Here is a 72,089-nt window from a genome sequence, read left to right on the forward strand (position 1 = left end):
TTAACCATACTGCAATGGCTGCCTTGGAATCAGCACAGTTCCTTGGCTTCTGGTGACTACTCACAACAGTTACTGTTAAATGCTAACATCAAATCCACACTGAATCCCATTATCAAAATCAAGTAAATGAGTTGAATAGCAAACTCTTTTCATTCTGATGACATTAGACTGTATGTCTCTTATCTACTTATAAGTATGGCTGCCAGGTCTCAGGTTTTCTCTTGAGAATCAGATGTTGTGGTTCATTCCAGGTCTCAAGTTTTGGCTCTGAAATCTTAGGGAATAGGGAGGCTGCAGATCTGAAAACCTGATCCAGCCTGGAATGTTCATCTTGACATGCTACAGGCCATCTAAAAAACTACTGGATCCAAATATACATGTTTTTAATGCTCGGTTTCCTTTTAGTAATGCATTTTCTTCGCATTCTGCAGCTTTCAGCCTGCTAATATCTCCCAACAAACTCTAGAAGACAGATCCTTAGTAACACTGTTTCACTGACCTTTAAATTTATCATTGTGTCACCTCATTATCCATCTGTCACACAAACTTGTGTTTTTGCCATTCTTGCTGAAGGATATGCCTCTGTGACATCACAGAGATGCACTCTCAGGTGTGAGATCATGAAATCTTATGGACATGGGATGCTGCTGACCTGGCAACTCTTCTGAGTGATAGTAATTTTAAATTGTGGAGGTGTGGACTATGTGGGAGGCTGAGGCCAACCTTAGCGACTAGGCATGGGAGGATCTGCTAATTTTCTAGCTTCTGCCACTCAGTTACAACTGTTGCTGCATATGAATTTGAACCATATGAATTGATTGAATTTCATATTGTTTCCATCTTAACTGTGAAGAAATAGTTAGGGATGGAAATTTTTTGATATTTTGGACTACAGAGACCATAATTTTCTAGTCTGGGAGTTCCAACTGATAGACAAACACCTGAACGCCTAAATTTGACTTACCTGGAAGAAAGGCCTAAACTAGAAGCCTAGCCCCACCCAAGCTTCCTGTTCCTGCCACTTCTGAATGCATTTTATCATCTGCTCAGTCACCAATGTTTCCCTCCCCAGCTCTGGGTCGCCATATTACTTGGTTAGTTGGGTTTCCCCAAATTTGGGCTCCATTTGCCTAGATATTTTTCATGCCCTTTTCTACAATCGGAAGCAAGACTGATGTCAAGTCTTTTCTGTCCTGCCTCTTCAGCCTCACAAGGGCCTGCCTTTCAATGCCTCCCCCCCCCCTTGCCTCCTTTGGACACATCCATACACATGGTCACAGTTTTTGGCCAGGAAATCTCAGAGCATAGGCTGTTGATGACCTAAACATGACATAAATATCAGGAGCAGGGTATTCTCTCTTTGCTTCATTAACAAAGCAATTGATTTCCGTTTGATTTACTTAATACTCAACTCAAACCACAAACTTCAGGGACACTGGATGCATCCTCCATATCTGGAACAAAGCAAAATCCATTTCCGCAAGGACCTACTTCTGCCTGTGGCAGAAGTAGAAGCAGATGCAATGGCATGACAGAAGACAGGTCATATCAGACATCCCTCTGCCAGATATTCTACAAAACAGTTGGATGCTAAAGCCACCCACACACTAGATGTGTGGGAGAGGGAGCCATGTGGCAGTTGGAACACAAATAAATACAGCGTGGAGAGGGAAGACAAGCAAATTAAGAAGTTGTTATAAAAGGGAGAGTTAATCATAATTGATTGATCTGAATCTTTACAGAAAAGGAGGAAACGTTTGCTACTCAACACCTGCAAAATGAGGTCAAAGCAAGTTCTGCGTTTTAAAAGTGCAAGGTACATCAGTTCTGGATGTGGTGTTTTCTAGAGGTATTCATAATAGCTGTTCAGCAAAATGGCTGACAACTGCACAACTGGGAGATACAGAGGCATGGATAGGGTGGCACACCTATTGATTTCTAGCCAGTCACCATATGGAAACAGAAGAAATGTAGCTCTCTGTGGATTTCAAGAGAACTTGGTACAGTTAATTTAATTAATGAAGCAGTCTCTGAGTACTGACCAGAAATATTTCAGGTGATACCCACACTAGTGTGGTGTAGTAGTGAACAGAGTAATTAACAAGGACTCAGTATACCTGAGTTTGATTCCCCAGCTCTACCATAGAAACTCACAGAGTAGGCAGAACTGGTAAAACCACTTCTTAAATACCTCACTTACCTTGAAAGCCTTATTTAGGTCACAGGAAGTCAGTTTTGACTTGACTGCACATAACAATAACAACAAGTTACTACCAGACAAATGGGACTATTGCCTTAGGCAGCAGATCCAGCAGGCAGGGAGCAGCTGCAAGGTGTCAGCCTTACAGCTCTATGCACCCTGCAACTAGTTCTGTGTTCCTTAACCCCCAAATGTAATTGCTCCATTTTTATCTGTTTGTATTGTTTGTTGGAATATTTCGAATTCTGATCATTTTCTACAGTGTTTGAAATTGTCTTATGCTGAGTTCTCATAGCTTTATATATGTAAGTAAAGGGTGAAGTAACTAGTAGACCAAGCAGTTTGCTAAGCCAAGGCTTTTCCTGTAATGTAACTGTTAGTTATTGACAGCCTGCCTGAAAGAGATAATTGTACTGAATCTCTCCAGGATTGGTTGGTTGGTTGGTTGGTTGGTTGGTTGGTTGGTTGGTTGGTTGGTTGGTTGGTTGGTTGGTTGGTTGGTTGATTGGTTGGTTGGTTGGTTGGTTGGTTGGCTGGTTGGCTGGTTGGTTGGTTGGTTGGTTGGTTGATTTTTGCAGGAAAGGACACCCTCTTGAATTGATCAGCAGGGATCCCAGGAATTCAGACAAATGAGGAGGATACTATTAGATTTGTAAAATCTAATAATGCCTTGATCAGAAGGAGGTCAGGCTTCTTCAGGAGAGCAATGAGAAGCCATCACCTCTTTGGCACACAGTGGGATCTAGCGGCTGCATTGTTGGCCTGGCATATGGGAAATCTGAATTCAAATCCCAGTTCAGTCATGAAACTTACCAGGTGACCTTGAGGTCATCTCTTTCTATTTCAACTCAAAAGGTTGTTGTAATAATAAAGGGGGTGGGAGGAGAGAACCATGGATACTATCTTGATCTCACTGGAGCAAATGCAGGATATAAATATTACTAAGAAGTACAAATGAATAAAATAAACACTGGAGGTCAAGAACAATTTAAGGAAGACAAATGTGGGCATAATATGCCATATATGTTTTTGCTATCCATGTCAGCTGTACCATCACCACTCTTGCTGCCAGGTTCATCATCACTCTGTCAGATGTTGGCAATTTGGCAGTAGAAACCCCTGCCCGACAACTGATTTCACCTCAGACCAAGGCACCTATTTTACAGCTAAATTAAAACAATACTCAGCTACATGCTCAGCAGTTCAACTCTGTTGTCATAATGCCAAGGAAAGAGGAGAATAGGAAAAAGCCCCTGGAGAGCTTGATACATTACCACAGGGCTAGAACACTCTGCACGCACATCCATAGACTTAAATTCCACCTTCCAATAAAAACATACACCTTTCATTGGGTGGAAAAGTCTAAGGGAAAGTGAGGGGACACATCAAGGGGCTTGAAGCCCTGGGCCATTTAACTCGGAGAAAGGAGGAAAGTAACAGAAATGTCAAGAAAGGCTAATAGATGACGGATTCAAGGCAGAAATTGCTCCCTTCAAAATCTGCTTTGCCTCTCCTTTGCTCTGCAAAGCAAATTATTTTTTCAGTGATGCCATGGAGGGGAAATACATACTGTTTTCTCTTGTCCGTGGGGAATGATTCACACGCATGCCATCAGCCTGTTACTTGCATTCATACAAATATTAAAGATAATGTTGCACCATATGGGAATACCTGCTGTTCTTTCTAGGGGATAAAAGATTTAATCTGTTTTACCAGTCCTACTGATCACCTCCCCACTCTGTCTTTGAAAAACAAAACCTCTTCAGATTATTGGGGGCTAGGGTTAAAAGTTAATAAGAATCAGGCTATCAGAGCTAATAAATCTATGCGACTGAGTGGATTTCAGCAGATACCTGCCGAGGATATTTTAATAGGTGAAGGAAAAGTCAGGCAGGGTGACTCATGTGATCCAGCAATGCAAGAGAATTAGGTTTTAAGTAGGAAAGGATGTTTCCTAGGAAACTGCATGAACTGCTTGTGGAACATCAAACAAGAGCAATTTCCTCACAACAACCCATGACTAAACTGATCTCCTGCCCCTCCAACAACTTTACCAGCAGGGAAGATATTGGGTGTCTTTTGTATCTCCCCAGTTACTACTTTTGATTTATCTATTATAGGATTCTCATGCCGTTATTACCTTCCAGACATAACTTTCCAGCAGGATGTGTGTGATGTACGGTTGCTGTTACCTAATGGGAAAATATTTCTTGTTCTTTCCACTTCTCTCTTCCTCTCTCTCCCTTTTCTCCTCATATGCCACTGCTTCTGTAACAGAGCCTCACAAACAATTTACATTTCCTTACAGTCATCTGCTATGCTCTTAACTCTGTGGCCATCAGAGCAGAAGCAGAAAACAACTCTGTGGACACATACTTTCCTTAGGGTTCTCCTTATACTGCACTTCTATAGAGGCACTTTTCATCTCAGCAGTATACCTGCCATGCTACGGTTCTGTAACCTCGTGAAAATAAATGCCTTTTGTATCACAGCATTCCCAAATGTGTTTTGGACCAAAACATCAGCAACCTGAAATGGTGCTTTTTAGGCCACTTGGAATATTAACAGGTGCGCAAAGTGAAAACAGGATTTTAAAATTACCTCTACAGAAGCCATAGTATCTCATCAGGGGAGTGCCGTTATTGGTATCTGTTCTTCTTCCCAGTAGCAAGCACAGGTAGATGAGGGTCAGCAGGATTCAAGCTAAAAAGAGGACACTTGGAACCTAGAAGGAACCGACCACATCAGGATTGTTTAGGACATCTAAGTGTAGACCATACTCCCATTATTTGGCCTAGGGACAGAAGAGCACTTGATCATATTTTACTAGCTGGCTGAAAAAATGTGCATGGAATCTGAATTGAATACATGATTCCTTCAAATGATCCAGTGCCCAGGATTGGATGGACAAAGTATTAAAAGAAATCTCAAATCATCTATTCTGGAAAGAAATTGGTCAGCTTTGATTCATTGGACCCTATTGCTGTTATGTACAGTCATGGGGGAGCAGGTTGGGTAGGTGGGGCTCATCAGCCTTGGGAGGCAACTCATCTAGGAGAAGAAAAACTCTGACTTCAAACCCCCACTGAGGTGCCGCCATTGTCATCCATGCCGTGAGGGAGTAGACTGGGTAGGTGGGGCTCATCAGCCTTGGAAGGCAGCCCATCTAGGAGAAGGAAAACTCAGATTCCAAACCTCCACTGCCTTATGGCTATATCCACTGATGGAAAAGGCTTCAGGAGTCAACCTCAAGGCAAAATCCGGAGCCGGAGTCCCGGAAGCAGTTCGTGTTGTTCTGGCAACTCCTGCGATGTCACTGGAACCAGTTGTATTGGCTCTTGCCTTTCCATTGGACTATTTCAGCCACAGGGAGAGGGGGGAATTGCTGCTTGGGTAACAGCGTATCCTCCATATTATTTTACCCAGGCTTTGTGCCCTGGAGATGATACATACGTCGAAACACTAGACACTATTCCGAGTCCTCCATATAGAGCATGTTACCATAGTCTCTTGAGACTGAAGGACGCCTATTTAGCAGTCATGTGGTTTCCAACATATGGTGACCCAATAGGGTTAAAAAAAAAAGGAATGTGAGCTATTCAAAGTGTAATTTATCATTGCCATCCCCCTCCTGAATTCCCATGGCCAGGCAGGGATTTGAACTCAGGTCTTCTGAGTCCTGGTTTGACATTCCATCCACTATACCATGCTGGCTCACCTGTCCCTATATGAAAAGAATTATTTCAAGCTCACTCTTTAGGCATGCTTCCTTCACCAGCACACACTCATTCTCTCAATCTATGGAACTATGACTCCTTTCATTTGTAGTCAGCACATCCAGTGGTCATGCTGATTGCAAGGGTTGGGCGGAGGTTGGCGAATGCTATTTTAAGGTCTGCAGTCATGAACTGCTTGCTTCTTTTGTTTACCTGCATCATTTATATCTCTTTCTAAGGGACAGTGTGTTCAAGAGAGCAGAAAAGAAAAGAAAGATCTGAGCCTGTCTAACAAGCAGAGGAGCTGTACATGTAATGCAGGAGCAGGGACTTTGTGGCCCTTCAGGTGTTAATAGACAGCAGTTTCCATCAGCCCTCAATAGTATAGACAAAGGTGAGAAATAATGGGAACCAGAGTCCCACAATGTCTGGAGAGGCACTTTACCTCCCTTGTCCCTGCTGTGATAAATATTGATATGGATGTCTATAGTCTCAAGTGCTTGACCTGCACTGATGACAGGATGTACCTGGCACCCAGATCTGTGACACTTCCATTAATTCTGGATACAGCTCCGGGAAGTGTGACTGTAGGTCTCAGGTTGGATGGAAATTAGATCCAGAGCTGGATATCACTGGTACACTGATTTCTCACCCATATGTACTGTACATATGGTGCGGGGGTAGAGAGAGAATGCTGCTAAGTCCCAGTGGAATACAGGTGACCTCGCCTTGCTATTTTTTTGGATGCCTGCCAAGTACACATGGAACCACTGAACATAACACCTGCTAATAATAGTCTGATTTACATCAACTTCTCTTTCCCTAAAGGGTTGATTGTTCCCTCCATCCCATTCTGAACAATTTGCAAAAGAAAAAAACAAAAGAAAAAAGGAGCTGTGCATACTGTAATGCTTTCAATTTTAAATTTACCTGTTTATATCTGACCCTTCCCTACCAAATATTCATCTGAGTTATTAGCAAGGAGAATGTTTTCATTGCGAACACATCAATTTGTTCCCTTGCACTGGTGATGACTTGGTCAAGCAATGAGAAGTAACTAAAACCCAACAGCAACCTGTGTCGTCGTTATTTCCTCTTTTTCTAGAGTTTAAGGATGAGTGCCATCACTTTTATAACCAAAATACATCATCCAGGCAAGCAGGGGTGGGGATCAAGATGCTTGGAGCACCCCAGGGTCTTTAAAAGGTTTTTATTTTTTAAGACAAACAATTGTGTAGTGCCAAACAGACAAATTAAAGAGGACTGAGCATCCTCACTGGCCACAGGATGCTAACTGTTTTGAGAGTGAAACAGAAAAGTTAAGAGAGAGAAAGAGGAAGAATGCCATGAAGTATTCGGAAGGAAATCACAGCTGAGTCACTAAAGCACGCCATGCTACAAAATCTGCTTGCATGACCCTACTAGTAAACACTGAATGCATAATAAATCACACACGCAGGGAAAATCACACTTGTTTGAATTTCAACTGATATCTTCTCTTCTCAGTTGTATCAAGCAATGTCCCTTGGAGTAAGAGACAAGTAGAAGCCTTTGAACATGAACAAGCTAGTGGGAATTCCTCCCATGTAAGTAAGGCTGCTGTGTTATTAATTTTGGAAGGAGGGAACATGTGGGAAACACTGAATTTTATCCTTTGCATCTAAAATGGTAAATAACTTATGTAGGTTTGGGGTTATTAAAATGTTATCACATGCAATCACTGGAGAATGAGAGATGGCTAAGCTTTTATGTTCAGTTCTAGAGCTCAGAAATGCTACTTTTCAACTACATTCCCCAGAATTCTCCATGGCAACACTGGCTGGGGCATTCTGGCAGTTGTACTCCAAAAAGGTAATATATCAAAGCTGTGTTTGAGTCAGAAGATACTAATAACAGCAGCTCCGTATTTAGGCTCCCTCCTTTCTTCATCCTTTTCTCACACACACAAGGCATGTGCATATGCTTAGCAAGATCCAGGATTATTCATTCCCTGAAAAATAATAGGACTTCATTGCTTTATTAAAATACAAGAATTCAGTGGGCCTACTCTTAAGTATGACTAAGCCTGGAGCTAATCCTCACTCAGTAGTTGTATGTTAAATGTGTGTTTTAGAGCATAATCTAAACATTGGGCTAGTCACGAAATGAATGCATGGTCATAACTGTGGAATCATGAACACAGCATCTCTCAAGAGACAGAATGCATTTTGGTGGATTTCTGAAATTACTACACCAAACATTTCATGACACTCATGGGTTTAAAAGTGGAAAATATTGTACATGACAGAAAGTGGAAGGACAAATACGAGCAATGTTTTAGAACATAACAGCAGATTCTAGATTTCCCCCCCCTTCCCTTCTCTCAGCCTCCCCATACTAATAGTGTAGCATTATGAAGATGGTTTAACTACATTCACCTTGAAGAGGATTATAACTACAATCCTTTTTGCAGCCAGGAATCTTAACATCCAGGGTCCCCTAGCACATGGAGCATTCAGCTGAACATGGAGGCAACTTCTGTTTAGACCTTCTGGTTTGACATGGGAAAGTCAGGGGATGAAGGAGGTGAAGACATCCCTGTGTCCCCTCCACAGTTAGGATTTTGGATACTGAAAGACAACTTCAAAAATACAAGTGCTTCACACTTTTTGTCCCCAGGGGTCCTCATAACACTCAGTAAGCACAGGTTTCCCAAAAGTCTCGATCTGAAATCCAGGCTGTTCCACTGGTGTGGGATTTGTCTAATTTGGAAGAATTTGGTGATGGCAATAGAGCAGCATACTTAAACATAGCTCAGCAACCATTTTCTTTGTGTGAGTTTTTATTTTTATTTTTGTCATACTATCAGGCCTATCCTCTTAGCCAAAGACATCTTTCGGATTAATGATCTTTTCTTCTGGAAAAGATTGATCATTTTTAGTCAGTATGGAATGAGATGATGAATGTTACAATTGTTATCTCCACTTTTAAGTTGTATAGAGTATGTGCCACTTCATAAATATTTACAATGGTTAAATAATTACCTGAGGCACCTCAACCTGCCTTTCTTCATTATTACCGTGGGGAGCCAGGAAAAAAAACTGTTCCCCTTCAACCATATAGATAGAGTTATTATATTACAAAATATCTTCTGCTTTGTTGTTATTATAGGATTCCATGCTGTTTTCACTTGAAGGAACTAACCACTTGAAAAGAAGCCACAAACTCTTTGGTTTGCTCTCATCAGATCAATACAGAGTCTGGCATGCTTTCTGAAACAAGTCTATCAAAGGAAGCCTGATTGTTTTTGTTTTTTGTTTTTGTTTTTTTGTTTTCAAATCTGCCCATGGTTTCATTTCTGCAACAAAAGGGAAAGGAAGGGGAGGCCTATATCCAGTGGCCCAAAATATGCAGGTTGTCAGCTGCCAAGGGAGAAAAGCATGTGGTTTATTTTTAAAAAATTATAGAGGGCTGACAAAATGCAGGTGCACTTGTTTATGTGCTGGCAAATCATGGTGGGTGTGGAACACTATGAGAAAGCCAACAATCCTTTCTTTCTTTTTTTAACGGTAAAGGAGTAAAAGATAATTATTCTGGGAGATTTTTCTCCAGCCATTTCTCATAGACACTGAACCACTTTTGAAACAAGTCCTTCCTGCTGATGGAGACCAATGCAAAGGTTTCCAAATTTGGGTTTGCCAAATGGTTTGGACTTCCATTTCTGGATCCCCAAGTACTGACCTCCTTTACTAGAATTTATGGAAGTCCAAAATATCTGAAGAACCAATGCTTGAGACTCTAGTGGAAATAGGCCCTGTAGTCAGCAAAAGAAAAACAGTGGACCTCTTTCACAGAAAAGAAGGTGTCTAGAAACTAAGCTTTTGCAAGAACAGTCAGAATGATTCAGCTACCTCTTTGTCTACATTCTAAAACATTCTACCACTAGCTGGGGAACCTTTAGACCTCCAGTATTGTGCTATTCAGGTTCCAGAAGCCCCAGCCAGTATAGTCAATGAACTAACTTTTACAACAGAAATGCCAAAGAAGTATGTCAACCCATTAGAGATGGGCAAAAATCTCAGTTTGGAGGTTCATGTTGGTTCACATAAATGGTACCACAGGTGCTGCATTTTCCTTTCAACCAGCCCCTGGCAGGAGCATGGGTTTGCCTGTCCTGTCTCCTTGTCTGAATGGGTGATCAACTAAGAAGACAGGGTAAGCAAGCCCGTGCTCCTGCGAGAAACTGGTTGAACAGCTGAAAAGGAGGAAGAGAGGAGGGTGTGCCAACTGATGAGTGGGGGATCCAGCCAGGGAGGCAAGGCAAGGGATCACATGGCACATGTGATGCCATGTGTACAAAACTGTACGAACCTCTGTGCAGGTTCATGCCTATATTTACAATCAAGCCTTCCTGCTTACTGTCTTATTCACTCATTGGCAAGGTCTTTTTCTTCTCCATCTCCTCCTTCTGTTCACCTTCTCTATTTCCTGCTAAGACTGCCTAACTATGGGCCAAAACATATGTTCAGAAGAATGCATCTGTGGTGATCCCCCTTTGCGCCCTTTATATCTTTGGGCTCCACAAAGGTGAACACGCCCTTTTCGCTGCCATCAGGTATTCTCTTAATACCAATACAATTCCCACACACTTAGGAGCTACTCAAAGAACTTAGGAATCGGGGTTTTGATCAACCTTTCTTTTATTAAAGAACAAAAATTATCAGGAGAATCAAATATAACTGTTTCAGGTGTTCACTTCTATTAAATCATGTTTGAATCACTGGTATTATTCATATTATGCTTATGCGTTCATTCCTTCTTGTTCAGTATGATGTAAAGTGTTCAATTCTCTTTCCTAACCCCTCTAATCTATTCCTAAACCCTAACACTCTCTCAATAACTTCTTGTCCCTACTTCTCTCTATCCCTGTCTTATTCCAACTCTCTCTAACTGTCTCTTCCAGCTGTCTTAACTGTCATTCTGGCTCCGCCCCTCCTGCTCTATCTTCTGATTGACATGCAGGAATTACGTCATCTTTTGGCTTCCGCTACAGCATCTTTCAGGTTCTTACAATGTTTTCTCTTCAGCAATATGATTTACTTTGGTGTGTGTGACTCCAAAGGGATATGCAAAGGGAGCCATTGTTCACATTCCAGAGTTAACCCCAATGATGCACATTGTGACAATCACCCCATGTCACTCATGCCACTCATAGTCATGATCTAATTTGCATGAGCCTATGAGAGGACTGGAGGGGCGGAGTCAACTGCTATATAAGGCTTGGCAGAGGAAGGCGGAGTCAGAGATACAGATAGAGTTGGAATCAGAGAGAAAGAGAGATAAGGGCTGGTTAGTCAGAGAGAGAGAGGGAGAGGGAACAGATACAGAGTGATAAGACTAGATAAGAAAATAGGTAGAGAAGGTGGTAATGATTTTGCAAGAGAAAATTATGTACTGAGAGAACTGTTAAAGATTTGCTTGTGTACAATGATTATCTGAAGATCATCTGTTCTTATTAAATCTGATTCACTTCAATAAATAAGTTCTGTTTGTATTCTCAAGTGTTCTGACAAACGTCATTTATATTGTGGTTTGAGGTAATCCACTGGTGGCAGCGAGAGGTAAACGTGACATTAGCCTTTGTGAGAGCAAAACATGCAGGTGCCACGAAGGTGAATGCCACACACATTTTTCTCATGTTCATGTGTTCTCGCAATTATACCTTATTTTCCACTTGACAAAACACTCCTCTGCTCTGGTCCTAATGCTCTTCAGATGGTAGGAGTTTCTCCCTCCACCTATTCACAGTTCTCAGAGACTGAAATGGAGGAGGCCTGAATGGACAGGAAAGGGAAGCTGCAATACAGAATGAGAGATCAAGTGGAAAAGAGCAATACTGACAGGCTGGTATGCATCTGACACCTCTGTTGTGAGAGCAGGCTTGTGGTGAAATTTAATAATGGGCCCAAAACCTTCCTTTTATATTTTATCTGTCTCCAGGCCAGTAGAAGATCCTGTGAATCATTGCAGTTTCAGTCATTTTGAACACAGACTAAAATGGTTTTGGGATGCTATTGTTAAAGACATGTCACGTCAAGTAAAAATATCCTGTGTGGAGGCTGTAATATTCTTAGGTAGTACAGAGAAAAAGAACTAGAGGGTGAGGCAAAGGAAGGTACCTCATATTACAGGAATAGAAGAGCTTTGACACAATGAAGAGAGAGATTGGCATTGTGCTCTGTGCAAAAAGCTAAGAACCAAGTGTGAGCTTCATGGAAATAGCTTGACTCCATCTTATTCAAAGTTATTTATGGGCAAACAGAGATATAACTAGCAATTTTGATGGCAAGGAGCATCACCTCCCACCCACTCTGTCCTAATGCTCCTCCTCTTCTTTCTTGGGAGAATGGAGCCACCTTGCAGTATTGGTACTGCTGCAGTCTTCACCATCTTGGGTTTGTATACCACACCTGCACCAGTCTTTATCCTGGTTTGGTAGGACAGAAGATAGACATGGTGCCATGGAGTTCTCTTTTTGTTTTTTGAAAGCATAAATTCTCTCCGTCTCTCTGTGTCTCTCTTAAGAGGTAGTATTTTGCTTCTTGCCTTAAGTAATGGGAGAGTTGGGGCCACTGGCGTCAATGCTCCCCTGAAAGTGAATAGTGCCAAGAGATGTTGTCACTTACTTTCCTGACACCGTCCAGTCAACTCATCTCTAAATTTGAACATCCTAGAGCAAAGTCTGAGTTCCCCATCATAGTTAAGATTTTGTGGCCTAATCCCGGTGGAACTAATGGAGTAAATAATCCAAGAGATCTTGCTCTGTGCAGTGTAACCCTAATTAACTCAATCTATTCTGTGCCTTCTTTCATTTTAGATATAGATGGGCATGGAGAACTGCAATAAGGTGCTATTTTTTGCTAATGGCTTCCCACAGCTATATACTTGTTTTATGTATCTGGCGTGCTTGATCAAGAATTCTTCTTTCTCACCATCTCCTACTTTACAGAGGACTGTTCTCAATTTGAAGAGCTGTCATGTGGTAGAAATCATCCTCTGTCTGACGGACTGCCCAGTCCAATTTAAAGATAAACCGCTGTAGAGAAGAAGAGCATTCTCATCCTTTTGGAAACTGCCCATTAACAATTAATATTATACATTGTCCTTTTGTTGATGCTCAAGTGGTCTTCCTGTTGTTACAACAGAAGATTTTATTTAGGGCCAAATGAGACGTGATGCTCTTTGCACAATTAACAGTTGTGTGAATGGTTGCTTCCTAAGAGATTAAATAGGAGGCATAAAGGGAAACCAAATTGAGACAACAATTGGGAAAAAGTCAAAGCCCTTCTTAAGTCCTCCCAGGACTTGTTATTTATTTTGAAGAGAAAACATTCACACAGTTGCCAAAAGCATGTATGGTGCCATGGCTAGACGTACTCTTTGTAAGTGCAGTGAATAGAACCCATGATGTGTAGTTCCTGATTGTCACATTTCCTCTTAACAAAGTTGAGACTGACTTCTACATTGTTTGGATGGAAATGGATGGTAGTGCTTCCTTCATGATTTATGGTGTACAGTCTTGAACATCTTTCTGCTCATCAGTGTTAATTAATGTTACTTATGTATTCTGTTCTATAAATTTTGTTTCTCTGCTTCATGGACCTCATGTGAAAAACGTGAAGTACGTATTAACATTTTTATTGTACATTGCCTTAAGCACCTCTTTAAGCATGGCTGGCTCTACTATTAGGTAGGGTAACCTAGAAAATAATATGTGTTAACCGATTAGGGCAGCAGGTGGTTCTGGAAAAAGCAAGCTAGCTCTGATGTCATTCTGCACAGAATCCTTGAGACCTGTGGCAATGGGAGGCAATACCTGTCCTTCACTTTTATATGTACAGACACATACACAGAGAGAGAACTTACTGGGACATGGGAGTCTATGGACTCTGTAATCCCAGGATGTATCTTTATTTATACTTCACATTTTCAGTGGGTGAGATCTGTATTCATTTTGAAAAACAAAAAATAGGCTACACTTTAGAAAAAGAATTCGTTCACAGCATTAGAGACTGAATCACTTAAAAAAGCAGTACCTTGAAATCAGCTTTTATTATGTAGACACTATTGTTATTTATGTGTGTTTTAAGGTGTTTTTAACAGTTTTAACTAATTGATATAACATTGTTGCATGTTTAATTGTTTTTGAGTGTCATGATTTCTTGTGGTTTTAGCTGATTTTTAAAACTTGTGAGGAAAATAAATAAATAAAGTCACTCTGTCCAGTTTATAAAAAAAGAAAGAGAGAGTTCAATATTCATTCTAAATTAAAGTCTTGCAATGCTGGAAACTTTAAATTAAAATGTGTGATTGATATTTCTGCCATTCATTTTATCATCCTTACAGTTCATTCCTTTCAGTTCCTTTTTTAATGTGTTCTCTAGCACAGGAAAGTCAGGAGATATGCACATCACTGTTATCTGAAAAATATTTCTAGGTCAAGTGTGAATTTTGAAAGAGAGATCCTTTTCATTAGATTCCATGCTATATTTTGTAGATCAGAAGCATGAAGGCCAGATGGGGTGAGGAGTCAAAGTCCTTGCATGCTTAACAGAGCTGAGTTTCCTTTTGAGGTTTCTCTCTTGGTACTCCTGTTATTCTGTGGATGTATATGGTAGACCTGCCACCGCTGTTCCTGAAAAAGGCCTCTAAAGCATACTGAGGTTATGAAGCTTAAATGTTAAAAAAAAAAAGTACACAACAGAAGTGTTGAAGTGTTGAATCAATATCTGATGGAAAAGCAAGCTCCAAATTGGCACCAGGCTTAGCTTGGCTGAAATATAGGGCATTACTAAAGAACAATTTTCTTTAGAGATGCCTTGGAACTAAACAATAATATTGTCACAATTCACGACTGTGCATTTACAAAATGTCATTGTGGAGCACAGGAGACAGCTTGCTTTGTAAACTTCTGTTATTGATGAGATGACAGAGAAAACCCTCTAAATCCAGTTCTTTTTGTGAAATCAACGTAATCCTATTAAACCATCTTAATCTGAAGGAGTGTGTGCAAAAAGAGAATATTGGACTTTTAGAGAAAAGAACAGTTTTCCCTCATCTTGATCAGAAAAGGAATATGTTTCAAATATATGTTGCTTATGCAATGCCTGCAAGGCCCAAAAATAAAGATATAAACAAAGAGCTTTTCTTATTGAGAATAGTACAACATAGGAACAAGAGGGTAAAACCAAACTGTCATTGTACACACATTGAATAAGGAATTTAAAACTACCAAATGATATCAAGGTCGCTGTGCACATCATAAAATCTCTTAAAGTAACAGTAATAAAATACAGGTTGTAAGCAGAGAGGATGCTGCCCAAGGCTGGCTTAGACTCTTGGTTCATCTGGCCCAGTAATGTATACTCTGACTGACAGCAGCTCTCCAGATTTTCAGGCAGAATTCTTTCCTCACCCTGTGTGAAGATTCTTCATATTCCCTGTGGATCTCCCATCCAAGTACTAACCTTGCTTAATTTCTGTATCTCAAAGGAGATCAAGAGTCTTCTGACTGTTATGGTGGCATCCAAGGGGAACATACACAACACATCACAGTTACACAAGTCTTCTTTAGCCACACAAGTCTTCTTTAGCCATTACATGCTGTCACATGGATACACAAGGCATCATAATTGGCAGACCTGGCAATTCAATTATGTTGATAACTTCTGCAGGGAAAAAAACACAACTTGCTCCTTGTGGCACACCTTTGCACCAAGTCTTTCTGCTCAGTTGATGAACATGAATGTAGCATTTAGGTGAAAATATTCTGTAGGCCTCTGTTAATGCTGTGCTGCCTGCAAAACTAGAGTTAACAGAAATCAGGCACACAGTGTCAGGTGTACCAATCTGAAAGCATGTAACTGCTAATGATCTGTATGGCAGAATTGCATTCAATGCACTCTGTTTTTGTTCTAGTTTATGTGAAGGTCTTAAGCAGCCTCAGTCTTTAAGAATCCATGAAATCAGTAGACGTAAGACGCAAAAGTGTAGTGTAAGACAACTGCCAGTGCCTTCTCCACTGGCTGAGTGAATGGGTAAAACCACTGATTAAAATGTCCTAAGATGCCTTAGAATGACATTATATTGCATACTCAGGAAACTGAGAAACTGGGAAATTCTGCCATGACTTCCTAACTGCTCCCCATTACCACAGCATAAGCCAAATGGAAACACAGGATTGTTGTAGGAAGGACCGACCCAATGGCCAAGAATTCCATCAACCCTCAGTCAAACCTGTGTCAGAAGGTTCAGCATGACATCTAGCAGCTAGGTTCATTGTTTGCTTCAGACTTACATTTGTGGAAATTTTGGTGGATATTCAAGAGGAAGTGCCTCACTAGAAAAGAAGGTGACATATTTGCATGTGCTCATTTAGATGAACATACATTTATTTAAAACTGCTCTACTTTATCTTGAAATACAGTATATTTCATCATAGAATGGAGGACAAATTGGTTGATCTGTGTACCTTCTAAGTTTGCTCTCCAAATGCTTTTGATACTAGACTTAGACTGGGAGATCCTAAACTGGAAGACTGTCATCTGATAGTCCTTTATCTAGAGGACTCCCTTTTATAAAGTAGAACACCTGGTCATCCTAGTTTATGTGCATTATCACATCTGTGCAACATATAGCCTTCATGGTTCCAAGCAACATGTTTGAGTAAGGCTTGGATACACACTGACCCACTCTGAAGCTGCAGAAGCAATCTGTAGACCTCTGATGGAATGATACCATCCATGGCCCATATGAAACAAAGATGCCACACACTACATCAGGTGTTTGGGTCATCTAACCCATTTCTGTCTCTGAGACACAGCTCTCAAAAATCCCTTTTTAAAGGCGTAGAAGCTGAGGATGCTAATATGCTATAACATTTTATTACAGTTTGGCAGGAAGTAACTTTATCAGCAGGCACTGCTTTAAGCAGCTCAACTGCCATAACAGCATCTAGTAGGCATCCTTCAGTCTCTATGGTAATGTGCTCTGTATGGGGGTCTTGGAACGGCGTCTAGTGTGGCTGAGAAGGCCAATTTGAGAGTGGCAATCCCTCTGCCTGCTGTACAAATTGGGAGAGGCCATGATGCACTGCCTGCCTCCAGGCTGAACGGTCAGATGTCAAGGTTTCCCATCTGTCCTAAGATGCCTAAGGCCTTCAGATCCCACTTGCAGATATCGCAGCTGTGGTCTCTCTCTGGGGCGATTTCCCTGCACTAATTCTCTATACAGGAGATCTTTTGGAATCCGACCATCAGCCATTCTCACGACGTTTCCAAGCCAATGTAGATGTCGCTGTTTCAGCAATGTATACATACTAAAAATTCCAGCTTGTTCTAGGACTACTCTATTTGGGATTTTGTCCTGCCAGATGATATCAAAAATGTGTTGGAGACAACGCATATGGAACATGTTCAGCTTCCTCTCCTGCCATGCACAAAGGGTCCAGGACTCACTGCAATACAGGAGTGTGCTCAGGACACAGGCTCTATAGACCTGGATCTTGGTGTATGCTGTCAGCTTCTTATTAAGCCATTCTTTGTGAGTATAGAGAACATGGTAGCTGCTTTGCCAATGCATTTATCCAGCTTGACATCTAGGTAGAGAGTGTCAGAGATTGTTGAGCCAAGGTACACAAAGTCATGAACAACCTCTAATTCTTGCGTGGAGATAGTAATAGAGGGAGGTGAGTCCACACCCTGGCCCATGACTTCAGGCTGATTGTTAGTCCAAAATCTTGGCAGGCCTTGCTAAAATGATTCATGTGTTGTTGGAGGTCTTCAGCAGAGTGGGCAACAATGGCTGCATCATCAGCGAAGAGGAAGTCCCGCATGCATTTCAGTTGGACTTTGGTCTTTGCTCTCAATCTAGAGAGATTGAAGAGCTTTCCATCTGATCTAGTCCAGAGATAGACACCTTCTGTTGCAGTTCCAAAGGCCTGCTTCAGCATGACAGCAAAAAAGATCCCAAACAGGGTCGGCGCGAGGACACAGCCCTGCTTCGGATGTCAAAGGGATCTGATGTTTTGCCATTAACATTTAAGAGTCTCCAATTTGGGGCCATGTATAAATAGTTACCATGCACTTCCACTCTTATGTCTGAGGAAGTGGACTGGTCCATGAAAGCTTACCCTAAAATGTAACATTCAGTCTTTAAGGTGCCACAACTTTTTTATCTTCTTAATTTTTTTATCTTTTATTTTTTCACCTGATATAGTAACATTTAAGAGGTAGGGTAAATAAAAGCTAAAATTATCAGTAGCTTGTGAGTTGAGGTGTGTGTGTACTCCATCTGAAAATGACAGCGCAAGTCACCACCTACCTGCTCATGCCATGAACCATGAGCACAAAAAAATTATAGAATTCCTTAAAACCAATAGCAACAGAAATTCTACTCACTTTCAAGGTAAAACATTGAGAGATGAGCATTTATACTATCTGTGTTATTTATATAAATCTGGTTTTTTACTTAGTGGGTGGTGCAACATCTGATTCACATCTGAGTGGGCTAGCAGAGTATTTTGGATGACATGAAAGAAGCTTATTTTGGAAAATAAGTGGTGTGAAATATGACACTATAAATACCACTATATGAGTCGAGCTCCCCCAATCATCACTTCCTGTGTATAAATATCCTCCTGAATATGCTACATATTTTCAATTGTGATAGCATTAATTACTTTTTGGGAGCAGACCAAGGTAGAAGGGCTGGATGGAGTTCTCCCACCTGCTGAAGAGGAACCGGTGGCATGTCCTTATCCTTGACAAGCAAAAGACGTGACACCAGTACTCACTTTAAATCAGAGCTCTGAAATAATGTGCAGCTAACTACCTTTCTGAATAACTGGGGTGTAATTAAGTTACATTTCTAAAGCAAAAGGATAAGCTGCAATGAAGTTACTTTTTTAGTGCAGTAACCAGCATATTTAATTGCATTGAGAAGTTACTTTTAATGGGGCTTCTAAGACATTTTTAGATGCATTTCGACAGATTCCCCCCCCCCCCAATTTTTTGTCATTCTCTTACAAATGATAAACAGAATGGGAAATGGTGTGTTTTTTACTCTTCTGTATTTTCATATGTTCAAAATACACTATTAGGATTAGCCACTCCTAGGTGGAGAGTGTTTCTTTGTATTTTCCTGGCATGCTTCACATGACATCACAACACCAAAATGCGTTTCTGGATAGGGCAATGATGATGTCAGCCAGTCTGGCAATGATGATGTCAACCAGTCTATCTAGAAGTAATGAATAAGGCAAGTAATTTCAAAAACATCAGACCAAAATAAAATCTCAAGAAATGAAAGCATTCTGGAACCTTAAAGACTAACAACTAAATTCTAACACAAGCTTTTGCAGATCAATCCCATTAGAGTAGTAACAGCCCAAGCTTTGGTTTACAATTGTAGATTTATGTAATTTTTGGCATTTTAAGACAGCAGTACTATCCTATAGCCAGCAGCATATGACAAAGTGAGTGCCCTTTGGGGATCTGAATAGAAAATTTTAGCACCACCTCTGTTTTATCATGGGCCAAGGGTATTTCTCCGGTACATAGGGGAGGGTGAAGCAGTCTGTTTCTAGTCCATTTCACATTTTTTCAATTGTTAATCTGTTCTGTCCAACATTTCCACATACATGCACATTTTCCCCTAATACAACCAGAGATGGAGAAAGTTACCCAGGGGTTACAGTGCCAGGAATCCTGCATGGCTGTCTCTATAACACACATATTTTGCAAATAATTGCCTGTAATATCCAAATACATGCACACAACACCTGTGTACATTTTTCGTAGGCAATATTTGAGCCAATACTGTCTCATAAAATGTGGAGAGTTCACAGTCTGAAGAAACTGTGCTCTGGCCTGAATATTAGCCCAGAATGTTGTGAATTGATCCCTTTCGATAACAATGAAATCCAAGAAATATTCTCTCCTGCCCCTATGTTGGCTCGTCTGAGAATTTATGAAGAAGCTCATTATTTTATCCTATTTCATTTTCTTAATATTTAACAAGAACTTATCATAACTAACCATATAAGAAAAAGTCCTTTAAAATCATTCCTGCTTGAAAAAACATAACCCTCCTCAGTCGTTTCGTTTTAGTCATTTAGTCGTGTCCGACTCTTTGTGACCCCATGGACCAGAGCACGCCAGGCCCTCCTATCTTCCACTGCCTCCCGGAGGTCTGTCAGTTTCATGTTGGTTGCTTCGCAGACACTGTCCAGCCATCTCATCCTCGGTCGTCCCCTTCTCCTCTTGCCGTCACACTTTCCTAACATCAAGGTTTTTTCCAAGGAATCTTCTCTTCTCATGAGATGGCCAAAGTACTGGAGCCTCAGCTTCAGGATCTGTCCTTCCAGTGAGCACTCAGGGTTGATTTCCTTTAGAATTGATAGGTTTGTTCTCCTTGCAGTCCAGGGGATTCTCAAGAGCCTCCTCCAGCACCACAATTCAAAGGCATCAATTCTTCGGCGGTCTGCTTTCTTTATGGTCCAGCTCTCACTTCCATACATCACGACAGGGAAAACCATAGTTTTGACAATTCGGACTTTTGTTGGCAAGGTGATGTCTCTGCTTTTTAAGATGCTGTCAAGATTTGTCATCGCTTTCCTCCCAAGAAGCAGGCGTCTTTTAATTTCATGGCTGCTGTCTCTATCTGCAGTGATCATGGAGCCCAGGAAGATAAAATCTGACACTGCCTCCATATCTTCCCCTTCTATTTCCCAGGAGGTGATGGGACCAGTGGCCATGATCTTAGTTTTTTTGATGTTGAGTTTCAGACCGTTTTTTGCACTCTCCTCTTTCACCCTCATTAAGAGGTTCGTTAATTCCTCCTCACTTTCTGCCATCAGAGTGGTATCATCTGCATATCGGAGGTTGTTGATGTTTCTTCCGGCAATCTTAATTCCGGCTTGGGATTCCTTCAGTCCAGCCTTCCGCATGATATATTCTGCATATAAGTTAAATAAGCAGGGAGACAATATACAGCCTTGTCATACTCCTTTCCCAATTTTGAACCAATCAGTTCCTCCTCAGTGGGAGATTCAAAAAAGCCACATTAGGAGCAAAAAGATCTGGACCAATTTGAACTGGCCTTTGCATCATGTGGTCAGTAAAAAACAAATACTTTGAATTCACTCATTTTATAAGCAGACCAAGTCCTATAGTATTTGACCATGGAGTCCCAGCTTAAGAAAGCCTTTCACTAAGCTGAATTGTCTAAGATACTAACTTGAGGCAAGGGAGCCTCAGGCTGGGACAGTATAGAAGGAACATATCTGAAAATATTTGGATTTGCATTTTGGAGGTGGTAGTTCTTTCAGGTTAACACCTTTCCTGGTGGCACTATATAGTGGCAGCTAGGATTTTAGGTATTAAAAGATGTTAATAGTTGCCTGAATAGTGCCTGTAACTGAGTGAGGAGTGTGTGACCCAGCTAGTGTGAATATTAGCAGAAAGGTCAGAGCTTTCTCAGGTCAAAACTTTGCAACATCACTGTGCAAAGTTTTGGCCTCTGGCCTTAGATTTTGGTCCTGAAACCTCAAGGATGTTGTTGGCCTGCCAACCTTGGCCTAGCAGATGCTTGGAGCCAGATATTTTGTTAACAGTTTTGGACTGATGAGGTAAATAGTAAAAATGAGAGAAGTGTGAATTTCAAAAGATAACTGGATTTTGATTTGCACATTAGTTCAAAACGTCAAAACAGAATTGTTTGTATTCAAATGTAACCTAGGAATATCTCTCCCATCTCTATATCAAATAACAGCTGATAAATAAAGCAAACAAAAAACCCCACAGTTTATTATAATGGCCAAATATAAAAGAACACACCAGCAGAAGATAAAACAGATCAGCCTGGCAAGCCAAAAGATTTGTCTAAAATGCTTTTAACTCTTGTCAAAAGACCACCAGAACAGGGGCAGAATGTATGCTATGGCACCTCCCATTTAAACTAGTAAAATTATAATCTTAAAGCTAAATGCATTTGGATATCTTATGTCTTTCTCCCAGGATGTAGGGGCAGCAAAAGTCAAACATCAGATGAAAATTTGTGCAGAAGGCACATTTCCTTGCAAATATTTGTTATATTCAGCTGGAATTCTCCAGAACATGACTGAGTGGTCATTTTGGGTGCCTCTAGCCCTTTTGCTCACCTACTATTCACATTGATTTGCAGAGTTCAGTTATATAAACTAAGTCCATGTTCCCCCTATAGTTTCCCGTTAGCCATGACATGGGTGAGCTGAGTGCTTGGAACATATCCTTGAAAAATTTTGCATTACTTCTTACTTTGCTTGGGCATCAGGATGTGATTATTATGGTTACTGCAACCAGGAAAGAATTTCAGTATGTTGTTCATTATTAACACATTAGCATTGGTGTTACCATCACATTATTGAAAAATTCAGAAAAATATCCAGAGAATAATATTCAAGCAATGCCCTTATCTGCAACAGTAAAATTCCAAATGAAATATTAGTAACAATAATAGTACAGTATTTGCCTATTACTCCCAGTGAAATTTGTGGGACCGTGGTCAAACATAATTTCAGCATGGATGGCAGAAATTCTACTCTTATTTACACACAAGCAGTTGCACATCACCCAGATACAATCAGCAGCAATTCTTGTAGCAAATATCTAGAAACCAAGCACTGAGAGCAGTGGTGCACAGAACTGGGCATGTTTAATCCAGAGAAGGAAGACTATAGGAAATAATATAGGAGTCACCTTCAAATATTTGAAGGACTGTCACAGGAAAGATGGGAGGATTTGTTTTGGAGCAAGCTCCAAAAGGTGCAATTTCAGCTAATGGGTTCGAATTAGTAGAGAGGAGATTTTAAACTTTATGGAGATCATACTTATAATAAGAACTGTTCAACAATGCAGTCAGTGAACTTCGTCAGAAGATGGTAGATTTTCCTTCAATTCAGTCTTATAAGCAAAGACTACTGGGATGACCATTTGTCAGGGATGCTTTAGCTGAAGATTTCCTGCAGGTTAGACTCAATGACTTATGGGGTCCCTTCTGTGATATTTTTCCATCTGTTGTCCTAAAATCATTACAGTTTATTTGCATTTCCTGAGAAACCTAATCATTTCACAACTCCTGAAATGGGCAACATGGTGAAGAGCACTCATGTATTTATTATTGTTTATTTGTTTATTTAAAATATTTGCACCTCACCTATCTCCCCAAGAGTACTCAACACAGCTTACAATATTAAAAACAAACAACATAAAAATTGGGAAGGTACAGGAAAAAACAAACAAATAAACAAAAAGCAGCAGCTTAATTCTTAGGCAGCCAGTCACTGAGAAAAAGTCTTCCTGAAGAGAAAAGTCTTTGTTTGCCTAAAAAAAAGTAAGCAAAGAGGGGTTCAGCCTGGCCTCCTGTGGGAGGGAATTCTACACCTTGGGAGCAGCAACAGAGAAGGCCCTCTCCCGTGCCACAACCAAACACAATTGTGAGGGTGCTGGGACTGAGAGAAAGGCCTCCCCTGGTGATCTTAACACCTAGGCAGGCTCATAAAGAGAAAGATGGTCTTCCAAATAGCTTGGAACCAAGCCACTTAGGGCCTTGATCTTGCCTCAGAAATATGGGCAATTTCAGTGCATCACAAGTAAAAAATGGACATGAAACCTGTGTACATTTACAAAGAATTGGATTTTTTTAGTGCATGACTAAAATGTGCAGTTTCCCTACAAAATAAGACCTAAATAATAAATGAGGTGTGTCCTAGGGCATATTCTGGTTGGGATGTGCTTCTCTCCCCACCTTTTTCTCCTTCTAGCTCTCCCTTCAGCATGCCTCTCTCACACAGAGAGCAAGAGATACACACAGAGAGAGGCTTGCACATGTGTGCTCACATTCCTCTGGCCTGAGGAGCCCGGGAAAATGCTTGGCTTCCCTTTTCCCATTGCAGCTGCCTGATGATCCAGTCCTCCCCTTCTATCTACTTCCCAGAGACCAGCAAAAGCATTTTTAAAGCGACATAAAAAGCCAAGCTTTTTAGAAACATCCTTGCCAGGATACCTTCCCTCCCTCCTTCCTTCCTGAAGCCTCTCCCATCACCCCTAGCTGGTTACCCCAAGAAACAATTTGTAGCGACAGGGGTGTACATATGCAGAAATGAATAAAATAAATCAAGTTTCACACACATACTATTTTAAACAACCCTCTAGCAGAACAGTATTTCATCTCATGTTCTACCTATAAAGCACACTTCCCTGGCAAAGTAATCTGGTCTTGTATTTGTATAATGGATGTGAGAAATGCTCACACCTTGTTACTTATCTGCAGTAACCAGACAATCACGAATACAAGCAGCACTCTTTTATTAAAAGCACTTTTGCAAAAGCAGGTGTCCTAGCTGGGTAGGCACACCCATCAATACAGGTAGCATGCTATTTATCCCCTACTCCCAGCCGCATTGTCCCTCCCTTGTTTCCCCATTGGTCAGGTACTTCAAGGTGTACAGCCTATCCCATGCGCCTAAACCAATCACAGGAAGTCCCACCTTTGTTTTCATCTCCCACTCCCCTCTTTACCTAGACCCCAGATTCTTATTTATTTCTGTCCTTATTTGGTGTATGTTCCCTTTTCCTAACCTCCCTGCGGTCATTCTAACTGACCCATTAAGTTCCTTCATTCTTACCTAGGCCTACTCCCTCAATCTTCTTGTCAGTACAATAGGGTACCTCCCTTATTTGTACTTTCATCCTTTAATTTCTCATGACTTCTTTAAATTCCTTTTGTTGGCTAAATAATTAATAAAAAAAATGTCCTTACAGAGACTTGCAAAAGCAGCACTGATTCATCTGTTTCTCTCATGGGCATTCTTTTAAATGTTGATTCATGTGAACATAAATGCTTTTCAAAAAACAGTTCTTTTACCAGTGTAATCACAACCTAAGAGGAAACTGACAGATTTTTGCATCCCAAATCCTGGACAATATACATGAGAAGGAAATTTACCGTGAGTACTGCTATTATTCCATATTTGTTGTTGTTTTTTCATCAAGTACTCTGCCAGTGTTACTTAATAATCTTTTATAATAATATAATTAACAAAAGGTATATAATTGCAATCAAGCTACCTCCTTAGGAATTTCACACCTAATTGCAGCAATTTAGATGATTAACAAATCACAATTAGCAATTGGTTTTAATATAATGTACATGCATATAGTTATGCTCAGTTTTCCATTGCAGTAAGCAATGTGTTTCCATGGCTGATGCAAAGATAATTGGTAGTGTCCAAAGAAAAAAAAGGGGAGCTGGTTTGTGAAAATAATTCTGGTAAGGGCTTTTTTTAAATTGCAGACAATGTTATCAACATCTCAGTATACAAGTTATTTCAGTGAGCATTCAAAGAGGAATAATCATAAGCCCACGACAAATTATGTGTAACATCTGAATGCGGGACATCTTTACTCAAGCATGTCTCTCTCCCTTTCTCTGCATTTTCACTCAGTCTCTCAGGAAAAGATGTATTTTACAAACTAGTTTTTTTTTCCTCTTGTAAAGGATGGCTCACACAATGAAACTGACCTATGGAAATAGATCCATGGTGTACATTTGAAGGGAATGCATGCAACACTGTCATAGCTTTGGTGTGCTTTCTTCCATCTCAGAATCCAGCCTACATAAACTCTAGCCACTCATAATTCACATATAACATTATCTAACCCATTTCCAGAAGTATTCATACCCAGGGCTGGATTTCCAATATCTATGAGATTTTTGACTGTTTCAGCTGTTTGTGGTATATTAACATTTGTTATTCTTCTAGGGCCAGCTTGACCATTAGACTAGATGGCTATCTCAGATTTCGACTACCATAAAAGGATCCTATATTGTTTTATATTGATATTACATTTTTCTTCAATTCAAAATAGTGAGAGATGCTTGAAGGTTTTCTAACTCTCCCTCTAAAATAAAATGGTCAGCTAAAAGGTGTTATGTGCCTTAATGGGAAGGGGCTGGTTTTCTACTCTGTGTGAGGGAGCAAAATGTTTTCCTCCCTGAACATTTTGTAGGATTGCCCAAGACATGTTGATGTTTGAGGTACAAGGTGAAGTACTCCTCCTAATTCAGAAGTTGACAAAAGTGATACCTCAATCTTGTTTCACGCTGACAATGGGACAACTTTTTTCACGATACCTGAAGACAGCAAAGTACCTGAGAGGTGCAGGGACATTGCATAACAACCATGTTTTCTCCTCTAACATCTCATCACTCCTGTGCATCAAATACCATTTCACTTTGCCCAGTGATAGGACTGGCCCAGCTGCTTTGGGATAAGAACATTTTAAAAAAAAGTCCTGCTGGATCAGATTGATTGGTTGTTTAATTTATAATGTTTTAAATGTGCCCATAACAAACTATAGTTCAAAAATGAACCTCAATTAAATCACAACAGAAAAAGAAAAAAGTGAAAAACACTAAGAAAAATGTATTTGCTTGCTGGTGAAAGACAACAGAAAGATAATGGACCTAGATGAACCAGCGTGTAAATCAGAGAGGGAGCAAAATGAATAATGAAGTCTCTGTGCTTCAGACTTTTAGCCTTCCCTGTAAAAGAGTGTCACAGAATTGAAGCAAATGACTGAATAAGGTGGCAGCATATGAGGTCTATGTGCAAATTTAGACATGTGTCTCATCACTTCCCCAGAGCCGATGGATCAAAAAAGAAACAACATGTGCAAAACAGTATGGCATGGAGGTCTGATTTATAGGGGGAAAAGACTCAGATAACTTTCGGAATGGACTCTGATGAATGCTGCAGAGAAAGATCAGTAATCATATATAAATAAATATTTTTTTATTTTTCATGCTCAGCCATTTTCTTGTCTTCTCAAAGATAATGTGACAGCATTTTAAAATGGTGGGCTATTACCTTTAATTATAACAACTGTGACACAACTTCACAATATGATTATAGGTTGGAAAAGTGTCTGTCATCCGGGAGATTCTGAGAATCACTGTAAAACAACAACAACAACAACAACAACAACAACAAATGTAATTATTTCAAGTTCTCATGGTTAGTTACATATGGTTATGGTCTTGATTAAAGCCCTAGGACCATAGCTGTTAGGCCTGTCTTTAATATATACAAACTAACTTCTTAGTTACCACATCTGCAATTACTGCTGTTCAGGAATTATCAAAGGCCAATGCAGTAATTATCATTTATTTTAAGATGAGTATAAACTGACACTGAATCATGAACACCAACAAATGTTGTCATTAGATATTTTTGAACATATGCTGGGTTTTGTACATTTTGTGCCAAAACAAACAAATCCAAATTCTGCCCTGAGCCACAAAGTCACAAACTAGATTATCCCATTTTGCATAGCTTAGCCTGCTTCCAAGATTTCCATTTCCAAAGAATGAGGATTTCCCACCCACTCCTGAAGCTTGCTGTCAAATTCCACCCCAAATCAGCAGTTCCATTATAGCACAATTGTTTTTTGTAACAGCTGGTAGGCTGTTTGAGAGCCACCACTCTCCATTAGATATTCACATCTGTATTCATCTAGGAATTTGCTTTCATGCTTTCACACTATAGTGAACAGCGCTCTGTAGACTCACAAGCTCTTTCCCTGTGTACTTTTCTATTTTAACTATTCTGCATGAGAACCTGCTGCTCTTCAGCCTGAAGACAATCTAACAGGTCCCAGTGCCCCGAGTGAAAGATCGGTGCCTAAACATTCACCGTTGTGCCACCTATAGACAATGACAAATGCCGGAATTCCAGCTGACAAGAATCTGGCTTTACATGGTAAAGCATCTAACAAATGCAACTTGTGAACACAGGGTAGCAAGACATTTCCATAAAAGGATTGATTTTTGAGAGATAATGAACATTTGGTGTTGAGACAAATCTAAATAAAGAAAACAAAGAGTTGAGGGAGCCAGGAAGACAAACATTCACCTTTCTAGTTGTCTATGGACTAGCACCAAGATCATTAAATGTAGGCAACTGAAGTTTGATATGTATACTAAGGGAATTCTGGTTTTTCAGGACTATTTTGTTCTTTGTCTCTTTTTTTATTGCATTATTGGATTGCAGCCAATTAACAACCAACCTATATGTGTAGTAACATCAGCAGCCACCAGGTGTCAGGCATTCCCTAATAAAATCCAAAAATGTTTTTGGCAAGGGTCTGAGATCTTTTTTTCTACAGGAGCTGCTCTGCCCTCTTGTTCTTAGGTGCTGTCAAGTTGGAACCAATTTATAGTAACCCGAATAGAGTTTTCAATATAAGTAAGATTTTTTATGGAGTGGTTTTACCAATTCCGCTTGCCCATTGATGTTCCATGCCTGAGCCAAGATTCGAATCCAGGTTTCCTGGGTAGAAAGGCTGAGGTCTCATGTCTTCATGAAGAGCCAAGGTCTTTGCTGACAGTGTTAAGTTTACTTGAAATGAGTTGCATAGAGGCAGCAATGATGACAGCTGCACTTGTTAGTTAAAGCATTACTAAAACAGATTATAAGCAACAAAAGGCAAACTATCTAATTTAAAAAACTTTCCCAGTCAGTCTGTCACTAAGGAAAAGCCTGCCTGAAGAGAAAGATCTTCACCTGCTTGTGGAAGGACAGAAATGATGGAGCCAGCCTGGTTTCCCATAAGAAGGAGTTCCAGAGCATGGGATCATTAAAGGCCCTCTCCCACATCCCAAACCAAGCATACCTATGAGGACGGAGGGACAGAATCTTAACAGGCTCACAGAGGGAGAGACTGGGATTGGAGGAAGGATGAACTAGGACATAGAGTAAACAAGTAATGCAAAAATAAAGATAATGCCCCTTCTGTTGTGTTTTGTTTTGGTTTTTAAAAGGAAAAGGGATCAACTTGATCCTTCCTCTTCTACTAATTGTTTAAGAAGGGGTGACTAGGATGGCAGTAGGGAAAAAAACCAGAGCAGCCTAGTGGGAGAAGAAGCAAGAGAGTGAGGTAAACAGGATGGCTGCACCATTTCAAATACCATTTTGCCCTGGGCTCACACTCAACCTGGCAGTATCACTGCTAGGAAAGGAATTATGTTGATATGGAAGTTCTGATGTCTCCTCATGGTGGCTTTGATCTGCTTTGCTGTCCAAAACACTACAAGAAAAAAAAATGCAGAAGGAAGCACATCAGTAGACAGAACTCACTGTGGCAATCATTATTTGCTTGCTTCCTTGTTTGTTTGCTTCACTTATATGCCACCCACACTACCCAAAGGTCTCTGGGAGGCCTACAACAATTTGAATTAAATAAAAAGATAAAACAATTAAATACAATTAAAAATACAATGCTCTAAGAATTGCCATCAGGACCCATAGCTGATATTATTTCAGTTAAAAAACCTGGAACAGGAAGGTTTTGACCTGGAGACGAAATGTCATCAACATCGGTGCCAGAAGAATCTCCCTCGGGATGGTATTCCATAGTCTAGGGGCAGCTGCCAAAAAGGCCCTTTGTCTACAAGCCATCCCTCTCACCTCCTTGAGGGACGGCTTTTTTAGGAGGGCCCCCTGGCTAGAACTTAATTGCTGGGTAGGTTCATATGGAAGGAGGCAGCCCTTCAGGTATCCAGGGCCCAAGCCATTTAGGGCTTTATACATCAAAACAAGCACTTTGAATTGGGCCCCGGCAGCAACTGATAGCCAATGTAATTTGACCAGCATCAGCCTGACGTCTTCCCTAGCGGCCCCACCACTCACTAGTCACAATAGTGGCTGTCTTACTTCTCCCTCTCCAAAAGAACAAAAGATGGAGGGGACAGATCAGACTCTTTGCAGACGCAGATGCTTTTACAGAAAACCCCTGTCTTACATGAGGAGATACAGTTCTTATGGAACCCAAGGAACAGGCTTCTTCTGGGCTCTACCAAACCCAAACATCAGAATTCAGTGCAACCCTAATTATTTGATAGCTTAGTGGTTTGGAGCACCACAATTTGGTTCCCCACTGAGCCTGCCAGAAGAAAAGCCAGCCCATGTAGCTGTGGGCAAATAGCATAGTCGCAAAACAGCCCCAGAAGGAGTAACCAGTAAACCACTTCAAAGCACAATGTACCTACAAGATGCTGGGAAGGGTCATCAAAACACTGGAATCAACTTGATGGCATATTGTTAAACTTACTTTGGAACTGAGGCACTGCGGAGAGAGGGGAACAGCTGCTTACGTCCCTTTCATTTTTTTTGTCACAGCAGCACACTAGCATGTACTAAATGCTGCTTAATTATAAGAGGAGAAGGCACATCAACAGTAATCCTGAAACGGTGTTTCTTCTGTTGTTGCAGTCACAGAACTGATGCGGGGTTGACCAGCTAGAAAACCAAACAAAGGGAATGGGTGCATCCAGGTACGGAGCTGTCATGTTTCCCTTGCAGAAAATGCCTCAGACCTATGGAGAGAACAGGAACGTGTTGGGAGGGAGGCCTGTTCCCCTGCTCTTTCTCAGACTCCTACTTCCAGATCTAGGCAGGGTTGAACCATGACACCAGTATTGCCTCTGTAACAAGAAACATTCAGCTATGTCGAGGTAAACCTATTCCGTTTAAAAAAAACTTGGGAAGGGAATTGTTGGCTTATTCTGAGTTACAAAGAGCTCTCTGTGCCTTCTCTGAAGAAAGGCATCAACAATTCAGTTTGAAACCAGTTGCATCCTGCATCTAGCTTCCAATAATAAGACTTTATCATCAGTAATGTGCCAGGTTAATTTTCCCCCAGTGCCCTTTTGCCCCTCCTATCCTAAAAGGCAGCATACTATCCAATGTGGCAAGAGCCAAAAGCTAATTTAAAATAATTACTAATAAAGATTACTTCATTAAGGAGTGAGAAGATTACTTCCTTCTCACATTTTTTTTTAAAAAGTCTTCCAGAGACAATTTTTACCACTGAGGCACCTGGAGTCATTTACAGTTGAACTAGTTCATCAGCACTTTTGCAAAACACGAGCTGTCCATTTCCCTGCAGATGCATGCCATTTCCCTTTCTTGCACAGACAGTTTTATATCAAAAGCCCCCAAGAGCTGAGAGGGGAGGGGAAGCCAAGTTCAATACATATTTCATGATTGCTAAATTATGAACTTAAAATCCTGGTCATAAAGAGAGTGTTAGGAAGTGGGATATCCACACTGTGCAGATGCTATTTTTAGCAGGAGATAATAAAATAGTACAACTCTTCTTTAAAGTGTTGCCTTCCCCCCCCCCTGCACTGCCAAAGCCAGTAACCCTGTCAGAGCTTGGGAAAGTTACTTTTTTAGACTACAACTCCCAGAATCTCATTAGCTCTTATGCCTGATGGATTCCGGGACTTGTCGTTCAAAAAAGTAACATTAGCAAAATATTCAGGGCTGAGATTACACAGAATTTTTCATGCAGTGCACACACACACACACACACACACACACACACACACACACACACACACACACACACACACACACACAACACATACAAACACACACACACACACACACACAACACACACATACAAACACACACACACCTTTTGCATAGGAGGCACATTATGTGCAGGTCTGTTGTGTGCTGCCAAGTAAGAATTGCATTATGGTGACCCTATTAGGGCTTTAAAGGTAAGTAAAATATTAAGAATTGGTTTTACTAATCCCACTTCCCCTAGTATGTTTCCATGAGCTAGCAAGGATTTGAACGCATGTAGAGATGGCTGCAAATCACTAATTTGGCAGTTCATGCCTATCTCTAAGCCTATGTTGCCTGGGTCCTAGTCCATCACTTTATCTATTATAGCCGAACAGTGTTCTTCCTTTTGACTTTAAAAAGAGTTGTGCCACTCACAGGCATCCCCTGTATTTCCTGGAATGTCCACGGCTGATGTCCCACAAAGTCAATCCTAACATTAGGCAAAGTGGAGCAACCGCCCCTAATGGCAGTTGTAGCAATCTCCTACCTGTTCCTCTTAACTACCCAAGCTGTCGCCTTCCGTTGATTGACAAAACTGTGTGTATTGCACAGCAAATTATGCTCCCTTAAATTGGACTTCTTCGCTCAGGTGTGGTGGATGATGCTATTCCATGTTCAGTATTCACCATTCTGTTTCTGCATATGGAACAGAAGAGAAGGACCATCTTGCCTTTCACTTCACACAAAACAATTGTATTGGACAGTTGTGCTGGTCAGTATGGCTGCTAAAACAATGGACCATGGCAGAAAGAGAATGTGGCTAAATATAAAACCCTCTGCTGAAAATATCACTTCAGCATAGAATGGGTGAATCTGTCGAGCTCTGTCTCATTCACTTTCTCACTTTCTCATTCCTCTGCCAACAAGCTTCTTCCATCCCAGTTCTTCAGATATAGTAATTAATGTAGCCATCCTTTTATATCTTTAAATATGCACATTTCATAAGCATTTTCCCACTGCTTAATGTAGGTTTAGGAACCTTGGGATAAGAGAGGCAGAAATGACACCCCTCAAATCTTCAAGACCGCACCCTCCCTCTGAAATAGCTGCCATCTGGTGACAACTATGGCACTTTATGATACAGAACACTGACACAACATTTTCTCACACTATTCAGAATGAGGATTTGGTGCAGTTGTCAATTTAATTCTTTCTTTCTTTCTTTCTTTCTTTCTTTCTTTCTTTCTTTCTTTCTTTCTTTCTTTCTTTCTTTCTTTCTTTCTTTCTTTCTTGTAGTAGTGCATCAATAGAACCATCAAAGAATCTAAAACCATTCAAATAGTTAAAGTCAATTAAAAAAAAACTATAAATACTTTAAAACAATTTATCAATCCAAGCAAAACTTAACCGTGATCTCCTTAGGAGCCAAATGCTTTGTTGAATAACCAGAGTTTAATTTGGCTGTGAAATGACAGCCGTGTTGGAACCAACAGTGTGGCCTCCAAGGGGAGTGTCACGCCCAGCCTTGCCAAGTTCTCTTCAGAGGATGCAGGTGAGGATGGTCTGACACAAGAGCAGGAAAACAGCCCCAGGGAGGATCTTTAGGCCCCTCCATGGAAGATATTACCAAGCAGAACAGGAGATATCCAGGGAGGACCCAATCCCTACAAGAGATTATTCCAATTTCACGAATGAGGAACCTCCCAATCCTGAAGAATGTCAGCAACCCTAGATGCCAGGACAGCAAATACAGCAAAGGCAATATGCCCTTTCTGAAGACCAGATGCCCACAGTGAATAACTAATCAGAGCAAACTGAATAAAGGGGTCCTAGGGAAAGGAGAATAAATACCACCAGCCCAGTCAAATCCAGGCTGTTGGAAGTAGCCTTTGCGATCATGTTCTGCTCTGTCCCTCCTTACATCGTGTTCGCCTGAATCCCTGCCTGTTGCTTTGTAGCACTGTAGACTTGCTTTTCCTCCTCTCCCTTGGTCTTATCACATTGATATTCAAACAATTTATGGCTGATGTTCTGGTTCTCACTTCTGACTGCTGCTCCAGCCTCCTTGAAACTCAGCTCTGACCTGTACTGTACAGTTGACTCCCTCTTCATCTTCTTTTCTGACACTTGCTGCCTTGGAAGACAACGGGGAGGGCATTCCACACAAAAAAAAAGGTATATAAGAGAATGCGCCCTCACACTGGTTACTGAAATGCTCTCAATTATACGTAGAAGAGGGTCTCCCCAGCAGATCAGGCAGGCACATATAGAGAGGTGTATTCCCTCAAATCTCTAGGTCCTAAGCCATTTTGGGCTTTGAAAATTCTCATACCACCTTGAACTCAGACCAGCAGTATATCAGCAGACAATACAATTCCTTTCAAAGGGTTACTGTAAGCTACATTGCACCTAGCCACAATGAACCACAGAGTTGATGATGTAGTAGTAGGTCCGAGGCAGGCACAACTATGAGTATAGAAAAGAGAACCTGAGGGAGGTATATGTTGATATTGGCAGTAGTAAGACAATAGGTCTATGAAAATAATCTGGGGAAATTTTCTACTTTTGCACATCAGCAATCACATATTTAAACAACAACCCAACATTTTGATGGCTGGTTCCAGGCTGTAGAACGTTTTTCCAAGGGAGGCTAGGCTGGCTATCTTTATGCTGTCCTTCTACCAGAAGACAAAGCCTTTCTGCTCAGGCAGGTTTTGGGCAAGTGTCCAGCTGCTAAGGGCCTGGTTTCCTGCTCTTGTGTCAGACCATCCTCACCTGCATCCTCTGAAGAGAACTTGGCAAGTCTGGGCATGACACTCCCCTTGGAGGCCACACTGCTGGTTCCAACACTGCTATCATTTCACAGCCAAATTAAACACTGGTTATTCAACAAAACATTTGGCACCTAAATAGATTTTAATAGGCAATGTTATGCTTCTTATCTTTCTGGTGTATTTTCAAATTCTATTGTCATTTTTATATGCAATATATTTAAATGCTTTTTAGTATTTTAGTATTCTTTTTTAAAATATTCTATAAACTACTTTGAGCCCCTTTACATGGATACAGAAAGGATAATGAATGATTGAATGAATGAGCAAGCTACATGCAAAAACAGATCTGAGCACAGATTTCTTATGGCTCATCCCAAAGAACTAACAATTGCATATGGCTTTGGCTATCAGAACCTAATGGTCCATCACTTCAGTAAGTTGTGGATCACAATGCTGCCGAGTAATGACTTAAGAGATAATGAATCCAAACTAGACCACAGAGTGAGAAGGAGGAGAATTCAACTAAACACCTTTGTTTTTATCAGTAGTGGTAAAAGTTTGGATGGTGTTAGGGGTCTCACTTAGGTCAATATACAGTAAACCACCAAACTTCCTACAAAGCACTCCTCCTAACATAATAGTGCAACTGAGGTACGAGGAGTATTAGTATGATTTATAACACCTGGGATTGAAACAATAAATAAATTTATGAAGCTGTTTCAGCATCATGGAAGTTTTAGACTTCACATCAGGAGGAAATTTAATTAACCTCTCTGGGGTTGTATAAAAGTGTCCAGTAAACAAGGCATTTGCAGCATGGCAGTCTTTAGGGAAGAAATTAGTCAATGTATCCAAAAGGTTCCAAAATGGCTAAAAGTGTAAATGTCTCTCTAGATCTTTTTTGCAGCTTAGGCAGGGAGATGAATGTTACTGTGCTCAGGCTCCAGACCACAGATTCTATTATTCACTTTTTAAGAGGATTCCTTTTCCTTGTCATGTAATATCTTTGTCCTCCTTCCCCCCGCGCACCGCCGCCCGCCTCATGGCCACAGGAGATAACTGTGGCCTTTTGAAAGCAATACAGTGTGATTTTGTTTCATAGTTTGCAATTAAAAAGTACTGTGCACTGCATAAATTGGAGGCACCACTTTTCTTAATGTTATGCCTAATAAATCTATCTGAAGGACCAGTACTACAAGATTTGCCTTCTATTTTCAGGGCTCAGCCTGTGGATGCTGTTGGTTACACAGGCAAGGCAACATCATCCATACACCAGGCTTGATTGCACTGTAGTTCCGGATCCCACAGCCTCCATGACATCCATTGGGGCAGCTTCATTGGCCTATTACACAAATCAGGATGTACTTTCAGTTATCTCCAAGTGATATGGTGGTAGGAGAGGCTGAATCTTTGGAGGGGTTAACCTTTGTCACCGTTAAGTTTGAACTTGCAAGAGTATTTTCCCTCTTCAGTGGAAAGGAAACCTATTAAGATGACCCTCTCACAAACAGTTAGGGAATCTAATCCCAGTGAATAGGGCTGGTGATTCTGTTAAAACATTTGTCAGGAATAGAATATGTGCCAATGTCTGTTAACATGACTACTCCTAGATACCATCTTTTGTGCTGCCAAGCCCTCATTTCTCCTTACTATTTAAGGGGATAATGGGAATAAATCATATCTGGACCATCAGAGTATAAATTGTTGAAATCATACTCTAGAGTTCACCAAATATTAGTATGCAGAACTGTGTTTGACATATGGCAGTTTGGGCTGCAAAGCAAGTTTATTTTGCTGCCTCCCTTGCATCCTCCACTATTTATGCAGCAAACTCTTCAGGATGGTCTAGAGATTGGCAGCCTCTGACGGAGCACCTTAGAACAGTGGTCCCCAACCCTGGGCCTCCAGATGTTCTTGGACTACAACTCCCAGAAACCTTCACCACCACCTCTGCTGGCCAGGATTTCTGGGAGTTGAAGTCCAAGAACATCTGGAGGCCCAAGGTTGGGGACCACTGCCTTAGAGTCTCACAGGCTCCTGCTGCAGTACTTTTTATGTGGAATACTTTGAGGAACCATTGAGCCCTGAGGTGATCTAGATTTATTTATTTATTTATTTATTTATTTTATTTCTATCCCGCCTATCTGGTCATACTAGACCACTCTAGGCGGCTTACAATTGGAGCAACAATAAAATTATTAAAAACATTACAAATAGACAAAAATGGAAATCAAAGAATATAAAAGAAAAATCGTCAGGGATTATCTGTTGGGAAAGCCTGCCTATACATCAGTGTTTTCAATTGTTTCTTAAAAATGCCCAGCGAGGGAGCCGCACGAATCTCAGGAGGTAAGTTGTTCCAGAGGCGAGGAGCCACCGCCGAGAAGGCCCGATTTCTGGTCTTTTCCTTCCGGGCCTCTCTCGGCGTCAGGCTCCTCAGCCTCACCTCCTGGCTCGCACGGGTGACACGGGTAGATCTAGGTGGGAGAAGGCGTTCCACCAAATATTGAGGTCCTAAACCGTTTAGGGCTTTGTAAGTAAGCATCAACACTTTGAAGTTGATGCGGAATCGGATGGGCAGCCAATGCAATGCGGCCAGAGTGGGCGAGATATGTTGGTATCTTCTCACTCCACTGAGTAATCTAGCCGCAGCATTCTGCACCACCTGTAGTTTCCGCAGCAGCCTCAAAGGTAGCCCCACGTAGAGCGCATTGCAGTGGTCTAATCTTGAGATTACAAGCGCATGTACCAAAGTGTTGAGAGCCCCTACATCAAGGTAGGGTCGCAGCTGGGCTATCCGCCGAAGATGGAAAAATGCGGTGCGGACCACGGACGCCACCTGGGTTTCCATAGTGAGCGCCGGGTCCAGATGAATCCCCAAGCTGCGAACCCCATCCCTGGCAGGCAGGGTCACTCCCCCAAAAATGAGGGAGTTTCCCAAATCCCCAACTGTGGGAGCGCCCACCCTCAGTACCTCCGTCTTGTCCGGGTTCAGCCTCAGCCCATTCTCCTGCATCCATTCCCAAACGGTCTCCAGGCAGCGCTGAAGGGACAGAACGGCATCTCCTGTAGTTGGAGAAAAGGAGATGTAGAGCTGCGTGTCATCCGCATATTGATGGCACAGGGCTCCACACCCCCTGATGACCACCCCCAGCGGCCTCATATAGATGTTAAACAGCATTGGGGAGATGATCGACCCCTGTGGAACCCCACAATTGAGGCTCCACGGGGCCGAGACATTCTCCCCAAGCTGTACTCTCTGGGGATGGTCCTCCAAGAAGGAACGGAGCCAGGCAAATGCCCGGCCACCTATTCCCAACTCGGTGAGCCTCCCCAGGAGGATACCGTGGTCAATGGTATCGAAGGCCACTGAGATATCGAGGAGGACCAGCAGAGACATTTTGCCTCTGTCGGCCTCCCTCAACAGGTCATCACACAGGGCGACCAATGCCGTCTCTGTTCCATGGCGCGGCCTGAAGCCCGATTGGAATGGATCCAGGGCATCTGTGTCATCCAGGAATGCCTGAAGCTGATCGGCCACCACCCTCTCGACTACCTTGCTTAAGAAAGAAACATTGGCGACGGGCCTATAATTGCCAATTTCGTCCGCCGCCAAACTAGGTTTCTTTCTTATGGGCCTAATGAGTGTATCCTTGAGGGCAGAGGGAAATCTGCCCTCAAGGAAAGACCCATTAATTATTACAGTAGCCCATTCCGTTGTTGAAGGCCTGGCTGCCTTGATTAGCCAGGCCGGGCAAGGGTCCAAAGAGGAGGTGGAAGCACGGCAGCGATCAAGCGTCCTGGCCACAGTGTCGGGCGAAACAGGCTGAAAGGAGTCAAAAATCACCGGAGAAGACGGAGCGCTGGACATCTCAGCTCGACTCACTGTATTCAAAAAAGGGGAGAGGTCCCGGCGGATGGCCTCCACTTTAGATTTAAAAAATGCTGCAAATTGGTCCGGTGTAAAACTAGGGGGAGGCCTATCACCCGGGCCAATTCCGGATAGGTCACGTACTATACGGAATAATTCCGCCTGCTGATTAGACGCCTCGCTTATCCGGTTAGCGAGGTATGTTCGACTGGCAGCCTTTACCTTGGCCTGGTAAAGGTTAGTAGCGACCTTAACAGCTATGCGATTAAAAACCGTCGGGTCCTTTCTCCATTTGCGTTCTAGCCGTCTCCTGACCCGCTTCGACGTCCGGAGATCCTGGTTAAACCAGGGCGCCGGGCGATCTCTGCGGCTGAGAGGGCGTTTAGGCGCGATCGTGTCTACGGCACTAGCCGCGGCTGTGAACCAGGCGTCGACCAGAGCCTCGACAGGAGCGCCAGCCAGGTCAGCCGTAACCCCTCTCATGGCATCCTGGAATCCAATCGGATCCAGTAGCCTTCGAGGGCGGACCATAACAATAGGTCCCTGCTCCCTGCGAGGGGGGAGAGCCATCTTGATGGTACACTTTATTAGGTGGTGATCCGACCATGACAAGGGGACCGACTTGAGGTCAGTCACCATCGGACCACTCTCACTCCCATTGGTGGAAAAGACCAGGTCTAATGTGTGGCCGCCCACATGTGTAGGGCCGTTGACATGCTGGGACATGTTCAAGAAGGCCATGGTCTCCAAGAACTCAAGAGCTGGTCCAGACGTTTCTGCCCCCGCATGCACGTTGAAGTCCCCCAGGACTAGTAGCCTCGGGGAACCCAGCAGTGCCGCGGAGACAAAGTCCACCAGCTCCGGTAGGGAAATGGCTGGGTCGCGGGGAGCACGGTAACCCAGCAAGATCCCAATACCGTCCCTGGCCCCAATCCACACGTGGAGAGCCTCAAGACCCGGCTTTACCACCGAGGAGCGCCTAACTACCTCCAAGGTGGACTTATAGAGGATGGCTACTCCCCCTCCCCGTCCCTCCAGTCTACCCTGGTGTTGGACAGCATAACCAGGTGGACAAATAAGAGCTAGGGGGGGACCCCCCTCTCCGCCAATCCATGTTTCCGTTATGCAGGCCAGGTCTGCATCTTCCTCCAAGATAAGATCATAAATCAGTTGGGTTTTATTAGATACAGACCTGGCGTTCAACAACACCAGGCGTAGAGTAGAGGGCCAGCTGGTCTGGCTACCTCGATATTGGGGGCTGGTCTCCGTCTCAGAACAAGGAACAGCCTGTAAACATCTGTTCATAGTTCTTCTAACACGAGTAGGGACGGAGCCAACGCCATATCGCCCTCTACCCGTAATCACGGTGATGTTTTGTGGCCCCTCGCTGGGAGGGCAGGCACCCCATTCCATGACGAGAAGAGAAATAAAAAGAAAAGGGGAAAGAAAAAACTAATAACTTAATTCAAATATACAAAAAAAGGATAGTACAATAAAAAGCTAAAGTAAGTACATCAATGAAAACATATAAACCAGCAGTACCAAACTTAATAATAATTAAATTAAGTTAAACAAAAATAGTAACTTAAAAAATAAATAAATGACATAATTACTTCAGATCCAAGTAGAAATGATGAGGAAAGCAAGATACAATTTAATCACAATCTTGTATGTTCTCTGTAGGTGTGACACAGATGAGTGGTCATTTTTCAGGATGAAAAGTTGACACCATAGGGAGCAATCAGAACCACAGAAATGGCAGATAGGGACTATTTTCCTCCAATCATTGCTATTCAAAATTACTTTCTTATTGAAGTAATGTGTGTCATTAGACTTTTAACAGAGTTTTTGTTAAGCTTCTATTTCTTAACTGTTGAAAATTAAGACATAAGGACAGGAAATTTTGTATAAGTAAATATTCTAAATAGGGGCAAAACTTTACACTACTGCTTCAAACAGAGTACAATTAGACAATTAGATCAGGACACCATTCCATCAGTTTGTTCTAATTTACCTACTAATCAATAATGTGTAAGGTAGTTATTCTTCTAGGAATAAACCACACACTATCATTGATACTGAAGCAGGCAAAGTGTGTTGAGAGTGTGAATTTGAGACTTAAATCTTCCCAGAAGAGAGAGGCCATATCAATAAATAACAATGTGTTGAAAAAGACAAACCACTTTGCAAAGTTTTCTAACAAAACAGGTTTCATTATTAATAAATCAGAGTTAAGATGAGAGACCAATATACACACCAAACTTAGATCCACTGTGGCAATATCTTCAGAACATTCCTTTGCTGCACTGGTGAAACAAAGGGAAAAAAGTGCATCCATATCATCTGAAAAGGAGTATCTCTGTGCAAGAGCCCATAACTTTCATATAACAGGTATTTTATTTGTATGGCTAGTATACAATGATTTAATGGATTTTCAAACTTTATTTTAAAATGTAAATGTAAGAGAATGAAGGCAATTTAGAACATAAAATAACTAATTGTAATTTTGTTATCTATTTAATAACTGGGTTTTTTTAAAAGAACAACAGAAAAATAGGCTCAAACACTTTACGAAAAGATTATCACCATACCATAAATGTATAGCTTATTGAGCCATTGCTATTCTAGTACATGACAAATTTTGAAACCAGAAAATGAACCAAAATGTGGTTTCTGTAGATGATTTGTCACTACTTACGTGCTACTGGTGCGCTCTATTCAGAACTTGCCATTTCAGGATGCTTTCCGAAATGCAGGGCTTTGGCCAAGAATGAAACAGAAATATCATTACTTTGAATGTTTCGTGTTTTGGTGAATCACACCAGCTGAGTTACGACTGGCAAATTAAGCTGGGTTCTGCTACTCAGAAGTTGCCATTCTCAGAAGTTCCCCACCCCACCCCCAAAATATGGGTAGGGGACTTTGGTTCCTGGGGAGGCCCGCTGCATCTGTGACTTGCAGTGAGTCATAAATTTGGTTTTATTCTTGGCAGGTTCCATTCTGGGCTGTTTTTTCAGAATACGAGTCTTCCACCTGGAATTGCATCACAGTGCTGTGGTACCCAAAGATGTTTTTAGGCTTGTTGCATTGGTCCTATCTAGTCTGATGGGACAGGTTAGTTGGGCTGTCATGCTTGGAAGTTGCTCTTCCACATTCTCTGCACAATATGGATTTTACACCCAGAAAAGCACTGGAATGTGGTTTCTGTATATGCTTTGTAGTTGATTGCAATTTTTCAATTCTATCTAGTCACATAAGTAGTAAATCAGTATTGTCCTACTCAAAAGTTTTTTCCCTTTTCCAAATGGTTTGGGAACATTAAAGGGATAAAGAATGAGCAGTCTTTGGTGGGGCAGATTGCTTTTTATGTGTGGCCATTACATCCTGCTAATTTGGGCATCAATTTATATTATCAAGTGCTTATTCTGGCTCATTCTGCTATGATTTTATTTTTTTCTGGTCTCAAAAGTATTTGTTCTGCACTGGGTTGTCATTGCACTGTTTCATCTCTACAGTGCTGATGAAACAAGTCAAAGCCCAGCTAGCCACATGGCTGATCTCCTCTTGTTAAGACTATCTAGAAAGCTCCCTGATGAGTCTACATTGTGAGGCCACTCCATAGTGCTGTAGCCTCTCTCTCTGGATAATTCAGTGTTTCTGGCTGCAGAGCCAGAAGTTGAAAGTTCAATTCCCCATTGTGCCTTCTTGATAGGATAGGGGCTGGACTTTGATCCATAGAGTCCCCTTCTGCTCTGCAGTTCTAAGATGGTGGTGGTGGTGGTGGTGGGAGTGGCAATGAAGTATTTATTTATTTATTTATTTATTTATTTATTTATTTATTTATTTATTTATTTATTTATTTATTTATTTATTTATTTATTTATTTATTTGGATTTTTGCCCCGCCCCTCTAGACAATGTCTACTCGGGGCAGCTTACATAGATAAAAACACATCAATATAAACATGTATAATATCATTTAAAAATACAATTACAATTAGAACAATTAATTTCAAAACAATACATTATCAAGATGGCAAAAAAAAACTTAATTGACTGGAGGGAAGGCCTGCTTGAGTAGCCAAGTTTTTAACTGGCTTTTGAAGACACCCAGCGAGGGTGCCAGCCGAATATCGGTAGGGAGAGTGTTCCACAACCGAGGGGCCACCGTCGAGAAGGCCCAGTTTCTTGTTTTTTCCTTCTGGGCCTCCCTCAGTGTCAGGTCCCTCAGGCATCCCTGCTGGCTATATCAGGTTATTCGGGTAGATCTAGGTGGAAGAAGATGATCTGCCAAATATTGAGGTCCCGTAACTAGAGATAAGTAGGTATCCTGTGATTCCCTATTGTTACAAGCACAGAAGGTATGTTTGAAGGTATGTTACCGGTTTTTCCAGCCAGGATACATAATTTCTGGGGGATGCCACACAGCCTATCCCAGACTCCATTACTACTATTGTATGACATTACCTCTGTGTCAGACTTCCTTCTTGCCTGGTAGTACTGGCCATCCATCTGGGCACATTTTTTTTATGCCATCAAGAAGTCTGACTTGCTAGGGTGTCCTAGATATATAAAGTACTCAGAGGGTAGTTCACCATTCCTTGTTTCTGGGGGCACACTGGGGCTTGCTCAAGGTTGGCTCTTCTCCCAGGAGGTACAGTAGGGAATCTCTGCAGGGAAAGCCCAATCACTGTCTTTGAAGCCAGGTACTTCAGTTCACTGAGCTATCCAGCCAGCTACTTGCACATATACCCTTGTAAACACAGGCACACAGTCAATCACCCTGTGGAGAAAATGTTTTCATGAATGCTCCGTGGCTATGTCAGAACAATTTGGCAGTCTTGAGGGATGATATTTTTTTTTTTTTGTCCCCAGACTCTGCAGCAAGCCACACCAGCCTAGAAATGGCCATTTGGAAGGGAGAAAGATACCAACAATACTCACATATGCAGTTTTCTGAAGGAGGGTTTTATGGGGCAGCTTAGGGGACCAGTCCATGATCCTATTTCAAAAAATTGGCCCCTAGATGTTTAGCATAAAATTGGGGTTTAGAGAAGGAAATTGATGTCATTATGACGGGGACTCTTGTGGCTTTCAGGGCTACATTTGCTAGGGCGTGCCTGTATCCCACAGGGTAACCTGTTGCCTACTCTAAGCCTATATATAGTACTGAGCCTTTTTAAAAAACCTATAATATGAATCATGATGTGTCTCATGAATAACATCACTCCTCATCTTGCATCATTCCACTGGTGCATGATAGTGAAAACTGCTAAGCATCTGACATCATAAAGCCATCCTTAGCCTTACCTATTAATTATGTTAATGGTGATAAAGCTAAATTGATTTGTTTTATCCCTAGATTCCAGTTCTAAATGGAAAAGGAAAATATTAAATCTAAATATGTATGTGATATTGCAAGACCTTTAATGTATCTGATGTTCACCAAGAGTCAGTACTTCAAGCTTCTGAAAGCATTGTTATCTTTAATTCAATCATACATCAATATCTTTCTTGAATAGGACTTTTTATTAAACACCAATCTACATCAAGTCTCTTAAATTTTAGTAATGCATATAAACGGGTGCGTACGCAGATGTACTAAAGCCACCACACCATATATGAAGAAGATACATAAGGGGAGGGTTTATAATTTTTCTGCAATTATTCAGGGACAGCTGGCTGGGTGAGATGAGGACAGCAGCAAACTAAGATTTTAATATTTCATAGGCCTGTCAACATGAGGATAAGCTCTTCATTGCTTTACTTCTGGGACAAAAAAACACAAAAGAGGGAGGAGGGAGAGAGAAAGAGGGAGCACAGAGAGAGAGAGAGAGAGAGAGAGAGAGTCCTGCTTCATCAACGGAATCATGGCAACAATGTCACCATCAATATATTTTAAATTAACTCAGTCCATGTCATGTCCCAGAGAGCCCCACTGTCACATTCATTTTAGGGCCATTTTCTCCTAGGAACGTCTCTGACTAAGCTTGAAAACATTCCATACATGCTAATGTGTCTGCTTCTGCACCTACTTGTCATTTACAAGACTGGCTTTAAAAGTCTGCATCTTAATATTTATGCTGCTAAGTGAAAATGGATGATGTTGCCAAAGCGTTGGTGCATAGGAAACCATGAAATATTGGGATGCAATGGCAGACCCCCAAAGGGGTTGTAAACATATTTTGGAACAAATACAAATAAATAGGGCATTAAGATGCAGAGGGAGACAGGGTTTCTGTGCTTTCAACTGCAGTACTCGAGCATTCAAAACCTATCATGTGAAGAAGAAAAATGGTACTTGCTAATACCCATTCTTTCACACAGGAATAAGCTATTCAAGGTGCAGAAGCCTCCATTTTCCCATAAGTCCCCCTACTAACAGAAGCAATTCACACCAGAATTTCCAACAGAGAACACAAAAGCGGGACATAGACAGCTACTTTCTACAGTGATCAGTGATAGGATGAGAAAGGCAGTGCTTCGTCCACATTGCCTTGCCTTTCCCCTGGCTGATAGCCATTGGGAGCACAGTTATCCTTCAAATGATGAACAGATTTAGTAGCATAATTCCCCACGCAAAAATTCCATCCAAAGCTATGTGAACCAAAAATGTTATTTAGCAAACTCCAATTTAAGGAACCCTGCCTACAATATGAATGTACTAGGGGAATTGCATGTGAAAGGTACATTTCTATTTGCTTGTTAAAAATGCAGACTGAGCCTTCTCATGAATCCTAGCCAGATGTATAAAGGTTCAGTTTCCTAGCAATTACACAACTACTCATCTATGGGGGGGGGGGGGGTTGGCTGACCCAAGCCAGCTCCACAGGTGACCCAACATTTAGCTACATTCTTCATCCAGGCATTTGCAACCTGCCCCAATTGCTATTCTGAATAATTCATGATTATTAGATGTCCTTATTGAACTTCTTTTGTTGCTCCTGTGAAGCTTCATTGGGAATTTCAATGTATTCGTCAACAATGGTGCCGGCTGGAGGAGACAGGAGTTATACATCAAGATACCTTGAGGTCACCCAAGTCACCGATGTCTGCTCTGGGGAATCTGCCTTCTTAACCAGTCCTGCTATTTTAAGGAAATCTCACCACTTTTGGGGGAGTCTCTGTCATTCTACCATTGGGAGGGGATCTCAAATGTAGAACAGCAAAAGACTTCTCTCCCCCCCCCCTCCACAAACTCTGACTTTGTCTGGCACAAAGTTCCTGTTCTCTCATAGACTCTGTTTGCCAATACAATCTGCTTCACACATTCTGTCCCTCTAAATAACTCTCCCCATTCCATAATCACAAGCAGCCATTTTTCCCCCTTCAGGCTTGTTTTTCCAGCCCTTCTCCCGTCCCCATACATGTGTGTGGCCCACACATACCTGCTGTGGCTGCTATTTCCATCTGAGCTACCAGGTGGCTTTCAAAGCATTTCTATTGACTTTCCACAAGCAGTTTGCAATTTAGAGAAGAGCAGTTGGCTTGAGAAGTTCACCAGAAAGCAAGAACCATCTTTAGTCAACGAGGCTATTCCCATCAGAATGATGATATATTACCCCATGTATTGGGGGGAGGAGAATAACCACAATGAAATAGATCTTTTTGTTTTTGTTTTTGTTAAAGAGCTTTATCTATAGCAATGGCCTCCTAGGTTTCCAGAAAGCTGAAAATGTAATAGAAAAAAAAATCAATCCTTGAAGAAAAAAACACAACTTCATTTTATGGATGTGGGATATTGTGCTTATGTATCAAAACACAAGTGAAATAGTCTGATATTGCTGCTCAATATTGTGCCCTCATTGTCAGCAGGAAAAAGGATGCCAAGCTTAATGTATGAAAGGGCAGCCTGAATGTTGGCAACACCAATGGCTGCAAGTCAATATGAGTTGTTGGATACCCTTATGTGCTCACTACCATTCACAAAGTGACACCAGGCAAGAGAAAATCCCAGAAGCTGATTCCTTTTTTTCATCCATTAACCACTTCTCATCCAAACACAAAGCAATTGTTAGGGCTGTTTTTCAACAAGTGTGAGGACTGTCACTCAATTACTTTCTCTAAAGGAAGTCTGGTTTTTGTTTTTGCTGTTGTTTACTCTTCAAAGAAAGCCAATTGCACACATGCTCAGTATGACAAGAAATCACTGTTTTTCTCTTTTGAAAGGCCCTTTTTGAGGACCAGTATTTCAGCCCCTACAATCTGGATTCTTTCCAATTTTTTTAAAAAAAACAGGTGAAGCAAACTGTTCTCTTTCATGTTAAGGAAGATTGGTCTTTTCAATTTATATGATCTGTTTTAAATCTGGGAATGTTTAGGGTTGCCTAAATTAGACTAGATTCAGATGAAGAAGGAGTGAACATTGGTGAAAGAAACTTCAATAATTTAAGATATGCAGATGACACGCTCTCACTGGTAGAAAGCATCAATGACTTGAAACAACTTTTAGAAAAAATGAACTGAAGCAACGTTAGAAAGAAGAGTGGCCCAAAGTTCCCCTACAACAATGTGAAAGAAAGATAAAGTCATACAGAAAATGTTTAATTCAAATTATTGCTGTTAAAGATGGTTCTACAAGCTATTGAATCATAAGGTGTACTTAGTTTTTCATACATGGTGTGGCAGAATGCCCAAGTCACGCCTGTCGGTCATATGGAGCTTTAGGGCAGGAGCCTATCGCAGGACAGGTGGGGCGGAGTCAAGAGAACAGTTGGAGACTGAGGAGAATTAGAGAAGAGGTTTTGAAGTGTTAAGACAGAGATTGGAAAGTTGGTGTGTGTTAGAGAATAGATAAGAGGTAAAAGTAATAGAAAATAGACAGTCATAAGATATTGTTACAGTGCCTACTGTGAATGAATACAAACAAGCAAACGTGTAATCCTATCCAAGTTTAATGACTGAACAATAAAAGAACATCTATGCCTTTACTTTTGTGATTTACCAATGAAACAATACATAAACCTGTTATATTTGGCAGCACAGGTCTAAGAAACTTACTTGGTACAGTGTGGATAAAGATCCACTGGTGGCAGCGGGTAAAGGGAGAAAATAGTACATTGTGTCTGAAGGTGGACCTGTGTTTGAGGGAAAACACAGGGGGGAAACTCGGGAAATGTGACACATGGGTTCTCCATTTTGGCTTTCTTTCTGGAAAATAAATCATGATGCAATGTAATATGTCATGTGTTGTTTATCTGAGGTTGTATTAACCTAATTTTCAGACCTGCTAAGGACCAGATGGACCAGAGGACGAGATGGTTGGACAGTGTCATCAAAGCTACCAACATGGATTTGACCAAACTCCAAGAGGCAGTGGAAGACACGAGGGCCTGGCTTGCTCTGGTCCATGGGGTCACAAAGAGTCAGACACGATTAAACAACTGAACAACAACAAGGACCAGATTATTTTTATTATGTCCTGATATGTAAAGGTAAAAGTAAATGTTCCCCTTGACATTTAGTCAGTCGTGTTCGACTCTAGGGGGTGGTGCTCATCCCTGTTTCCAAGCCGTAGAGCCAACGTTTGTCCGAAGACAGTTTCCGTTGTCACATGGCCGGTGCGACTTAGATTCGGAACGCTGTTTACCTTCCCACCGAGATGGTACCTATTTATCTACTCGCATTGACATGCTTTCGAACTGCTAGGTTGGCGAGGAGCTGGGACAAAGCAACGGGAGCTCACTCCGTCGCGTGGATTCGATCTTACGGCTGCTGGTCTTCTGACCCTGCAGCATACAAAGGTTTCTGCGGTTTAGCCTGCAGCGCCACCACGTCCAACGTCCTGATATGTAAAACCATAGAATTCAAAGAGAGTGCACTTTCTTTTTCACATGACTGTTTTTGAAATTGACATAGATAAGAAATTGATTAATCTATAATTCCTAGTTTGTGTAGAGCTTGGAATATTACTTTAAAAAAGGAACTCATTGTGTTACTCATTATTTTGCTCAGGCATCAGATCCTTATTGTTAGTGTTACTGCAATTTGGGAAAGCAGTTCATTGCACTCAGTTTATTAATGTGTTGATTCAATTTGTTACCACTGAATCTTGGGGGGCAAAGGGTGGTTGTTTGATTCCCTCAGCCTAATCTCTGGAACATCTCACTGATCCTGCCTATAAAAATTACAAATACAATATTAGTAACATCAACAAATTAAATAAAAATTAAACAAACATGGTCCTTTCAATACATTATCCTACAGACATTAAAACATTTCATGGTGAGAAGACATTTCTGTCTAAGCAAAGCACATGAATTCAGTATACATTAGGGCTATGTACCATGTTTAAATGAATGCTGAAATAATGACAGAATCAGGCTATTGTGTGTTTTCATGAAACCACAGGGTGGAGCAAACAGCCCAGAGGCATTCATATAGGCCAGCAGTACCCCCTGCGTGGATCCCTCATGTAAAATTTGCCATCTCATGGAGTCAAAAATGTTGAAATAAAAAAAGATGTGATGCAATTAAAAGCATCAAGATAGAAAGAGTCACTATCTTGTGTAGAAGATTCTCAGTTAGCACCAAAGGAGAAGGAGAGCTTCCCTCTCATTGAAGTCCTATGAGATCTATCCTGCACACACCAGTCACTTGGATGATGGTGAGAGGTTTGTACTGAGGTTACCAGGCTATATATTCCATTGCAGCCATTTTCCATGGCATTTGCCTTAGCTGCAGTGCAAAGTTAGGGTTTCTATCAATGGAGCATATATACCATTCTTACATTTTATTTCATTTTTCATCACTTCTTTATAACACAGTTACTAGGATTTATTACACTACCAAGCAGGGGTGCATTTGCAGATGAATGCCTATGTTCTTACATGGTTTTTCAGTATTTAGGTCAGAACTAGAGATGGGAGCTTTGTATTTCTATCCCTGAGAATACAGATATGAAGCACGGCACTACAGGTGCCATGGGGGTCTGTTTCCTCCCCCAGAACCAGCCTGGTCCTCTCACCAGACTCCGCACACCACGCATGTCCAGAAGCGCCAGCGTCTCTCCAATCGCGGAAGTAGCCCAACCAACTCTGCTCCGTCTTCCCACACAGCTAAGCAATGAACAGCCAAGTGGGGAGACTCGTCATCACCCTTCCTCACCAGAGTGGTTGGCTGTGCAGAGAGGTGGGGCAGAGGCAGTCAGGCTCCTTCTGTGATTGGTGTGATGTTGCCGCCAACAGATGTCTGCGCTGCACGGAGCCCAGTGAATGGACTGGTCTGGTTCTGAGGGGAGAGAATGGACTTCTGTGGCACGTGGTGCCACACTTTGTATTCATATCTCTACGGACACAAAGATGAAGTGCCCATCTCTAGTCAGAACATTAGAATGAGGACATTAGAATCTCCATTTCTCTCCTGTGGTTTTTCTTTTCTTTTTGTTAAAGTAGTGTTACCAGCAAGCTTCATAATAGCTGTTTACTACTTCTCTTTTTCTGGACTACAAGAAATAATTCTAGTGGTGCCATATAACTCTCTCTCCCCCAATTATCGGCATTAGCATTTGGCCATTTATGAGAATGGTTATTCCCCCAGACATTAATTAACAAATATAGGCATGGACACAGATTGGACTGGAGTATTCCCAGAAGTGCAAATCCAGGACCTGATCTGTGTTCTCTTATTTCGGCATAGCCCAGATCAGTGGGCGAGCACACAACCCTGCTTCACACAGCCTGGTGGTCCAGACATACTTTACAGTATATTCCATTCTATGTCTACACAGGATCAAATCTCTTTGAATTCAGTGAGAGTATTTCTTACTACTCCCAGTGTGCATGGTAGGCTTTGACTGCAGCTGTAAACAGTAAACCACCTCCCACTCTGGAGGTTTAGGTGTTAACTGTGAACCCTCCCCAGTCCAATCCTTTTGTTCTACTGACAGAGATTAAAGAGGTTGATTTGCTTTGATATACCATTCAGGGAGAAAGTCCTGGGGAGACAGAAAAGGAGGAAATGCAAACACCTGAAGTATCCTTCCACATCATCTTGAGAAAGGTGCCTGGGGCCTGTGATCTCCTCTGTTCCTCACTCATTTATTCACAGGTCCTTATTCACAATGACAGGTGGGTGAGGCAACAACACAAAATGTGCCATCCTTGAGATTCTTCCTTCCGCCTCTTACTGCTCAAGGCAAATACCCACACACACATACACACATCTGTATCAGGTAACAAGCAGGCACCCTATTCTTGCTCCACTGTAAAACTACTGAAGTAACAGCAATAGCTGTTACAGGCAAAAAGCAACTTCTTGTAGCTTTTTAACTGCAAAATGTGACTCATTACAAAAGTAACTTGTGAATTTCTGCCAGACTCTGATTTTGGGCCATGCTAAAGTCCCACAATTTTGTTAAGCCTTATAATCCGAATTCTTTGAGATTTGGAGATTTGTGTCTTGAATTGTATGTATCCTTATCTTTCTTGGAAAAAGTAAAGCTGCTAGTTGTTAGCAATGGAACACTCTGTGATCCTTGACACGGGCTTCACAAGAGGAAGGAATCAAGAAATAATCTTATTATCAGGACAGAATAAAAAAAGAAAAAAATGGTGTCAATTCTCATAAGTGCTATCATTCCTATCCTATATTATATGAGTAGTAAAGTTGCAGCCAGAATTTGTGATAGTATTTTGCAAGCTATAAAGTTTGAAAACAGGCACCTTGCTTAGTTTCCCAAGCTTGGCTGGTTCTATCCTTTCATTTTTACAGCAGCTGTCAATTCTAGGAAGCAGATGTTACTCTATTATCATTATTTTTATTAATGATGGAATTGTATGCTTTAAGAGCAATACATTGTGTGATGAAAACAGAAACGATCATCCTGTTTTTTTTAATATTTCATCTCTTTCTTTTTAGCTGCAGCTGATTTGATTGAAGATGCAATGAGGTCTTTTAGAGTTAAAAACCCAGAAAGCATGGCATCAATTCATACATTTCAACATTTGAGAAATGAACACTTTTAAAGACTTTTTTCTTTACTGTTTTTTAATTTTTCACTTTTTCTGGTCTTAAATGTACTGCAGGGATTCCTTTTGTCACATTGAGGACATTGCCTTGGCAGCCCTTCTATTGGTTTCGTTAATGGAATAGGAACTGATTGAGTTACTGAATAAACAAACAAACATTATTTTGCATCAGTGACAGTAGTAAATGCTAATCATGATCAAAGGGAGGGACAACCGTCCCTCCCACCCACGCAACCACCAACCAACCAACCAATCAATCAATATTAGTTTTTTCATTAACAGCTGACAATAGCAATCTGGATAGTCAGCTTACGCTGAAAGTAGGAAAGGGCATGATAGGCAGAAAAGCAAAGCACAAATAGTATGAATTAATGAATAAGGAGTTAAATAAATTATCTGGATATCCCAGCCAAAGAATATATACTGGATGCATTCCAAATAAGATATATTGATAGAACCTCCCTTCTGAAAGGCCTTCCCTTGAGAAGGCCTTCCCTTCTTTTGCTTAGAACCCCTCCTGTGGCCTTTCACCTGAGATGAAAACTTCAATTTTCATAGGCATTTCAGCTCCCTGTTTTAATCCTTCACTTTGAATGATATGTATGTATTTCTTTAGTTATTTCTGCTGTTGGTTTTTATTCAGCTTGATTTTAGGAAAATTGAATGGATCTGTTTAACGTTTGCTGTTAACTGCCTGGAGAACATTGCTAATTGAGAGATGCATAAAGAAACTAAATAAACCAGAATGTACACATTGCTTACCCCCATATCAAAGATATAAATACATTACATTCTATTATAATTTGATGAGAAAGGGTTTCACTGTTCTATTGTTTAATGTAAATTTTCAGTTCCTTCTATAGTCATAGGGTTGTGGTCTTTCTAAATTGTAGAGGAAAGAATATCATTTGGTTTGAGTGCTGGCTAGTGCTGTGCCTCCGGTTACTGCCTCAGGTCCTGTTGATGCAATGACCAGGTGAATGAGAGATTTTGTACCAAGAGGCCAGTGGCTGGTAGCATTCAGATTTTTCTTTAAGAAACCAAAAAGTAACTAGCTGGTTACTTCTGAGATATGTGAAATTAAAAAGACTGCTTTATAACAATTTGCAGGCATTACAGTAACTAACTACTTTGGGAAGGCCTGGAGCTATAAGAGAAATAGTATTCCATGCTCAAAAATAAATAAATGCACCTGGCAATGGTATTGTACATCCATCTCTATTGCTGTGTATGCATGTTTAGCTAGAGTTGTAAGGCATCTTGACATCACTCAGACATTGAGGCCAAAATCTTATTCATATATTCGATTAGGCAACCTTCAGTCTCGAGAGACTATGGTAACATGCTCTGTATGGAGGACTTGGAACTGCATCTAGTGTGGCTGAGGAGGCCAATTCGAGAGTGACAATCCCTTCCACACTGAAAACAAACACAATCTGTCCCCTGTCCAGCTACCTGATTTTGACTGGTTTCGGGACTGCCTCTTTGCCTCAGCCTGCTGGACAAGTGAGTCTTAAAAAGGAGAGGCCATGATGCATCGCCTGTCTCCAGGCTGAGGGCTCAGATGTCAAGGTTTCCCATCTGTTGAGGTCCATTCCTAAGGCCTTCAGATCCTACTTGCAGATGTCCTTGTATCACAGCTGTGGTCTCCCACTGGGGTGATTTCCCTGCACTAATTCTCCATACAGGAGATCTTTTGGAATCCAGCCGTCAGCCATTCTTATGACATGCCCAAGCCAATGTAGACATCGCTATTTCTGTAATGTATACATGCTAAAAACTCCAACTTGTTCTAGGAAAGTAAACCCTACTGAATTTAGTAGGGTGTATGCCTAAACAGACATAGATAGGATTGTAGCGTTAACTTCTTGAAAACTCAATAAGGAGCTTACTACCAAAGAATGGTATTCTGCTATATTAAATACATGTGCTTTTTAATGATTCACCATTGTGTCAGTGTTGAGTTTCTAGAAGTGTGACAAATTCCCATTAAATGTGTCATTCTCAGCTCCCCGACTCCATTCCACCTTTTAACATGGAAAGAAATCCTGACAAAGCTTTCCTTGGTGTGGCAAGATTTCCCAACACCCTAAAAGAAAGATTTTGCTCACTTCCCTGCAATTCAAATCCTGTACAAGAATTGCCCAATCCTGTGCAGGAATTGATTATTTCTGTACAGGAATTGTATGGATAGGATAGGCACTTTGAATTTTCAAAAATAACCTCTGAGCTTTTTTCTGCAGGTCAGCAATATTTCCATTGAGATTTATTTCCTGGATGCTCTGGCTGTTGAGATGTTTTGGAGAGAGAATTAAAAAATTCATCATTTTCTGCTTCTTGAATTGAGCAAGAAGCAATGAGATCTCTAGTTTTGCTCAAGTTTTCAATTGTATGTTCAGTTTATTTTAAACTTGGGAATCTTTTCAGTCTCAAGTTAGATTCATCCTGATTTTTTTTTAAATGATAGATTTGGTGATGCTGAACTTTTTAAATCTCACATGGAGATTTGTCCAAATGTCCATGCACATTTCTTAGTCTAAACATTTTGCTGTGGGTATACAGATGTTTTGTAAGCAATTTTCCAAATATACAAAATGTTTTAAACATTATTTCCAGCAGAGACATTTTTAGTCTACAGGTCCTGACTAGAGAACTTCATCACAAATTTCAAGAGAAGTAGGAATTCCACAGAATACCTGAATTTCAGTTTGTGTATTGTTTCAAAAGTGAAAATGACATCAGTTTGCATTAAAATGTGAATCAAATAAATTTCTCCCTGGTGCTTATTAATCAAAATTAAAAGGCATTGCCAAGATCTTCCCAAAAGGCAAACTAAGGGCAGTGTTTCACCAGCAATAGGTAACCAAAAATACGCACAGTTGGAACATACGTAATTTTAACATAGTCCTCAGCAAGGTTTCAAAATGAGATTTGCTTCTCGTATTGGTAGCTCCTGCTTGATTGTACTGGCAGGAATTCAAGACAAGCAGAGCAGCCTCCTGCCTAATCAAAATGAATATACAGTAATAATAGGAAGAGTGCTGGAAGAAAAAGCTGATACCTTACAGGGGGAGGGATATCACGCTGTGTGCAATGTGTACATTGGGCGAAAAATGGGGCTAGAGGAGAGCAGCTTTCATCTGTGCTTCCCAAAGAAGCGTGTCATGTTTCTCTGAAGCAAAAGGAAGAGTATTTGCCACCATCTTCCCTTCCCAGGTTGTCTTGCTGTCATTCAGGAGTCCTATCCAAGAGACAGCTGCATAGATGCCAATCAGGGGAAGCCCCAGGAGCAAGGATCAAAATGTGGCTTTGTTTAAGGAAGTGAAAGCAGGCTTCTTGTAGGGGAATAGAACTATAATATTCTAGCTTTTAAAAATAGACTGCATTGTTCTCTTTGCAAGGTGGTTTTGTTTGATTTCTAAAAGAGAGGGTTTATTGATCACTTGGAAGACATGAGCTTTTTAAAATATAAGAGTAAACAAGACTTGTTGGCTTCCATAAGGTCTAATATTGGACAGCTTGTGTGGGATTTGGCCAATGATTTGGGTGTTATGGTGATCGTGGCATCAACATGAATTCGCCACTCAGAAATGGAATATGTGTGGCCTCCACCCTCTTAAATGTGACTGAAGCAGATCTGGGGGTGGCGTGGGGACTGTATAAATAAGGAGGAAGAAGGAGAAGCAGTGTGTACAGTAGATGCTAATAGAATAAAAAGGTCACCCCCCTCAAAAAAAAAGAATAAGAAGAAGAGCCAGCGGGCAAAACAGATGAGGGTTAGATTGACCAATTGGAAGAGGGTTACTCTCATGTTCTGGTTTTCTTTCCAACATACAAACCCTTTAAATGTCTGTTAGGTGGCAGTGGGGCTCAAGGCAGTTCAAAATAAAAATTAAAAGTAAATTTAAAAGGAGTGCTCATTGCACTGAAAATAGCCAATTCAGTATCTCTGTAGAACACCAGAAGCCCAAGAAGCTCTGTCTTCAAAACTTGGCTTCTTTGCTCTCAGCATCAGCTCAGTTTCTTTTGCTACCACTCTTCAAATTAGCTCTCAGCTTAGCTCTTCCCTCTGTACCAAAGTTTTGCTTCTAAGCTGTGAGAACAATGTGGTTGTTTGCTTGATCCTAGACTACATCTCTTTCTATTTTTAGTCAGTTGACCCTCGGCTGCATCAGCAGTCCCAGCATAATCCCAGCTGCCAGTCAGGGGGAGGGCTCTAGGTTCCTATTCATCTCCTTTTTCAGGGTTCCTGCCAGGACAAAGATTGTGCATCATTCAGCATTTCCCATGTGAAAACTTAGTGTATACTTTCCTGGTACAGTATTTAAATTGGCTATTCAAGAACATGGTTCTGCGGGCAGCACTCAGAAGGCTTTATACTTGTGGAAACCATTGAGTTCCAGATCCAGTTCTAGTTGTAGAAGCATCTAGGATTTCCTTTTACCAGCTAAGGTCAATGTACCAGGTGCATCTTTTCCTGATCTGATCTTCTCTGACTGTAATATCACTGCCACCCTGTTAGCCCACATTTGAAAGTTCCCTGTGATTCATGGCCCTGGACTTAGGCCTCAACTTTATCAAAGTCTTCATTTATTTTCCATTTTCCCCAAAGCAACCATGGGAGAGAAAGCCAGAACTGTTTATGTTGATTCAACTCCCAGGTTATGGGGGAGGGGAATAAACATGCCTAAGAAAATTCTTATAAGTGATATGGTTGCTGTTTTCAACTGTAGAAAGGCTAGTTTAATAATAAAGTAATTAGTCTGTAACCTTTCGATAATTGCTTTGAGTTCGCCATTAAGTCTAGCTCTGATTGTTTAACAGATGTTCCCTTGCAGCAGACAGTACTAGCTCTTCTACATTCAAATGTTAAATGCTAATTTAAATTTGGCTGCATCTATTTGCAAAACTGGCTTGAGGAGAACTATGTTTTTCTATCCCTTCCCCTCTTTGCTTTGCCATGCCATTTTTCCTGGTCTTGTTAACAGACAAACTTCTCACAGAGATCCTGCAACTAATACAGTTAATAAGGTCACCGCTCCTGTTTGGGTTACATGATGATTCAAGGAAGAAAATGCTGGCTTGAAAAGCTCATTTAATAAAGACAAAGGATATGAGACCACCTCATGTTTGCATTAGTTTAACTGTGGATCCATCAATGTAAGTCTTTATTTACATCAGAATGAGGAAATCATATGCCCTGGTGTGCATATGACAAAGGAAATGTGTGTATTGGTACATGATAACTGAATGACATCTGCATCTCAATTTTTATTTCAGATTATAACCATCTGCAATATTACTTTATTGTGCAAATCATTCTGACTGCAGAAAATATTAGCTGTCTCTTCTCTTTACACTCAGAAGCAGTAAGGATTATACGGAAGTGGAGGACCCTCATAACCCTTGACCATTTCAGAGGCTGGCTGTGGTTTACAGAGATTGTAATCCACTTCATTTGGAGAGCACATGATTGCCTGATTCTCCTTTACACCAATTACACTGGAGGGGAGGGGAATCCACCACTTTTGCACCTGCTGGATGGCTATCATGCCCTACGCCCGGCTGGGGGGGGAAAGGATAAACACAGAAAATATAATTGAAATGGCAGACATATCTACACCGTTTGTGGAAGCATCAAACCAGAACTGATAAATGCTTAGCAACCCAAGATTAAGCTGACAATGACTTCATGCCACCCACACACAGAAGAATCCAGCATTATCACTAGGAATGTGTAGAGCTCCCTTTTTACCCAGGAATACAGATTGGTGCACAACCCTTGTCCAGATCCAGGTCATTATTTTTGTGTTTCCAAACCTCAGGAAAAATCCATTTCTGCAAATGGGGAAATGTAAATAGCAAGGCCAAGTCAAAGTTAATGACACAGTTGTACCAACTCCCTTCGTTTTGTGGAGCCCTGAGGTGCAGGCTGGACAGAATGGCTTCTGACCAGGACAGCATTTTATTTTTCCAGTTGTTTCTTCCAGTCAGAAAGAAAGCCTTAATTTCACCAGTGAACTAAATAGCTTCTTAAGGCAGCTACAGGGAACAAGGCAATGAAGGAAGCCTGCTCTTCATTCACTTCCTTCATTCTCTGCCTGGAGTTTCACCTCATTCTGTTCCCTCTCTGAGACCTATCTTCTCCCCTCCAGTAGAAGAGCGAGTAGATGCATTCAAGAAAAACGATAACTTGTTTCTATTGAAGGAAAGGAAAGATGGAATAAACCTTATAGTCCTTTCTGCCCTTTCTCTTCCACCCCACTTTTTCCTCTTCCTCTGCTTTGCTGGATCTGAATTCATTGGTGCCGTGGCCGTATCTGTAGCAATTGTGGCTGCAAGGATGCAAGATGTTAGATGATTGAAGAAAAATCCCCAATATTAGACTTCGATGATTTAATCAATGAGTTTGCAGCATGAAAGGCAAGGAGCATATTACAATAATCCACAGGTAACTAAAGAATATGTCACTATAGCCAAGTCAGAACTCTCCAGAAATGAGCATCCCTGGTATACTAGCTTTAACTGTGTAAATGTACTTCTAGCCAGTGCTGATATCTGGACATCCAGGCTCAGGGATCAGTCCAGAAGAACACCAGAACTACCAACTTGAGTTTTCTGGGGAAGTATAGGCTCTTCTAGTACAGTTTGAATTCTCATCCCATCATCTGCCTTTCAACTGACTAGGAGAATGTCTGTCTTGTTATAAATTATAAACTACAAATCTCTGAACAATGTCTACCAGTGTCATGAGGAACAAGACAGGTCCCTGAGGGATACCACAAGATAATGACAAGGGCTTCAAACAGGAGTCTTCCAGAAGTATCTTCTGTATTTGTTTGATGGTATCAAAACTATGGTGAGGTCCAGTAGAGATGCTTCCCTTTTCCAGGTGATCAACAAAGGCAAGTCAGCTGTTTCTGCTATCCACACCTGAAGCCAGACTGAAATGTATCTAGACAATCATTTTCATTCAGGAAGTGAAAAGTCACTATATCATTCAACAGGCTAGCCAAGAATTGAATATTAGAGACCCATTAATTGTAATGTCCAGCACAGTAGTGTTCATGGCAGACTTTTTCAACAACAGTTTTACAGCTGCTTCTTGTAAGCATGCCAAAATCGTGCTTTCTTGAAGAGAGGCATTCGCCATGTCCCTTATCCATTCAGTCAGTTCTTCCTGAGACCACTTTCATGAGACAGCACATCCAAGGAACTAATATACACATAATCACTCTCATCTCTGCAAGGAACCTGCCCACATACCAAGGCTGTACAAGCTGAAGTGTATCCATTAACACTGGACAAGCACAGGCCATAGTTACATCCCTTGGGCCTATATCAGTTACAGTATCCAGGTGGAATGGATTTGAGCAATGTTGCCTGCAAAGTACTGTGCAAATTGTTCACAATGGGCCATTGACTGGCCTACACTCATTTCAGATGCTAGAATCTACAGTGGTGCCTCGCAAGATGATGTTAATTCATTCCACGAAAATCGCTGTTAAGCGAAAACATCGTCATGTGAAACGTGGTTTCCCATTGAAATGCATTGAAAACTGGTTAATCCATTCCAATGGGAATGAATCGTCGTCGTCAAGTGAAAATCGCCATAGCAAACATCATCTAGCGAAACGCGGTTCCCCATTCAAATGCACTGAAACCTATTCAATGCATTTCAATGGGGAAAAAAGTTACAACAACAAAGTCAAAAAAAGTCAGAACAAAGTCAAATTTGATTAGCAAAGGGTTTATTAAGTGCTCTTTAACATCATAAATACTGTGCAGGTGATTTCAAAAATTTCAAACAGTAAACTTTAACTTTATAAATAACATAGAAAAACATTTAAAAATCAACAAACATGAGGCAGGAACATCTGCCTTCAGTGAAACTGAACAGAAACAGTCATTGGATTGTACAAAACTCTTTAGAAAGTGCATCAACATACAGAAACTCTTCAGAAAGTGCATAAACATACACAAACATACAGAAATTGTTCAGGAACTGCATAAATATTACAGAAACTTTTTACATTTAACATTTTAAAACTGAACAAGTGAGGCTGAAGTCTCTAAACCACCAGGACCAGTGTTCAATTCAGGAACCTGGAGGCACGCAGAACTGTCCCCACATCACAGCACCAGTCTTCTAGGACAGTGGTCCCCAACCTTGGGCCTCCAGAGGTTCTTAGACTTCAACTCCCAGAAATCCTGGCCAGCAGATGTGGTGGTAAAGGCTTCTGGGAGTTGTAGTCCAAGAACATGTGGAGGCCAAAGGTTAAGGACCACTGTTCTAGGAGGACGAGGAGGAGATAGAAGGCAACTGGGCACCACTGGTGGAATCACTAGGTTCCTCTTCCTGTCTTGTCCTCTTCATGAGGAACTTCTCCATGGTCACCTGCTTCTGGCGCTTCTTCAGCATCCCTCTGAAAGGGGATATGACCCTTTCATCGTAGTTGTTGGAAAGGTGATGTGCCGCAGCCTTATCCGGGTGGTGCTGCTTCGCTAGAGTCTGCACTTTTCGCAACATTTCTAAGAACTCCTTCAGTTCCCTGGTGGACAGCTGTTCCTCGCCTGGCTCTTCTTCCTCACCCAAAGAGGCCTGCTCCTCCGTAGCCTCTGCCTGCAGTTCGGCCAGCTCCTCGGTGGACAGATCCTGGTCGTGGCCCTCCACCAGGTTGCAGATGTCCTCCTATGTGACCTTGAGGCCCATGTTCCTCCCCAAGGCCACAATGTCCTCCATCACTGTGGACTCTGGTGCAGGCACAGAAACACCAGTCACCACACAGTCTGGCCAGAGGTTGCACCAAGCAGAGTTCAGGTTCCTCTGGCTGATCCCGTCCCAGGCCGTGGTGAGCAACTTCAGACAGGTGATGATGTCAAAGTGCTCCCTCCAGAATTCATGCAGGGTGAGGTTGGTGGTATCGGTCACCTTGAAGCAGTGCCGGAAAAGCTCCTTGGTGTACCTCTTCTTGAAGTTCGCAATGACCTGCTGATCCATCGATTGGAGTACTGGGGTGGTGTTAGGCAGCAGAAACATGATCTTGATGAAGCTGAAGTCCTCCAACAAGTCATCCTCAAGGCCTGGAGGATAGGCAGGAACCTTGTCCATCAGGAGCAGGGCCTTCAGTGGCAGGTCATTGTCCACCAGGTAACACTTGACAGCTGGGTCAAAAGCCTGATTGACCCAGTCCAGAAACAGGACACGTGTGACCCAAGCCTTGGCATTGGATCGCCACATCACGCTCAGCCAGCCTTTGTCCACCTTGTGTTTCTTGAAAGCCCATGGGTTCTCGTAGTGGTAGACGAGCAAGGGCTTTATCTTCAGGTCCCTGCTGGCATTGGCACAGAAGAGGAGGGTCAGACGGTCTTTCATGGGCTTGTGGCCAGGCAGTTTGCTCTCCTCTTGAGTCAGGAAGATCCTTTTGGGCATCCTCTTCCAAAACAGCCCAGTCTCGTCGCAGTTGAAGACCTGCTGTGGAAGGTAGCCCTCTGTCAAAGTCCTCAGCCACAGGAACATCGGAGCTGGCAGCCTTTCCATGCCTGACCACGCTGTGGATTCCAGATCTCGTTTTGAATCTTTCAACCAGCCTCTGCTTGCCTTGAATTCTTCTGGCTCGGCTGAGGTTCCCGGCTGTTGCTCCACGAGGTCTGCGTACAAGGCCCTGGCCTTCTCGCACATGACAGCCTCATCTGTGTCCCCTCAACGCTGCTTCTCCTGCATCCAGATGACCAGCAACTTCTCCACCTCCTCCAGAACAGCTGGCCGGTTCTTCGCGATCCTGGTAACTCCCTTGGCTGCATCTGTGGCAAGGATCTTCTCCCTCATCTTCACGATGGTCTCGATGGTGGATGGATTCCTCCCGTACTCCCTGGCGATGTCCGCAATGCGCGTGCCTCTGTCATACTTCCAGATGATCTTCTTCTTCATCTCCAGGGTGATCTCCTTGGTCATCTTCCCAGTCTCTGTAGAAGCAGGCTTCTTGGGAGCCATGTCAGCTGCTGCTACGTTCACAAAAGTCCCGAAGCAGTCAGCTGTGGTATCTCCCAATGATTATAGACCAGTAGCTTTAACATCTGTTATTATGAAATGTTTTGAGAGATTGGTGCTGGATTACATTAAGGCTAGTCTTCCACCTTCTTTGGATCCATGGCAATTTGCATACAGGAGAAATAGATCTACTGATGATGCTGTGTCCATCGTACTCCATACTGTATTGAGTCACTTAGAACAACAGGGAACTTATGCGAGGCTGTTGTTTGTGGATTATAGCTCTGCTTTTAACACCATTCTACCAAATAGGTTGTTTTTAAAAATGATCAACCTGGGATTACCTCAGAAGATCTGCGTGTGGATAAAGGATTTTCTGACAGATAGGCCACAGTCAGTAAGGATGGGATCCCACCATTCTTCTACCCTGGTACTAAGTACAGGAGCTCCCCAGGGCTGCGTGCTAAGTCCCTTCCTCTATTCCCTGTACACACATGATTGCACCCCACTATATAACACCAATGCAATTATTAAATTTGCGGATGATACGACAGTGGTGGGACTCATAAATAAGAACAATGAGTCTGCTTATAGAAAGGAAGTACAAAGATTGATACTATGGTGTAAAGAAAATAATCTCACACTTAACATCAAAAAAACGAAAGAACTCATAATTGATTTTAGGAGGAAGAGAAATGTACATTTACCACTGTACATAAACGGTGAGGAAGTGGAGAGAGTTGGTAGTTTTAAATTTCTGGGTACTTACATCTCAGAGGACCTCTCATGGACTATAAATGCCAACATGCTAATAAAGAAGGCACAGAAGAGGCTGTATTTCCTGAGAATGCTTGGGAAGTTAAATTTATCACAGCATTTACTTCTGTCCTACTACCGTAGCACCATTGAGAGCATCCTAACTTATGGCATTCTGGCATGGTTTGGGAGTAGCTCTGTAGCGGACAAAAAAGCTCTACAGAGAACCATTAAAATTGCCCAGAATATCATCGGGCTCCAGCTACCAACCCTGGATGACATCTTCACATCCCGCTGTCTGAAGAAGTCACACAGCATCCTGAGAGACTCTTCCCATCCTGCTTATAACTTTTTTGAACTGTTACCGTCTGGCAGAAGATATAGAACAATTAAGACTCGGACCACACGTTTTCTAAATAGTTTTTATCCTAGAGCTATAATTGCAATTAATAATGAGCTTAAAGACCACCAGTAGTGAATAATTAGTTGGACTGTGTTACTTGGCCTGAGGTGTAGATGTTTGTATTTTTAGTGGGGGATTTCTAGTGGGTGGGGAGTGTTTGGGGAATGTTATGTGTGTGCATGTGTCTGGTCTCTGGGTGTCTGTGAATTTCGTTGTATGATATACTGTGTATATACTTACAATGACAATAAATTATATTATTATTATTATTATTATTAAAAAAAACAAAAGGCAGTGCTTTACATCCACTTCACCTTCCCACACACCTTCCCACCCCTGGCCAAAACTGCCCTGGACAAACAAGTGGCATAACACCCCCCCAGCACAAGCTAAGAAAAAAATTAAACAGCATAATTCCCCCCCAACACAGGAGAACAAATGCAGACCTACTTCTTGTTGTCCAAAAAGTTATGGAAATCTCCTCTGAAGACCACACCAGACGAAAGACAGGAGGATGCCTTACCAAAGAAATGAAAAAAAAAAATAAATTTAGCCTAACCTCCCTCCCCCCCCCCAAAAAAAAACAGGAGAAGAAATGCAGACCTACCTACCTTTTGCTGTCCAAAAAGTTCTGGAAAACTCCAACTTCACTGAAGACCACACCATACCAACCTCACCAAAAACAGGATGCCTAAAATAATAAAACTTGGCATAACCTCCCCCTCCAAAAAAAAAAAAACAGGAGAAGAAATGCAGACCTACCTTTTGCTGTCCAAGAAGTTCTGGAAAAACTCCACCGAAGGCCACACCACATGACAGAAAGGGTGCCTACAGTAAAAAAAAATCAAATTTGGCATCAGACTTTTGCATTCAAACCCCCACAACAGAAGCTACTGAACCCTTAAGGTACCCAAAATTTAAAATCACAATTCTGCTAGGTTCCCCCACACACAATGCAATAGCGAGGGAGACCCAAATTTCCCCAGGGAGAAAATTTAAACTCACATTTCTGTTAGGTTCCCCCACACGCAACCAATGCAAGAGCCAGCCAGACCAAAAGCCCCCCGTGCAATTTATCCAAAAATTAAAAAAATCTGACTTTTGCAATAAAACCCACCACCCACACAGGAGAACAAATGCAAACTTACCTTTTGATGGCCAAGAAGTTCTGCAGATCTTCTCTTCAGTTCTCTTCAAGCTCAGGATGCACCCACAAGACAGACCAAAGTTGCTCCTCAAGAAGTCAACCTTGGAACGGCACGTGGAAAAGTAACCCCAGGCTGCATTGGGAAGGGTTTTTAAACCTTTCCGGCATAAGGCACAATGCATCCTGGGTATTGACGGTTGAGATTTGAAAGAAAACAACAACAGCAAAAAACACCCTGCAGACAGTCGAAACAGCGACCGTTAAAACACTCATCTAGCGAAGCACAGAACCCAAGCTGTCAAAATCAACAGGGTCACAAAAATTAACCATCTTGCAAGGCAAGGTCCCAAACATCGTCAAGCGAAAATTGCCCATAGGAACCATCGTTTTGCGAAGCGCAAAATTGCTCCAAAAAGTCATCATATAGCAAATTTGTCATTAAGTGAGGTAATCGTCTAGCGAGGCACCACTGTAAAAGGCTTTTGCCTGCTCAAAATAGCTCTGTAGATCTATCAGAGAAAAAAGGTTTGCTTTCTTGCCAGCGCTGTCACAGACCATGCCTTCCTCATGAGCTGTAGCTCATGTTCCATCAGACTTGTTCCAAGCTTTCTGTCATGACTGCTCTAATCTCCACCCCACCTGTTACATCACTACCAACTCCTTAGTTCACCAGTAGGGTGATTTGGCCAAGTGAGGATTTGAAATTTGAACCCAGCTTTATGAGTCCTGGCTAGAGATGGGGACAAATATAAAAACAGATTGCTTTTTCTGACAAATATAACTGATTTGTTAAATAGTCGTCTATCCATATTCATGGGTTCCACGAATACGAAGGGATAAATATTTACCCCTTTTTATTCATCCTTCCTATTAAAAAACAACACCATTCTGCCTACTGGCCGCTGATCATGATTGGCAGCAGAAAGGCAGCCATCACCACACACAGCCATCCAATACCACAGCCTACCCCCCTTCCTTTCCCTGTGTTAGGCCCCTCCCCACCCCTATCAACACCCGCTTATCTTAATCGCTGCTGCCAAGGTGTTCTGGCCTTGTAGCAACACATGTAAAAATGGAGACTGGCTGCCCTTTGCAAAGATGGCGGCTGCAGCTTAATTTAGGGTAGGGAAGCTGCAGCTGCCATCTTTGCAAAGGGCAGCCTGGATTCCCTTAGCCTGCCTCAAGGGAATCCAGGCCGCCCTTTGCAAAGATGGCAGCTGCAGCTTCTCTACCTTAAATGAAGCAAGAGCCGCCGTTTTGCAAAGGGCAGCCACTCTCCCTTTTTACATGCCATGGCTGCGAAGGCCTGATGGAGACCTCAGCAGCAGCTATTAAGGTAAGGGGTGTTGGTGGGAGTGTGGTGGGGGCTAAGGTAAGGAAAGGAAGTAGGTGTGGGGTATGCTTTTGGGGTGGCTGGCTATGTGTGGCGGGGTCTGCCTATCTGCCTCTGAGCAGCTGATCAGTGGCTGGTACACAGAATGGGCTTCTGTGCCGTGTGGTAAACTCTTCTGGGGGAACCCTATTTTTGGTTTAATAACTCAGATGTCCAACATCCAATCTTCATCAAAGTTGGCAGGCATGTTGGAGAAACATAGGAAGCTCTGTTGTGATTCTAGAGTGTCTAAGTACCTGGGGGGAGCTTTCCTTGGGGGGTCCTCTTTGTCACTATATAACTCAGGGGTCCATGATCCAATGTTCAGCAAACTTTGAGGAGTTGTAGAAAAACGTCTGCGGAAGCTTTCCTGCAAATGTGGTGTCTCTAGGTGGTTGGGGGCCAGTGCTACAGCTGTTTAAAGTGCAGATGAATCAACAGATTGATTCATCAATTCATTGAAGAATATTCATATATTCGTATTAGTTGATCTGTTAATCTTGACGAATAATGGATCAAAATGAACTGCCATTTAATTGATTTGTCCCCATCTCTAGTCCTTGACCATGTAATTATGGAATATTCACAGAGAGAGGCACCTTAGGTTTGTCACACAGGGCTATGAGACCCATAGGTTTAATGGGGTAGTCCATGTAACTACCTCTGTTCACTCACCAAACTCCAAGGCCCTGGAGGAGGAAGTATAAGAGAACCTCCCTATACCTACTGTGATAGCACCCAAGGGAGAGTTGATCAGTTTTATAGACTTGATATGCCAATGAATCATGCCATGTCAATTCCCTGTTTTATATGTCAGGGCATCCACACTTACATAACAAAGGACATATCAGTAAATGTATCCTGATTTAATCCAACTTCGTTTTATTTTGTCTTCCACTTGCAATATTAATGTTGCACAGTAGATTGGAACCACAGTTGTATCCGAAATTCTCCACTGGCCTATTTTCCAATGATTCTGAGGAAGAAAAGAAAGAAAACACACAAGAAAAGAAAACACAAGAAAACAAAATGGAAAAACCTTTTCAAAAATGTTCTTAGACAATTCTTCTTCGTCATATTTTGCCTGAGGTTTAATTAACAACAAAAGGCATATCTTAGCCTTTGGATTCCAAGAAAAAGATGTAGAGAGAAATGGAAGCAAACAAAGTAATCGGTTTCAGCAAACAGGATAATTCTCTCTTCTAGCTGAGTTTGCTTTTGGGTTTTGTTTCCATGTGCTACTCAGAATCAAAACAGAGAGGATTAAGAAACCACACTGACCATGTGAAAGAAAAATAATTATATTTATCAAATCTCCAGTGAGGCCAAACCAAGTGCAAGCTGCCCTAATTCCAAAGTATATTCATATATCAGTCGCTAAATTCTACTGCAGTCTTCCAAATGCATTATGAAAGATGTTTGGCTTCCGAGCATGAGAGCAATGAAAGTGGCAATTCTCAGAGGAGAGCATATCACTTTATGTTTGTCATAATTCATCCTCTGTTCCAGGCAGACAAGAGTGTGGACATGTGTTCAAACGTACCACACGTCCAAACGGAGAAAAGTGCATGGCTGAAGTCAAAACCTCAGTGACAGTCTGTCCAATTAGCATTATCAGGCAAAATGTTAGCAATTAAGAAGATCTACAATTGGCTAAGAGGAAGGAGTGATTTATGCTCTCTAAGCTGAAATTGTTCTATTGCTATGGAAATTTCTCTTTTATTCATTCCCTTAAACAATGAAAAATGAAACAATATGTAAGAAAATTAAGCCAAGAAACTCTAATTAGTTCTGAATGCCATCTATAAAAAGATTATAAGACAAAAAGAGCCTTAACGTTTTCTATTCTTTCCTATTGAGCATGCAGTCTTACTCTCACTCTAATATTCACACAACTTCAGAAATGATCACCCACTTCTGCGGTTCTGTTGAGTGTTCTTCATATTGATGAGTACATTTCATAAATGTATCTTCCCTTTGCGTAGGCTAAAACTCACAGAATACCCCAGTGGCCATGTGGGGTGAAGGATTCTGGGAGAGCTCTGCTCCAAAGGAACTTTTCCAGGTGCTGATCCTTTTATACCCCCTTCCTTTTGCATCCCACCCTAGAGACAATGATTCGCTTTATTTATTGTCAGTGGCACTAGCCTGATCTTCGCCAAAATGCATGCTCTCTACATTCTGGGGGATCAAATCCTTTCCTTCTTTGAAGTTTAATGTAAACATAAATGAATCTTTGGGGAAACATTCTAACCTTGTGGTCTTGAATTTTCTATTGCTTTCTCTAACCTTCTGGGCACCATCCAGAGTACAAAGCTTAACCAATAAAACTTTTAATGTCTTGGTTTCAGTCAACACTTCCTGTGTCCCTGTGTCCCATCATGATCTCTAACGTAAATGAAAGCCAACGCTTTAAAAAGCCTATACATGTTGCATTGGTAGGCAGAAAGGTATTCCTGGTGGCAGCATTAGCTTAAATTAACTTGAAGTGAACTTCAAATCTTTGTAACACTTTCTCCTCTCATCGCCACAAGTATTTATTGGAAGCTGCAACAGTAGGGAAAAAATAGAGGCAGGTTGTCCAAGATAATTTGGTAAGGTAAGGTAAAGGTTCCCCTTGACATTTTTAGTCCAGTCATGTCTGACTCTAGGGGGCGGTGCTCATCCCATTTTCAAACCGTAGAGCCAGCGCTTGTCCGAAGACAGTTTCCATTGCCACGTGGCCAGCGTGACTAGGGAACGCCATTTTACCTTCCCACCAAGGTGGTACCTATTTATCTACTCACATTTGCATGCTTTCGAACTGCTAGGTTGGCGAGGAGCTGGGACAAAGCGACGGGAGCTCACTCAGTTGCGTGGATTCGATCTTACATCTTACGACTGCTGGTCTTCTGACCCTGCAGCACAGGCTTCTGCGGTTTAGCCCACAGTGCCACCACGTCCCTCTAAAGATACTTTGCTATCCTGAGGTAAAAGATACAACCTCTCCCCATCTTGACACTGCTTGGACTAGCTCTGGAATTTCATTTCAACACTGGAAATGGCATGGTGTACTTTTTCGCACCTGAGCCAACAAGCTAGTTTAGGGCAGCCGTTGCTGTATTCCTAAAAAAGAAAAAAAAAAGGAACAAAGGATAGGCCGCACCAAAAAAGAGGAACATGAGAGACAGGTTGCCAAACAGAAGGACGTTTATCACCCAAAAGGAGGATATTTTTGCATTAAACTTGCTTATGCAATATGCAGCTAGTATATGCAAATATAATCAGGCATAATTAGTGTAATTTAAGCAGAGTACAGCACAGCTCACCAGACACAAAGACTGTAACCTGACGAGGTGTTTGCTCTACTTTTCTGTCTGCTGTTTGGCTGAGTGTTGTTGTAGGGTTCTTCTATTTTTACTTGGCAAAAAGGCAATAAATGGATGCATTCAAGCAACCTGAGATAATCCATTTGCAGAGCACACATACCCTGGTCTTTCACAACATCAGTTCTATCAGGTAGAACAGGCTGAAAGAGTGTCATCTTGCTTAAGGTCACTCAGGGAGCTTCATAGATGAATGGGATTTGAACCAAGGTTTCCTCAGCCCTAGCCTAGCACTCTAGCTGCTAGAGTGACCACCTCTTTTCTGTTATGTTCTGTTATTTGTCTTTGTGAAAAATGAGTCCTACTCAGAATAACCTGGATTTGTTTTTATAGGTCACACTCAAACAGCATCCCTTTAAATAGAAATAACATGATTCCCCACTCCACCCCCACTATTTTTTCTTTTATCTATCTATTTATTTAGCTCCTATGAAGCAAAAAATACAGTTTGTGCAAAAAAAAATGGTGCTGCAAAAACAAAAGGAATAAAAGCAATACAATCGGCACCACCAGGCAATCAATCTTCAGAGCACATGTACATGGTCTTCTTCCCACAGTTTCTCAATAACAATACTGTAAGATAGACTGAGAGAGCTATGAGCCCAAAGTCACCCAGTGAGTGTCACAAAGCTTGGAAAATGTACTCTTTAAAATGCAGCCCCTAGAATCACCCACACAGCATGGCTACTGCTTCTTCCTTCACTGCTGAGCTTTCTCTCCTTCCCCCTTCCCCTTTACAGTATAATTTAGGATTCCAAACAAATAAGTGGTCAGGAGAGAGAGAGAGAGAGAGAATGAGAGAATGAGAGAGAGAGAGAGAGAGAGATGCTGCTCTTTATTTTACCAGTCCTCTTGTGGAAGATTTTTAATTTCTTGCTCCCTCCAGTAGTTTGGCCACCCCAGCTAACCTCCTCCCATTATCACCCAGTTTCTCCCTCTGTCTGTTGGGTGCTGCCTCTCCCATAGCCATCTTTCCATTTACACTGCCTCTCTCAACTGTCCCCTTCTTTGTCCTCTCAGTTCTCAAGCTTGGGACTCCACACTTCCAGTGTTTACTTCCTTTCTTGCCTTCCTGGTTTCCTTCCTGGGTCCAACTCTCACACTCTAGCCCTATCCAATTGTTCTCATGTCTGCTGTTGTCCATATGGATGGTGGTGGATTTAGCCTTTGTTCCTTTGCTCACACAAGTAGCAAAAAGTCTAAGGTTCTTGATCATGTCTACACCCTACATGCAAGCAAGAACCCTTAAAATGTGGATTCTTGTTCTTGTGTACAATCTGCATGTGAGCAGGACCCTTCTTTTCACACACATTGTTGCCAGTGTGAGGAAAAAGGAAGGGGGAGCAAAGCTATCTATCCAGATTTTAGAGTGACTGAATAGAACTTTTCTATGATTTTGGAATCAGCACATCTTGCAGTTACAGAGGAGAGGGAGGTGGCCCCAGGCTGGGCAGCCCCACAGACATTTTAATTAACTGAAGTAGAAAGGAACTCAGGCTAGGCTGAGGAATGAAGGCAAAACTATGACTTATTTGAAAACTACTGTAACACCTTCCAGAGGGGGAGGACAGAGACCAAGAATGAAGGGGAAATAGAGAAAGAGGGAAAGAAACTACTGGCCATTCTGCTTGGTACAGTTTGGAAGCTGTTGTCCAAAACATTTATTTTTCCCAAACTCTGCTAGGTATTTCTGTGTACATGAGAGAAGAGCAAGCCCAACAGAATAGGAAACAACAGAACAAAGATATCCCTCCCCCTCCAATCATCTCTGTGATCAGAGCTGTGTTATTATGGCTGCTTAATTTGTTTTGATTTCAAACAAGATGAATGTGAATGCAATTAACATTCTACTGCTAATATTTTTAGTTCTTGAAATAACTATCACTTATTGAAAGGCTTACAGAGATATAGACTGAATTATTTTTTTTCTTCTCTGCATCCATATCCATCCACTTTGAAATATGGAGATTTTACATTTCCATGTTACATATTTTCTGTAATCTTTAATAAAATATTATTAATATTCTTATAATTATTGGAACATACTATTTCCTTTGTGGCACTAGCAATTTATAGCAATAAACGCCACCTCTACAACATATTCTCAAACAAGAATAAAACAGCTAATGATTTATTTCCCATATTCCATTTATTATAGGTAGTAAGTAGTAACCACTCTCAGTCACTCTGAATAACACTGGCCATCCACATAAAGAATTCCAGATAAAAGATGCCTAGGAAACAGTGCATCAAGTCAAAGTAGGGACTGTCCCCCTCCCCCCAAACACCACAGGAGAAAGTTAAAGGGATTTCAGGTTTTTGTTTTTTAAGTGTGACACATTCCCTGGAACTAGTATTCATTCTTATGCCCTTTAAAGAGATTGAAGAGCATAATATATATATGAGAACCCCAGCTAGAATATTCATAAACTGTATGCCCCCCAAAAATTGTATACTATGGCCACATCCAACCTAATCTTAGCAGACATAATTTTAATGCCATTTCCCTGAATTGCTCCATTGTTGAAGAAGTTGCACAAAACTGTGTTTGATACCACTGTTGGGCAAACACCAAAAACCTTCAACAGCTGGCACAATGGGTCTTGCACGAGTGCAATGCCATTGTTGGATATAGACCCCAACTACTTTATACGCCTTCTTTGAGGATGAATATATTGCAGTTTTTGTTGTTTTTTAGTCGTTAAGTCATGTCCGATTCTTCATGACCCCATGAACCAGAGCACACCAGGCCCTCCGGTCTTCCACTGCCTCCCAGAGTTGGGTCAAATTCATGTTGGTAGCTTCGATGACACTGTCCAACCATCTCATCCTCTCTCGTCCCCTTCTCCTCTCGCCGCCACACTTTCCCAACATCAGGGACGTTTCCAGGGACTTTCCCATCTTCTCTCTCTTTTTTTTAATTTTATTTTTTTATTTAGGAACAGGGATAAAGGGTACAAAAAGAAAGAGGGGATAGGAAAGGAAAAATGGTTTTGGGGGATAGGACAGCATATAGTATAACATCATCCAATCAATTCATATTACTAATACATATCAACTTTTTGCTTTTTCACAGTTTGATTACCCTCCTGCTTTTATCTTATCATTTAATTTTAATTTTATTCTATGTTATTCCAACATTGTCTGGTAGCTGCTGCCATTTATACAATACATCCCATCGTTCAGTTTCTTTTTGAATTGAACAGTCTTTCAGCCCATCTGACAGAATATCCATTTTTTTCACTTCCCATATTTTCACCATAAGATTGTCTGGTTTCAGTATCTCTGCCTCCTTAAGATTTTTGTCATAATGCTTTTTAACTTTGGAAGCTGCATGGGTCACTGGATAACTCTCTACTGCATTCATATTACCTGGTGTCATGTCTAATACAGACGATTCTAAAGTCTGTACAACTTCATTTAAGTTTTGTTTGGCATCTACTGTCCCCTCTTTCGTCCCTTTCATCAAATCTTCTATTTTGCTAAGACCTGCATTCACTCGCTGGAACCCTGTTAATATTAGCCTTTGTATATTAATCTGCCATTCCTTTTCTATTTCTTGCACCACTATTCCAGAACTTTGGGATTGAACAGACCAAGTCTCCATTTGTTCTTTTGAATTTTTGGGGTCCATCTCAGGCTTTGGGGTTTGTATAAATACCACAATAATCACCCCCTAGAAATCCTTCCACAGTTTCCACAATTTTATCAACAATTCAAACCCCTCATCATAAACCTCCCCTTAGATCTCCCTCCAATCTTTGTCCAAATATTGTAGTATAAAAATCAACTTTTAGCCCAGCAAATACAATATCAATTAGAACCGTGACGCAGTTATTTCTTCTTCTCCTGAGTTCAGCAAGCTTCTATTATTAGACTCACACGCGGTCTGCAGTCCGACAAACAAAACAACAATCGCAGAGTCTCAAACTGTCCAGTAGATTGTCCTTGAAACTCGTCTTGTGATCTTCATTAACCCCTTAATGCTCCTTAGTCCAGTTGGCCACGTCAGCTCCTTCTCCCGAAAACCACCAGATTCTATTATTTATAGTTCACAAAGTCCAGAGAAGGCAAAGAGTAACGTATCCCAG

At 41.6% G+C, this 72,089-nt stretch overlaps 1 long non-coding RNA gene across 2 annotated transcripts; it reads right to left on the reverse strand.

Annotated features, from left to right (window-relative positions):
- Positions 1-3,544: 3,544 nt before the first annotated feature.
- On the reverse strand, positions 3,545-47,362 carry LOC140708043 (uncharacterized). Of its 2 annotated transcripts, XR_013537403.1 has the most exons (5): positions 40,696-47,362; positions 40,255-40,303; positions 32,521-32,676; positions 31,900-32,048; positions 3,545-29,081 (listed from the first exon to the last, which is right to left on the reverse strand). It is a non-coding gene; the product is annotated as an uncharacterized LOC140708043 (long non-coding RNA). The 2 variants fall into 2 exon arrangements; XR_013537405.1 differs by lacking the exon at positions 32,521-32,676.
- Positions 47,363-72,089: the final 24,727 nt, after the last annotated feature.

The sequence above is a fragment of the Pogona vitticeps genome, chromosome 6, assembly GCF_051106095.1.
Source record: "Pogona vitticeps strain Pit_001003342236 chromosome 6, PviZW2.1, whole genome shotgun sequence".
NCBI lineage: Eukaryota > Metazoa > Chordata > Lepidosauria > Squamata > Agamidae > Pogona > Pogona vitticeps.